Source organism: Saccostrea echinata, unplaced genomic scaffold (assembly GCF_033153115.1).
Source record: "Saccostrea echinata isolate AGI-Se365-2 ecotype Australia unplaced genomic scaffold, CSIRO_AGI_Sech_v1 ptg000009l, whole genome shotgun sequence".
Classification (NCBI taxonomy): Eukaryota; Metazoa; Mollusca; class Bivalvia; order Ostreida; family Ostreidae; genus Saccostrea; species Saccostrea echinata.
Genome location: NW_026889758.1, coordinates 23,349,059 through 23,410,006, shown reverse-complemented (window position 1 = coordinate 23,410,006; position 60,948 = coordinate 23,349,059). Strand labels below are relative to the sequence as shown.

At 33.4% G+C, this 60,948-nt stretch overlaps 2 protein-coding genes and 1 long non-coding RNA gene across 4 annotated transcripts; all 3 read left to right on the top strand.

The window, feature by feature from the left end:
• The first annotated feature begins 2,288 nt into the window (after positions 1 to 2,288).
• On the top strand, positions 2,289 to 4,510 carry LOC133183475 (uncharacterized). The gene is made up of 2 exons (XM_061318431.1): positions 2,289 to 3,688; positions 4,007 to 4,510. The coding sequence occupies exons 1-2, from the start codon at positions 2,336 to 2,338 to the stop codon at positions 4,016 to 4,018; spliced, it is 1,365 nt and encodes a 454-aa protein (XP_061174415.1). The 5' UTR covers positions 2,289 to 2,335; the 3' UTR covers positions 4,019 to 4,510.
• Positions 4,511 to 14,602: 10,092 nt separating this feature from the next.
• Positions 14,603 to 15,960, top strand: LOC133183474 (forkhead box protein unc-130-like). The gene has a single exon (XM_061318430.1). It carries the CDS (start codon positions 14,806 to 14,808, stop codon positions 15,634 to 15,636), a length of 831 nt encoding a protein of 276 aa, XP_061174414.1. The 5' UTR covers positions 14,603 to 14,805; the 3' UTR covers positions 15,637 to 15,960.
• A 26,348-nt stretch (positions 15,961 to 42,308) lies between these two features.
• On the top strand, positions 42,309 to 46,682 carry LOC133183473 (uncharacterized). 2 transcript variants are annotated; one of them, XR_009720649.1, is made up of 3 exons: positions 42,309 to 42,366; positions 44,476 to 44,613; positions 46,423 to 46,682. It is a non-coding gene; the product is annotated as an uncharacterized LOC133183473 (long non-coding RNA). The 2 variants fall into 2 exon arrangements; XR_009720650.1 differs by lacking the exon at positions 42,309 to 42,366 and adding an exon at positions 43,659 to 43,719.
• The last annotated feature ends 14,266 nt before the right edge of the window (positions 46,683 to 60,948 follow it).

Sequence of the window (60,948 nt, the reverse complement as noted above, 5' to 3'; positions counted from 1 at the left end):
TAGATCTATGTTCATACATAAAGTTACTACCTTGCCAGTCAGCGGAGAGTACAAGACAATTACTGTAATAAGAAGTCATTGTCAAAGTACAATTTTGCTTTTATTTAAAAGAACACTGGATGGTAGACCAAACGGTGAGACTGAACTTTTTTTTAGAGTTATTATACACAGATATGTCATTTGATCAAGAATTTGAGAATTCCTGTCCCCTTTCCTCTCGCTTCTCCTGCCATTCGGCTTTATTCTCATGTGTAGACAGTAGGTTTGTCCTGGATGAAGCCGAGGTAATTATTAGTAATTTTTAATTGTAGACAGTCCAAAGAAAAAAAAATCAATCAAAATTTCCAGTCTCGAGTTGAATCTCATATCGTATGGCATAAAAGAAATAAAAGAAATTCTAGGTTAAAAAAAATTTATAGATATAACTTAACCATAACCATTCTTTTATAAATAGCACGAGCAATCGTGTAGTCGCAAAAATAAAGAAATGAACATTAGATGAGAATTTTTAAAACACTATGAACAATACAATTAATCATCCAAATGCGTAGTTTGTGTTCCTAAACCACAATGTTGTAACAGTGACTGTTGTTTGTGAATTTGATAGGTAATGGTCTTTAATTATGGAATTTAAAGTTAATAATTTTACATTCTTATATAAAATGTGGACTACACAGTAATATTATTGCGACAACTTACATGTAGCTGTATGTAGACCCATCTATCAAACATCATTGACAATGGGTGACGGGTTTTATATTCAAAATGACGGATGATTTCAGATAAATCACAGAAACAGTAAAACTTTCCAAAAAGATTTAATAATAAAAATAATTGTTGACGAATGATCCTTTATAGTTATATTTATAGGATCTCCCATGGTGTGAGGTTGGATAATATGATTTTTATCCAACGTCTATCCCTGAGTCTGGGCCAGGGGATAGAAAACACACAACGAGTTGGATAAAAAATCCTATCCAACTACAAAACAATGGGAGATTCATTTTTCACATATTTCACACATACATGTAGCTATAACATGGTTTATCTGTTTCTTAATACATTTTTATGAATCCACTTCATTTGACTTCATCATTTTTACATAAAAAGCCATTGTGAAGTCACAACTGTTGATATGAAAACAATATCACATGAACTATATCCTCTATATAAAGGAGTAAACATGTTATAAATTTACATTCCAGTTGACTTTTTTTAAGAACAGTAACTCATAATTAATGCATTATCTCTTCGTCAATTTCAAAATCAGAAAAATTTAATTTTTCATCTATTTGTAGTTTACAAAAAAGAAAAAAAAATATGAAGACTGTTTTAAATATGTCGACGTTTTTGTAAAATTCAAAGCTGTTTATTTTTTCAACATAAAACATCTATGGTGTTATATGTATAAAGGTTGGCTGTAGTTTATTTATGTACAAAATCAAAGTGTATAGGGAAATTACTGTCATATTGTAATTTTTTAATTAACTAAGTGGAGGTAATTCAGAACATAAAGTGTAAATTTCGCATTTACCTCCACCAAGTAATTTAAAATTTACATCGCCACTTATTGTATTTCAACAGTGTGTATTTCCTTCCACTAAGCAATATAAAATTTGCCAACTTTCCATAAAAAATTGTTTTTTTTTATTCTAAAACAGTATTTTGGCGGAAATAAAACAATTTACTCACCTATTTGTTATATTTGATTTTGTTTTTTATTTATTTTTATTTTATTTTTAGTAATGAATGCGTGACTCAGGATATAGTCCAATTCAATAACATGTCCAATGTGATGTGATTAATTTCTTTGAATGAATTAACATTTCTCTGTTATCAATTTCTATGTTCATGTTGCCCAGACAATTTCGTTCAAGGCGTCTCATTTTCCTCTTTGCCACGCTCCAATTAGATAACATGCATACCAGGAAATTATTGGTTGACTTTTCACTTTAATGAAGCATATTCTGCAATCAAGGGAGGCACAGGGGAATAATAAGGTGATTCTTTATAATTAAAGACAATATATAAAAGCATTGTGCATATTTGCACCTGTACAGTTTGGAGTTCTGTCAATCATACCGTCAGACCGGTTCTGTAAGTAACCAAAATTAATTCTTTTAGGATATTTGAGGTTTAACATATTTGAAACTTCAAAACGATGAATTTAAAAGAAAATCAAACTCTAAAATTTCCTTTAGTATACTTCCTTATCGTAGCACATGAAAGCTGTATTATATATACATTTACATTTGACATTATTTTTTCTTTACAGAATATCATGTTTTTGTTGTGTTTGAGGGTCCTCGTGTTATCCTACTTTGGTCACGGAGCTATGATTGACAGAACTGATGATAAACACTCGGAACTCAATTCCAATCAACTTAAAACCAACAAAATAAATGGCCATCCTCATCTTGAATGGCTTTTACAAAGAAATAAAGAAAAGCAATTTGGCGGTGACGAGGTTCGTTTGTCATATATAGAGGGACTATTGGATGAACCATTGCTTGAAAGTGGTAAAAAGTCATCTAAACCTAGGTCTTTTGTTGAAGAGTTACTTAGTGAGCCCCTGTTTGAGAATGGACTAGCGAAAGCAGTGATCAAATCTCACCAGAACGCCCAGGAACTTTTAAACATCCCGGTGTCTCCTTCATTAACACTGATGAAGTCTACCCACAAATTACCGGATATTTTCTATCCACCGCCAACGGATCAGTTTTTAAAGAGCGAACAGGATCGGGATGATTTTCTTGACTTGGTTGTTGAGGGTCTAGAATTTGTCAAGCAGACAGAAGACAAAAGAGAGAAAACTGAAAATAAATCTGATAGAACTTCACATGATGATGATGATGATAGCATCACGTTTGAAGATCAAATGAGGGATGTTACCAATGGAAATAAGTTTGATATCTTACAAAGTATACCAGGTATTGAAGAATTAGTAGACGATTCTCATCATAAAGGCAATAAATTTGGCCTTCTTACTACAGACAATGTGTTAGATTTTAACAACAGAAACAGTTTCAAAGGATCTATTAGAGTTACCGAAAACAACAAAGTCTTGCTGGAAAGAAAAAATACACCAGTTCCACAGACTTCTATCAGGAATAAAAAATTTCCAGTCAAGGCACCAAACCCCACATCAGCAACCTATACAATATTTCGAAGAGATAAAAAGCCAAAACAGTCTACACTGAAGAAAAAGATTATACATCATCTAGTTTATATTTTGCCGTTAACTAAATCAAAAAATCTTAATAGAGATGACCAAATATCCACCAGGAAACTTTCAATATCTACAAAAAGAAACAAAGACTTTCGTAGAAAAAAAGTTTATCTTTTTCCATCAAAATTGACTGTAACTTCAGAACATCACCACAAAGGAAAACAGAATTCAAATCGGAAGTTTTCAAATACAGACAAATCATATGTCATGAACAAACATGTTCCAGAAAGTGAAAAAACTAGCAGCACCTATAAGAATATCTTTCTTCCATCTCATTTTGAAAATTATCCATCCTCCATCGATTTTCAAGATGGAAGTTTTTTATCAAGTCATCATGCTAATTCTTTTAGCTATGGTCCAGAAATGAAACGCTTTATCACTGATTCTTATGATGGTCATTCATTATTTCCTTATGTGCAAGCCCGTCACTTGTTGAAGTCATTACACCACAGAAAGTTGGTAAGTGCACATTTTGCGTCATTATAAAATCTAATAAATTATACTTCATTCATGTGTGAGGAATGACAAAAAAATTATCTATTCATTGGACATGCAAATCATGCTTTTTACTATAAACAAATATTTTCATTTACGTAAGGCCAAATTCTTTATTGGCTAACGTAAACTTCACAGAGTTCTTTTGCTTTTGTGTAATTTATCTTTTATGAAAACAAAATAAAATGAATCATAGAATCATATTAACAGGTTTATGCCCACAATTGGCAAGCGATAATTATATCTAATTTATTTTTAATATTTTTTTTTCTTGTTTTACAGAACGCCTACTAGAATTCTGATTCGATTCCACGGAATAAAGCTGGTGGATTGTTTTATTGGACATTGCCTACCAAGTCCTCAGTCAAACAGAATTTTATCGACAGAAATCAATAGGGTTGGGCAATAGGCAAAGTCTGTATCACTTTTTCGAAATCAAATTATAAAATACAAAAAGTCCCCATGCAAAATGAAAAAATGCCACACTCCAGACTAACCATTTGGTGTATATTCAATGTTGTTAATTATAGGTTAGTTTTCCATGTCTTATTTATTATTGTATGGTTTTACTCCTTGTACATGTACATTATTAACTATTTATGATTTATCGTTTGCTGTCTTTTTTCATGCCGTTGTAAAGGTTCAAGATTAACCATGCATGTAAGTTGGGGAGTAACAAATGCAGGATTTTTTTTGTTTTTTTGTTAATGAGTTAGTTGATAAATATTAATTAGACATATTATGTGTAAGTTCATAGAAGTCGCTTTTTTATGTTTGTAGACGATACATAGTTTATCATGTTCATTAGAAGAGATATTGTATCCAATTTTGAATAATACTTAAATTGCATTGAAGTATTATTTATATTAATATGTTTTACTGTGCTTTTGTTTAATACTAGTAACTTAGTTAAAATATGCATTATTTACTGAAAGTTTTTTTTCCAATTTTCAATCATACTACAGATTTTACGCAATGCACTTTAAAATTCAGTAGAAAATGTTATCGATGTTAGAATTGCCATTATTTATTGGATATTATTATCTAGATTGATCTGCATAAAGATTGCATAAAGGGAACTGCTCGAGTTTGGTAATAAACGGAGCATGACATTTTATTCTGCATTCTCGTGTCAAGGGAATGGTCCAGTAATTAATATTTAATTTTCTTAATCATTTAATGATGTATTACTGTAGTTTTTATAAAATTGCTTACAATATACAGTTTAGTGGTTATTTATTGTAAAATAGAAAAATATAATATCAATATCTTGTGGGTTTATTTTTCTTTGTCAGTGTGTGTGTTGTTGGGGGGGGGGGTACTATTAGTTGAAATTTAATCATTAATATAGAACGTAGTCAGGGATTGGGGTATTTGAAATTTCAAAATCATGAAAGAGGAAGGTATCTTGCACCTCTGGTTAGACTGTATCTCTACTGGTTCCCTGGTTTCAATAATTCCCAGCCTCATTCATTGATATCACAAGATATTTCATTTTGTCAGTCTACTTGAAAATCCTGGAATTCGTTCAGTACAAGAAAAGACGATACTATAAAACTGAAATATAATCCGAATTTGGCTGAAATCAAACTCAATTATTTCATTACAAGCAGGAAAAATGTACAAAAGTTTTAAGTTTGGTGAGTTGGTGAGGAGGATTTCACAGAAAAAAATTCTCCTTGTTAGTCATAACTTGTCGGTGTCTCAAGTAGAAAAGTATGTAACATGCCTTGGAACATGTTTTATCAAAGATGCATCCTCACAATGCAAAGTTTTTATGATTTTGTGTTTTGGAGTTCCGAAATCACAAAACCCTGACATCGTGAGGATGTCAAGGATGAAGTATTGAATATGTTCACACTTTATGTGTAACCGAAACTTTCCCATGTCACTTGCCATAATAGAAAAAAAGGAATGATTTCGATTCTTGGAAGGACCGTACTCCATATAATTTGGAGATACATGTTTTATTTTTATATACCCATTATTATGTGTTATTATACCCTCGAAAAGCAGGAATGTATAGTGATGGGAGTGTCCGTCCGTCCATTCCACTTGGGGTTATCCTTTTCTTTAATATCCGCAATTTCTATTACACAACTGAATGCAATTTCATGAAACTTTAAAAAAAAATCTTTATTATATAGTGGCATTGTGCACCTCTTATTTTCGATCGGTCACATATTTGGGGTTTCCCACAGCAAAACGTGGTCAATGTCATTCTTTCTATAATATTGAGGGCACCCATCTTTTATCAACAACTCCTCCTAAAATATAACGAGACTTTCACAATATCTTTTTCAAATAGAGGCTTTTTGCACCTCCTATTTTAAATTTCGGATCTTTCCCATGACATAATATAGATACTGCCATTCATTCTATAATACTGAGGGCACCCATCTCTTATCCGTAACTTCTTATGTACCATGGATTAAAATTTAATGAGGCTATCACAGAATGTATTACATAACGCCATAGTGCACCTACTATCTTAGGTTTTGATCAGATAGATATTTGAGTATTCCCATGACAAAAAAAAAAAAAAAGCCACTGCCATACTTTTCAAAATGTTTGAGGTACCCATCTTTTATCTGCAATTCCTCTTGAACAACTGATTAAGATATAATAAGACTCTCACAAAGTTTTTATTACATAGAAACATTAATATTAAGTACCTCCTATTTTACTTGTAATTCATTAATTAGTAAATGACACTTGGATTGAGAAAGAAATATTAATTCCCGAATTATATAAGGAAATCCTTGAGTTCTTATTAAGAGAGATAACTCGAAAAAATGATAATATATCACTATGAAAGGTTGCTTAAAATATTTATTTTAATCATTCATTTTCATCAATTGTTTACCTCAATTTTGCCTCGCTAAGTTATATTTGCTTAAATCAATTTTTTAGTCCCTATTTTGTGTTTTAAGATCGTCTAATATGTAATTGTAGGGGAAAAAAATATAATTAAGTTCACAGAGGGTAATTGTCTCTTACCATCTGTTATATAATTATAAGATTGATAAGATGTTCAGATGTACTAATTTTGAAGACCTGAAGCGTGGATAATGTTCATATCTGAATCCCCCACCTTCCAATTTTCCGAAATAAAATAAATGATCGAGTCTAAGTTTATGATTTCCCCTTCAATTTCATCTTTATGTCATTCTGTGCAATCGGTTTGTGCGGTTTTTCATTTTTATAATTTGGCCATATTTGGTATTGTAACGTTTTCGGATTCGTTTATGGCATTCTATCTGAACAAATTATATAATCAAGTAAAATTTAAAGATTTCAATCACAGATTTGAATTAGCAATACTTACAATATTTCTGTCGTTTTTTTTAGTGTGCATGCGCCTTCCGAAGACTGACGCGCATTAGCTTCTGTCCTTCAGCCAAAAATGTGTATTAATATAGTATATAAAAATATTTAGACACGTAGTATCGTTTTTGAAAAGGGGGGGGGGGGCAGAAAAAAAAAAGACAACTTATCTGAAAAGAACTTCAGCAGGTAAGAAAAAGGATAAATTGTACCCATTTTTCACAATCAAATTGCATTAACACATCCTTTGATACTTACGTGCCTATATACTGTATGTTATATATATATATATATATATATATATATATATATATATATATATATATATATATATATATATATATATATATATATATATATATATATATTTATACTACCGATCGAAGTCCCGAAAGCCTAATGCAGACATGCAAGACTTTATTCTTGTATATCTCAAAGTACCTACCGTATATACATATATGTCTAAATTTTTCTACTTTGCATTTAGAAATTAAAACTTTTTACATGTATTTGCAGTTTAAAAGTAACCTTTAAAGTTTGTTAAAATAACATTCTCCCCGTTAAATTACTTACTTTGTATATCAAATTTTGAGGAAATACTTGCTAAAACTATTATAATAGTGTTGTTAATTTATTTCTTAAAAAAAAAGAGAATTTTTTTTTATTATTTGATATCTGTTTAAAAACTCCTGGTAATGTATGCTGATTTTTGATTTGGAACATCTGATGGCACAATGAATATAAATTAAGAATATCTTGGAAAAGGTACAATGTAAAGTAAATGTACATGTATGTTGCGAATGACTTAAGAAGTTATTGTGTCGATAATGAGTCACGTTCGTGGGTTAGTTTCTTGTTGTAAACCCTCCACACCTGTCTTCGGTTGAATTGTCGCTTCTTTGCGATTATCGTGTCAACACTCGATAGCGCAACCGAGCGAGTAGGGTCTGCATAAGAGCGTCCTGTGGTGAAACAACACTTAAGCTCTAATTAACTAATAGGACTATCAATGAACAGAGTTTTGCCAGCCAATTAGCAACAACATAACGGTATTGCTCATAAATTCAACAGAAGAAAACAGAAAACTGTTTGCTTTCCACTCCCTTTTAGAGAGGGTAATGTTTTTTATCTATATTTTACATATAAAGGAGATTTTTTTAAAATTAAAATTGTACAAAATTATATTCTTTAAAATAAAAACAACTCAAGAATTCAAATTTTACGCTTTTTTACAAGCATATTGTAAATATGTATTTACAGAATATAACAGTCATATAAACTGTCATTATTATCGCATTTATTTTGGTCATATATATATATATATATATATATATATATATATATATATATATATATATATATATATATATATATATATATATATATATATATATATATTCTGAATCTCGAAGAATGGAGACGGTAGGTAGAAATAAGAAAATTATAAAACCAAAGTTTTGAAGTTTATGTGGCATGTTTAACTAGATATAACGGAATTTATAATTCATCTACGTAAACATTAACTTGAAAAATCCCTTTATTTACATGTACCTACAAACTACATTGTCATAGCTTAAAGAACTACGCACGCTAACTCTCCATTCCCGCCTATATTTTACACCCATTTAATTCAATACTAATGGCAATTTGGCCGAAAAATCTTTGTTGAATGCAAAGAACAGTTCAATGGTAATTGACTGATAATTTTAATTTCAGTGTTAAGTAGTTAATTACTCCTAATTCCGGCTCTTTAAATAAAGCGGGTAGACGATACTTTTCATTGAAATCGGGATTTAAAGTATCACCACATTTTAAAATATTCTTGGATATGTATAAATGTTCCTTAAATATTTTCTTATGTTTTACTCATATAAATTAAACATATATTATTAATAAAATACAATGTTTTAGTTGTAAACCCCTTTGAAATTGGTGAAAAAATAAGTATTTTTGTAGTTTTTTTTCTGTAAACATATGTCCCCCCCCCCCCCCGTGGAACACAAAAAGCTTTGGTATGAATTTGTGAAATGACAGTCCATATTACCTGTAAAAAGGAATTTTTGTTTCACGGGGGTGGAGGGGGGGGGGGGAGAGATGTTTTAAAAATATTTTCCGTTTTCCATTGATTTCTATAGTGAAAAAACACAAATTTTACCAAAATTATAGAGTTATCTCTCTTAAGTTTGTTTTCCCAAAGAAGTAATGTTTTAAGAAAATTCATATAAATATCTATATAGATATGAATAACCATTCAAATGTGTTAACTTTTGAAAAATTGACTTGGAGGAAGGCGGGAGAACAATACAATTGTTCGCAGTTCTTACCTACGCACCGGTCGCCCTAGTTGCGCGGTGGTTAGAGCAGTGTAAGGAGTTGATCCTTACGTCGCGGGTTTGAATCCAAATGCGGGACCTTCGGATGAGACCGTCTCAAACCGAGGTCCCGTGTTGCAGTAGGTGCTGGCACGAAAAAGATCCCTAATTGCTCAAATGCCCTGGGTGCCGAGTATACGTCTAAATTTGCAGCCCTCCACCGGCAAGTGGTAGTGTCTGACGGTAAATATTGTCGTTTTCGACATATTGTCGTCGGCGACAATATGTACCTCCCTAACTGCACATATTGTTGTCCATCGGTATATACTGTTGCCAGCTGAAAAAGTCCCACATGTACATACATTATGTGCCTTACCTCTGCACATATTGTCAACCCACAGGTATGTTTGCTTAAAGTTTTTTGTTGCTGTTGTTGTTGTTGTTGTTTTGGTAGTTCTGTGAATGTATTTGGTGTGTAAATCACACTCGCGTGTCTCGTATGCTATTTCATACAGCATGATTGTGATGGTACATTTTGTTGTCCTGTTCATATTGTCGCCGGAGATTATGATTAATCATTGCTTCGATGTTTTTGACAAGAAATTTTTAAAAGAATTTTCCTATATATTATTTCTTTGTAAAACTTTGATCGCCCATAATTTTCCCACCTTAGGCCAAGTGGTCATGATGTGAAGAAACTTGAATTTACACTTCCTGTGGATGCTACCATATAAACATCACTAATCACAGGCCTACTGCTGTTCTCAGTGGTGGATCTAGAAAATTCAGAACGGGGGGGGGGGGGGGGGGGAGGTCAGATTTTCTTCTTTTTTTTTTGACAAGCAAAAAAAGTTATTTGCGTTTGAAGGTGTGTTCCTGTATATGTTAAGTAAATTATTTAATTATGAAATTTTACCTATGGATTAAATTGATAGTATAAACAAGTTAAACAAACAGAATTAATATTAGAAAAAAATCAAACGGGGCTGTGCGCCGGTGCTGGTTATGATTTAAGCAAAATTGATTTTGTTTCTGTTTGTTTGTTTGTTGTTTTAACGTCACTCTCGAGAATTTTTCACTCATATGGAGATGCCCCCGCCTGCCGGTGGAGGGCTGCAAATTTAGACGTATTATACTCGGCACTCAGGGTTGTTGAGCGGTGAGGGATCTTTGCCGTGTCAGCACCTACAAAACTGAACTTAGACTATGAAATGAAGCTTTAATATAAGTATCATCTCTTCTTACCCAGTAGTTCTTGAGAAGAAGATTCTGAAAGAATTTTCCACATATATTCTATGAGAAACTTTGATATATTCCATGAGAAACTTTGATCACTTATTGTAGCCCCACCCTTCCCTCGAGGGACATTATCTGAATAAAACTGAATCTACACTTTATAATGAAGCTTTCACATGTTTCAACTTTTCTGACACAATGTTTCTAAAGAAGATTTTTAAAAGATGTCAATAAATTTTCGCTAATTCTTTACTACTTCCCTAGAAAGATGGCATGACCCTTCATCTGAACAAACTTGAATCCCCTTTATCCAAAGATGCCTTGTGGCAAGTTTGGTTGAAACAGGTCGATTAGTTCTTAAGAAAAAGCTGAAAATGTGAAAAGTTTACTGACGGTCGGACGGACAGACCGACGACAGACAAAATGCGATCAGAAAAGTCACTGCAATTTTCAGCCAAGGTGAGCTAAAAATGTCAATCCCAAATCCAATTATATTGGCAATGTAAAAGAATGACGCAAAAAATAATTTCCAGATAAACATTTCTAATGAACAAAAAATTAAAATTGAATTACCAAGTTTATATTTTAAAAAGAAAGACGAAAAAGAATAAGCTGATTTAGCAGATATCTCAAGAATTACGGTATCTTGACATATAGTGATGTACATCAATCCTGGACACAATTTTCTGACCAAAACCTTTTCTCCCTGCTGTATTGCGAGTAATACTAAATAGATACAACTTGTTTACTTATTTGCCGTACAATTTGTTTATTCTTTATCTATCCTTCTGTCTGTCTGTCTGTCTCTCCGTGTCTCTCTATGAATACCGATACTGAAAAATCCTCATTAATTTTGAGTTATTCAATTGAAATAATTAACGTAAATCAATGGGAATTGTTTTAGCTGTAAATGCCTGTAATATAAAGGAGTTAATGAACTTATATTGGTGAATATTGCACGAGTTAGCTGTACAAACGCACTCACAAGCTCGTGCAATTGTTAAACCAACTCGTGCCAATATTTAGTTCAATAACCCTATAATATAAACACCGAGTAAACACATGTTCGATCGATACACGTGTTGTGATAACTTCAAAAAAAAAGAAAGATAAATTTGTCATGTTCTAAATTTTGAATTTACCGGGTGGGAGTAAATACAAAATTTATATCATGTTCTAAATTTTGTATTTACTCCCACCCGGTAAATTCAAAATTTAGAACATGACAAATTCATAATTATGTTCGTATTCGTTGCAATATGTGAGTTTTACAGGAGCGGGTAGTCTCTATCTATCTCTCCTAGCTTCATAAAATCACCATTTTAACAAAATCGTGTAGTTAGTCGTAGAGAGTGGGGTCTCTTAAAACTTTGCGACGAAAATGTTTCTGTCTCTGAAGAAATGGGCGTGTCATTATGTAACAATTGACGTTCAATAAGAACGACCCAAACGTTCCATTCAAATGAAAAAAGCTGTACATATTCGTTGCATAAATGAGTTTTATAGAAACGGAGAGTCTCTTTTTATAGAAACGGGGAGTCTCTCACTCTCTCCCAAATTCCTAAAATCCTCATTTCAGCAAAACTTGTGTTGCTAGTCTCGGATGTTGGGTGTCTTAATATTACTTTATCAATTCGAAAGAAATTGGCGTGTCATTATATAACAAATGACTTTTGATTAAAAAAAAAAAAGACCCACAAGTTCCATTCAAACGAAAATGTTTACCACTACAATGCGCATAATTGAATTATTTAGCTCTGAAAAACAACTTCGTTCCTTAATGTGAACATGGGACATCTCTTGTGAGTACCTAATCCTTGTAATTTTTTTAATATTAAAATTACTGGGGCGGCAGTCGCCCCTTTGCGAACGTCAGTGGGCGGGGACTTTGGATATTAACATAGAATGATTCCTAGTAGACAACATTTTTCCTTTATGTTTAATTTTTTATTTCACATGTAAATGTAAATATAAGAAATCACTGTCTAGTTTGTTGGATATTCCAGGGACATGAACTACAGTTGAAAACCTGAGTTAATGTACATGCAAAACGGGCGACGCATTCCTTTGAAAGAGGAGGGGGATCCAGTGAAAAAAAAGAAGACAATTTTTGATACACAGAAGAAAAAGGGGTGGTTGCAAATGCAAAATCTGATTGAAATTTACCCCACACGGTTGAATCTAAAAATTAGAATTTAATACGTTAATGAAATCCATACGGTAATTATATTCACAAAGCATTACTAGTATCCATTGTTTGTAAAAACCCAATACATCTACATGTATTCTAATATACGGTAAGTCGTTTACATATACACATGTATACTCAAAAAAACTGATAAGTGGACGCGTCTTTTTTGGTTTAATAATTTTGTGTGATGTTACCTCTCTTGTTTCGTCAAACAAAACAAACTTCATTATTCTTTTAATAATGTATAGATTAATATCTCCAAACAATAAGTTTGTGTACGACTGCCATTGACAGAACGTGTTAACAGAGAGAGCTACGACAAACATTGGTCACTGATTGCTAGCCTCCAATTGTTTGGGCCAAACTGTATATCACACTCCTGGGTAAAATTAGACAGCAAACAACGCTGTGTTTTATAAAAATTATTATTGGCAAGATATTATTACAAGGGAATACACCTCTACCCCCCCCCCCTCTCTCTCTTTCAGATTTCATTGAACTAAGAGACAAGACCTACGATATACATGATACATACAATTTCTGTATCACATATGAACAACATATAAAGTACAATAAGTAAGTAAAATAATAAAATCGGACAAAAAATTTCCTAAGTGTGCGTATTGTATTTTCGTTTGTATTCTTTTTCCAAGATTACAAAGCTCTTTTGTATTCGGGCTTGTTAACACTAAGTTTATTTATAAACACAAGGGCGACAGAATGAGTAGTTTTTAATATTTTTTTCTCTAAATTTCATATTTTTGGCATTTAAGTGTAAAATGAAATCCATCTTCTAAATCACCTGCAGTACAAAAATCACATTTTCTACAATTCCTGGGGGTGTCATTATATCTTCCTCTTTGAATGTACACATCATGAGCACATAATATTATTCGAGTATAATACATATTCTATACATTGTTTTCTAAAGATTTACATATAGGTATGATCGGAAAGTGAAAATTTTCACCAAATGTCGACATAAAAATCTTTTGGGTGAAGCATAAATATTTTTATTTAAAATTATCACAGATTCTTTCAGATAAGATTTTAACAGAGTTTGAGTCTACATTACTATTGTTATATAAATTTGCTAGACCAAGACTGAACTACTATTTTTGTATTTTCAACCAGTAATTCAAAATTTTCTTTTTGCTATAAATCTCAAGTTGAATCCTGTCCCCCCCCCCCTTTCTCTCATTTAAAAAAGAAACGCCTGGTATTTTCATCCAGTTTTAAAAATTACACATTTTAAAATACCAAAAAGCTTTATCTTAAATAAATTCACATTTTCTTCCATTTTCTAAAGTTGTTTATTTGATAATGAAAAAAATGTGTCTGCTGCCTTGATTAAAACACACGCATCTTTTGTACATTATTATTTTTTTAATGAGTAACGGTTCCCATGTATATAACAATCTACTAATTCCTTATGTAGTTTCCTAGAAGGGTTTTTATAGCAGAAATGCGTTATCAGAATAAAATAAGGACTTTATTTTATGATTATTATTATTTTTACTCCAAACCAAGATGTAAAAGAAATTAAATTTCGCACTTGAATTATGGAAAAAGGAGTAAAATCACGTACACATCACTTTCATTGTGAATTTTAGATAATCAAGTGTAAATTTAGATTCCATTTTGTCTGGTAGCTCTGACTTTCTATTATATATTAATTCTCGCTAATCAACAGTCAAGGAGGGGCGGGAGTTGAGACCGTGTGTGTGAAATGAACTCATGTTGTGAACAGTGATAAACAAATAATTATCACGTGCCACGGCGATTGAAAACGATTTGTTCACTAAACGTCAATCATGTTCAACTCCGTTCCCTTCGTAATTGCATGTCGTGTGTCAACACTTTGTTGTTCCCTTAAAAACCGATGTTTTAACGGTACCCAAATATTAACACAAATCCGTTTTGTCTACTCAAGACGTAAGGGTAGTGCTTTGGAACTATATAAATTAAAAAGAAACTTTAAATAAGAGGCAAAACTTTTCACGTGAAGAGGAAAAATGATACCTACATCCTTCAGCATTGATTTCTTGACTCGAAACGATCATTATCGCCCTGGAGGTAGCGGAAAGGATGTGGTCAGGTGTAGCACCTCTCCCGACCCTCAGTCCTCGCCCTGTCTCAGCGAGTCGGATAGCTCCACAGGGGACAACTCCGAGTCCATAGCTGAAGTTCTGTTGTCGCTGGACAAGACGATAAAGAATGGAATGTCAGGAGATCCGTCCAAGGAGAAGCCCCCGCACTCTTATATCGCCCTCATCTCAATGGCTATTTTAAGCAATTCTGATCAAAAAATGTTGCTAAGTGATATCTACCAATATGTGATGGACAATTTCCCGTATTACAACAACAAGGAAAAGGCATGGAGAAATAGCATTCGCCATAATTTATCCTTGAATGAGTGTTTTGTGAAGAATGGACGCGCTGGTAACGGCAAAGGGAATTTTTGGTCCATTCATCCCGCATGCGTGGAGGATTTTGCACGAGGGGATTTCCGTCGTCGTCAGGCACGAAGACGAGCCAGAAAAAGTATGAAGGCGCCCGTGGATCGCCCCATTAGGCCCGACTGTAGTTACAACCTTGAGTACGTTCCTATGACCCCCTCTCCCATCGGTTATCAAGGATACCCTCATCAAGTATTATATTCGCAGAAAAACCTTCACTCCATTGCGCAGGTGCCTGCACCGATGACATCCCAACACATTGCCCAGATGCCTTCCTCTACTGGCTATTTCTCTCCTATACACATGCATCCTGCCAGTTCTCAGTCCCAGCAGTTTTTATCGCCGACAGTCCATCCGTCTAGCAGTTATTCTCAAAATTGCTGGTGAAAAAGAATGTGCAGATACAGTGACTATTTTGTTTTTATTTTTAATTGTTAAAAATACGTTTTATTTGTACATATAATTACGTCATGTATGTAATTTTCAAGTGCAATATTTTAGATATTTACATAATTTATAATTTTATTATAATGTGTGAATAATCCATTTGATTAGCACACACTCACAGTGGCATTTGTACAGCACAGATAAGGATTATTGTAAGCATTGCGTTTGCGGTAAATTTGTTGGTTGTTATATTTACCAAAGTACTGTATGTGACAATGAAATAGAGAAATTATTGTGTCATAACTGAAAATGGAATAATAAAAATTACGATTCTAGACTGGGTGTTTATTAGAAACTGAATGAGAAAAAAATCAAACTCACAGGTCTCCATTTTTTAACACATCTCTAAAATTTGTCTTTCCGCCAGGTTAAATATTTGTATTCATATATGAAATTAGCTTTATTAAAGTAATAAATCGGTATCATTTGTGTAACATTTCAAACTAATGCTTTATTAACTGCTGGAAAGTGAGAAAACTTTTATGCGACTTAGAAACGCTGTAACTCAGGATAACGAAAATAAAAGAAAAACGCCCCAGTTCTGTCACAAAGTCAGAAGTTGAATACATGTACCAGTTTTCGTACAGAAAGGCATAATCAGTTCTTTTGAGAAGAGTTGATTAAGCATTCAGCAAATATTATCATGGCGTGAAGAACTCAGTTCTATTGACTCAGTTCTATTGAAGATGGGAGCATAACGTGTTTGCCCTGTCCGTCTGTCTGACTGCAAAAAAAAATAAATAAATAAATAAAACGCAGTAGGTAAACTCCGCAAGTTTGTCACACAAATTTAACAATTAATGCCCTTTCAACTGTATTCAGATCAATGATCCTTGTTCGTATGTTTGTCCTTGATTGACATACACACGTAACAATCCGATCGGGATAGGCATTCCTTCATCTTAATTTAAGACGATGACAGATTTACTGGGTTGTCATTCGCCCCTCTCAGAATGCGGTACGTGTGTTACACTTACGAAAGGCAGTGTGGTATAAATTGTGATGTTAACAGAGATTTTTTTTCAAGGGGTAAATGTATGTTTGTATCCAAAGTTATTTTCGTCCCGCATTTTTTTTCGCCTTTTCGCAATTTTGCTCAGTTGTAAGTTCCTGCCCCGTTTTGAATCTGCCCTCTTGTGACGAGGGTGATAAAGGTAATATTAAAAAGGGGGCGATTTTTTTTAGTAGGCAGTACAAAATAGATTAAATCATACTTGTGTCGTATTTAATTCATAAATCTTGCAGATATGAATCACTAGATGAAAACCTGCGCAGAACAGAACATTTGCCATTGGTGACAGAAGAAATTCAGTTTAGTAGTAAGTGGTTACTAGTTTCTACTTACATTAATGCAAGTTTTACAGGATGAAAACATACACCAAACTACCATTGTTCAAAATCCTGTAGGATCAGAAGTAGATATGTCCCGTTTCGTTTGTTTTCTATTCTTTGGTTGGTTTGTTGGTGTTTTTTTTTTCTTACTTTTTGTTCGCAATTTATTGTCTGTTTGTTTTCTACGGAGGCCGGTAGGTGCCAGGTAGAAAAAACTATTTTATCTGGCGGCCGCCACATAAATAACTGGCGGCCGCCAGAAAGTTATATGGCGGCCGCCAGATAAAGAGATCTGGCGGCCGCCGAATAAAAAGATCTGGCGGCCGCCAGTTATTTATGTGGCGGCCGCCAGATAACTTTCTGGTGGCCGCCAGATAAAATATTTTTCTACCTTGCACCTACCGGCTTCCATAGTTTTCAGTCATTTTTTTAGTGTACCTGTATACATGCATACACTGTAATATACTTCGGATTTGTTGCCATAATTATGATGCTCTGGATTTCAATCAAGACTGACGAAAATAATATGCACAGTTACTTCTTTGACAAACGTTAAGAGCGCGCTCTGACTAATTCAGTCACTAAAGCTGTCCCACAAAGTAAATAGTAGGCCTATGTCCGGGAACTATCGTTCACTTTATCACTTTACTACCAGGTCATTTTCCCATTAATATATTAGACATAATAAAACAAATTAAGTCTAGAAAATGGCGCACTGTTGATTTAGATGATGCAAAACTGTACTTTCAAAAAGCAACAGATGTATCATCGATAACGTTAACACTTTAAGTCTTGAAATGTCAGGGAAAAAACCCAGATATCAATAAATGAGAAAAACAGCATTTCATGAGCGTTAAAAGAGTGAAGGTAGAGGGGTCATGAAGGTTAGTTCACTCTAGAGCTTTATTACGTGACTTCCCAGTGGAACATTGAGTCCCCAAAATATAGCAGTCCATCTCCTTCTCATGCAACCCATTACAATATGTACAATAGTCCTATACGACTCTAGACTTCTGGTAAGCAGAATATAATATGTTTGGCGAAAAAGAAACAATGCTCTTGTAGAGGAACTAAGCCAGTTGATAAAATGCCACTAGATCCAAAAAGCCGCGTCACGTCGAGTTGACATGCACTGATCACCAGCTTATAATGATATGTAGAGAAGCAACTGAAACACTATTTAGAGTTTGCCGTTGCTACTGAGAAAGCTTAAAAATTATAATTGAAACTGAAAAATATGATGTTGACTGAAAATGTAATGTTGCAGAATGCAGGTATAGTGATGGCAATCGAATACAGCGCTCCATTTCATTTCCGGCATTTTGCATAGCATATCCAACATTATTTTAATTTCATTTCCGACAACTTTTTTTTTCATTTCCGACATTTTTTTTTTCATTTCCCGAACTTTTGCACGGTACCTCTCCAGCAATTTAATGTTAACCAAGTAGGTGGAAATGGAATTTATTTCAAACCACATTTTCAAAATATGCCTTATAATTTCCAGCGACGAGAAGTTCACAACACTTACAAGTGCCTCAGCTAAGCAAACGCATTATTTGGATTTCAATGATTTATTCATAATTTATTCTTAGAATTAAAGTGAAGTCTTTAATCTTGCTTTCATTTCAGTACTACCTGAAAAATGTCGGAGATGAAAACTTTAAATTGTTGTAAATGATATAAACTATAAAATGTCGGAAATGAAAATTTGAAATTTTCAAAAAATTTCGGAAATGAAATGCAGCCGAACTAACCGGTTAATTGTATTAAAATACACATTTTCTTCACATATTTTTTTAAAGTAAGTTCTACATGTATTCATATAAATAAGAAAGCTGAAATGACGATAGTATTATATTGTTTATGCTTGATCATTTTTTTTTTCAAGTACGTTCTATTCATATAAATAAGAAAACTGCAAGACGTTAGTATTAAATTGTTTATGCTTGATCAGCTTTTGTAAGCTACTAGTCTCTGAAAACAAAAGTAATTAAATGTTCATCTATTCTCTGTTTGAAATCATAGATCGAATTGGACTGATCGTTGCATACTGGTCTTGTAGATTAGACTTTCCGGTGTCAAATCTGCCCCTCCCCCCCCCCCCCCGGAAAACTGGCTCGAGTGTAGGATATCCCCCGGAAAATAGACTTCAGAACAAGATTTCCCCCACAGTAAAATGATTCTGGAGTTGGATTTTCCTCTACAGAAATCCCACACCAGATTCAATTTTCAAGGGAGAAATCGTACTATGTGTTATAGATTGTGATTTCCTAATTTTCCACCCAATAAAATATAATGATACATGCATCGTTACAAGTGTACCTTCTATAATTTTCCAACAGGTGCTCTCACAGTTGACAATCTTGATGAAACATCACAAAAATCATAAGCAAAAGTCTAGTTGTGCAATCAACATTTAAAAATTTCAAAAATGGCGATCAGTTTAATTGAAACGTAGTAATTATGAAAATAGCAAATTTAAGATATAATTTTTTCCTTCCCACCTAATTCGTTTGAAGCATTAAAGTTTATTCTTTTCATCTGGTCAAACTGGTTTCTTGGTACAATGTAATTGGTTGGACAAATTTCCAGCTGTTGCCGTGGAAACAAAAAGGAGGATTTTTTATTAAATGGATTTTTTTCTCCAATTGTATTTCAAACTATATATACATAGATATATCCAAAATATCTCCCTTTTCCATGGAACTAAAAATGGGTCAATTTCTAAAAATTCGAAATTTTGCAAAACTTTTAGAGAACATTTGCTCTTTGTTTTCAAATCCAACATTTCATCGATGGAGTCGAGGGAATATACTTATGCTACGGCTTGCAAAATCAATGTTTCTTGTATTCTTTTGGTTTCGCTTTTCCTCCTTTTGTCAGTTTGAAGAACTACTCTTTCAAATACTCACAAAATGGCATGTTGAACCGATCAATAAGGCTGCACTACAGTATTAAATTTTGCTACATATTCTTACAAAAAACTCACAGCTTTGAGTGGGTGATCTTAATTTAAAACAAACTTTTGTTAGGTTCCCTTTTCAGATCTTGTAAAACAATTCTTTATAAACATTTTAGTACCAAAAAACACATAGCCATCCAGCAAGGCACGCAAGTTTGTTTCGGTCGAAGTCGAGCGGGTGCTTGAAAATCAAGTGCAGGACCTAATCACACCTCACCCCTTCTCAAATACAGTATATAAAAAATTCAGCACGCCCTAAATTTTAATGAATCTGATAAATACAGGAAGTTTACATAGATTTTTTTGTCCTTCTTTAGATTACGGATTCAGGGAGAAAGCTGGCAATGGGGAAAACCATACTCTACACCACCGGTCATGTAGAGTAGGCTTTCTTCTCTAACCCCCCCCCCCCGGAAATCTGGCTCTAGATTAGGACCCCCCCCCCCCGGAAAATAGGCTCTGGAGTAGGATTTCCCCTACGGAAATCAAACACAAGATTCAATTTTCCAGGGAGAAATCTAACTTTGTGTAATAGAGTGCGATTTCCTCTAGAGCAAATACCCCAGTAAAATATTATGCCTGTACTTATATATGAGGGATGAAGGGGGATGACACATTGTTACAGCTGTCCCTTAATTCTATAATTTTCCCACAGGTGTTCTCGCAGTAGACAATCTCAATAAAACTTCACAAAATTGTAATCAAAAAGTCTAGTTATGCATTCACCATTTAAAAATTTCAAAATGGTGACCAGTTCCATTGAACTATAAAAGTTTTAAATCTCTTCTTTCCAGTAACTGACGAACCAATTCTTAAGGATTAAAGTCTTATTGCTTTCATTTGATCAAACTGGTTTCTGCAACAAAAGTTACTTCAAAAGGTATGGAACAATGTAATCGGTTGGACAAATTCTAACGTAAGCCAAAAAAAAAAAAAAAAAAAAAAAAGGAGGAATTCTGGATTTTTTTCCAGTTGTATTCCAAACTACATGTACATAAATATATTTAAATATCCAAAATAGCTCCCTTTTCCGTGGAACTAAAAATGGGTCAATTTCTAAAAATTCGACATTTTGCAAAACTTTCAGAGAATATTTACTCTTTGCATTCAAATCCAATATTACCCCGCTAGAGTCGTGAGTACATGCTTATGCTACGGCTTGCAAAATCAATGTTTCTTACTTGCAATTTGTTTTTTTGTCTTGGCTTTTTTTTATTTTCCCATTGAAGATCTACTCGATTCAAATACCCACAAAATGGAATGTTGAACCAATCAGTAATATGTACTTTAGAGTTTTGTATAATGTACCGATAATGTATTTCCGTAGAAGGCAAACGAATTAAATCTCTAGAGGCGACCTCTAAAACGACAATATGTACCGTCACAGATCTCATATATATATATTAAAATTCGTGAGCAGATACCGCTGCGCCAAGAGAAGTGTGGAGACATTGAGTCTTACGATTGACAAATTTTACAATCTATGAGTTAAAATTTTGGGTTTAGTCTCAATGATTTCAACTATTTATTTCAAAATTTCAGATTAAATTTGAACAATTCTTGAATCGAAAACACTCATATTTCCATTCTAAAAAAGTCAGTTGACTTTCGCATAAACTTTTAGCCAGAATATTGTCGGTATGAATTGAGCATTGACAAAATAGTTGAAATCCTGTTCTGAGAATGAAAGAGGGGGTTTGACTCTAGTGTGGGATTTTCCTTTGGGGGGGGGGGGGTCCTACTCTAGAGCACAGAATCCGGGGGTGGGGTGGGCTATGGGGGAAATCCTGCTCTACAAAACCGGTATCAATGTACGTCCGATATGTATCTGTGTGCTTCTGTCCGCAACATTCTCAATCTGTCACTTCTGTTTGAATAAATTCTCTGAAGTTTACAACGACCTCAATATATGAAACATGATTTTCAGCGCTTGGACTTATGATACTGAACGGACAGATGCAATAAACACGACACAAAATTGTCTGAAAGTAAAATATATGCCTTAAATAGAGGATTTTTAATGTTTTGTAGTTGGATATGGAGTTTATTCCATGAGTGGGACAGAATCTTTTTGAGATTTTCTCAAGTGCGAAGGACGAGTGAAACAAAAAAAAAATTGTCTCAAGAGTAAAATAAATACCATATCCTACTACATGTACGCATTGAATTGTTTGTTTATTATATTTTCTTTGATTTTTCCTTTGCCTCTGTTTTTCTCCGTAACGGGCAAGGATCAGCCATTTGTAAATTATAACGGCCGTCACTTTTGAAATTGAAATTAAGAAGAATATTTTTTTTTTGCAATTCAAAAAGTTGTGTTTATACTTCTGTAATATAAAAGAAAAAGAATAAACAATTTAATCTTTTTATTTTAAGAAATAAAATTAATATTATCGAATTTGTGTAAAATTGTCCAACTTTTGCGCATGCAAAGAATTTAGTATAACGTTACAGTTGGGATATGTCATTCTTAAAACGTGCATAATATCAAATTTCTGTGACAGTCTAGTGTATATCAAGCAGAAAGATTTACAAAAAACTAAAAATAACCACTGTGCGCTGAAAAAAATGTTACGAATATAGTTCGAATTTCCTCGACAATACATTATATAGAAAATATACGTTATCCTTGACCCAAGCGCCTATGTATTTCTTGATAAAATGGACAAGCCATGTTCTCCAATATGTTAAAATCTATAATTGTTATTGTTTCACACAAAAGTTTAAGCATTTTTCTAGAACTATTACGATCACAGAGTTCAGCAGTTATATTTTGACTAACAGAAAATATACGGATGTGGCAGTTTGACAGAATACATTGTCAAAGCTTAACTTCAGAAGCACAATGATTCGTTAATGTGATTAGAAATTTTATGGTCACATCTTTTGCTGTTTTGGTTATAAAAAAAATCATTTATTTTCTTTTCAGATACCATGCTACCAGCTCCTTATTGATTTTCTTGGCTGATTGCCTGTTATGATTTGACCATTGTCAATCTGTGCTGATACAATTTTTAGCTCACCTGAGCTGAAAGCTCAAGTGAGCTTTTCTGATCACCTGTTGTCCGTCGTCCGTCCGTCTGTAAACTTTTCACATTTTCGACTTCTTCTCAAGAACCACTGGGCCAATTTTAACCAAACTTGGTACAAAGCAGCCTTGGGTAAAGGGGAGTTTAAATTGTTAAAATGAAGGGCCAAGTCCCCTTCAAAGGGGAGATAATCAAGAAAATACAAAAATTGGGTGGGGTCATTAAAAAATCTTCTTCTCAAGAACCACTGGGCCAGAAAAGCTGAAACTTATCTGGAAGCATCCTAAGGTAGTGTAAATTCTAAATTGTTCAAATCATGACCCCCGGGGATAGGGCGGGGCCACAATAGGGAATCCAAGTTTTACATTGAAATATGTAGTAAAAATCTTTAAAAATCTTCTTCTTAAGAACCACTGGGCCAGAAAAGCTGAAACTTACTTGGAAGCATGCTGGGGGAAGTGTAGATTCTAAATTGTTCAAATCATGACCCCTGGGGGTAGGGCGGGGCACAATAGGGAATCCAAGTTTTACATTGAAATATATAGGAAAAATCTTTAAAAATCTTCTTCTCAAGAACCACTGGGCCAGAAAAGCTGAAACTTATGTGGAAGCATGCTGGGGTAGTGTAGATTCTAAATTGTTCAAATCATGATCCCCGGGGGTAGGGCGGGGCCACAATAGGGAATCCAAATTTTACATTGAAATATATAGGAAAAATCTTTAAAAATCTTCTTCTCAAGAACCACTGGGCCAGAAAAGCTGAAACTTATGTGGAAGCATGCTGGGGTAGTGTAAATTCTAAATTGTTCAAATCATCACCCCCGGGGGTAGGGTGGGGCCACAATAGGGAATCCAAGTTTCACATTGAAATATATAGGAAAAATCTTTAAAAATCTTCTTCTCAAGAACCACTGGGCCAGATAAGCTGAAACTTACTTGGAAGCATGCTGGGGTAGTGTAGATTCCAATTGTTCAAATCATGACCCCTGGGGATAGGGCTGGGCCACAATAAGTACTACGGGGGGGGGGGGATCAGGTGAAAAACAGCAAGGCCAAAGTTACTCAGGTGAGCGCTGTGGCCCATGGGCCTCTTGTTAGCTCACCTGAGCCGAAGGCTCAAGTGAGCTTTTCTGATCACATTTTGTCTGTAGTCCGTCTGTCCGTCTGTCCGTCTATCTGTCCGTCTGTAAACTTTTCACATTTTCGACTTCTTCTCAAGAACCACTGGACCAATTTCAACCAAACTTGCCACAAAGTATCCTTGGGTTAAGGAGATTCAAGTTTGTTCAAATGAAGGGCCACGCCTTCTTCCAAGGGGAGATAATTAAGAATTTGTGAAAAATTAATGGCATCATTAAAAAATCTTCTTCTCAAGAACCACTGTGCTTGAAAACATGAAACTTATGTGGAAGCATCCTCAGGTAGTGTAGATTCAAGTTTGTTCAAATCATGACCCCCGGGGGTAGGGTGGGGCCGCAATGGGCGATCAAAGTTTTACATAGGAAATATACAGGAAAAATCTTTAAAAATCTTCTTCTCAAGAACAGCAAAGCCATGATTGGTCATATTTATATGGTAGCATCCTCAGGTAGTGTAGATTCAAGTTTCTTCAAATCATGACCCCCTGGGGTCGGGTGGGGCCACAATGGGGGATCAAAGTTTTACATAGGAATATATGGGAAAATCTTCAAAAATCTTCTTCTCAAGAACAGCAAAGCCAAGATTGGTCATATTTACTTGGAAGCATCCTCAGGTAGTGTTGATTCAAGTTTGTTCAAATCATGACCCCCGGGGGTCGGGTGGGGCCACAATTGGCGATCAAAGTTTTACATAAGAATATATAGGAAAAATCTTTAAAAATCTTCTTCTGAAGAACAGCAAAGCCATAACTGGTCATATTTACATGGAAGCATCCTCAGGTAGTGTAGGTTCAAGTTTGTTCAAATCAAGACCCCGGGGGTCGGGTGGGGCCACAATGGGCGATCAAAGTTTTACATAGGAATATATAGGAAAAAATCTTTAAAAATCTTCTTCTCAAGAACAGCAAAGCCATAATTGGTCATATTTACATGGAAGCATCCTCAGGTAGTGTAGATTCAAGTTTGTTCAAATCATGACCCCCGGGGGTCGGGTGGGGCCACAATGGGCGATCAAAGTTTTACAAAGGAATATATAGGAAAAAATCTTTAAAAATCTTCTCAAGAACAGCAAAGCCATGATTGGTCACATTTACATGGAAGCATCCTCAGATAGTGTACATTCAAATTTGTTCAAATCATGACCCCCGGGGGTCAGGTGGGTCCACAATGGGCGATCAAAGTTTTACATAGGAACACATTGTTAAAATCTTAAAAAAAAACTATTTGTTAAGAATAGCAGAGCCATGATTGGTCATATTTATATGGTAGCATCCTCAGATAGTGTACATACAAATTTGTTCGAATCATGACCCCCGGGGGTCGGGTGGGGCCACAATGGGCGATCAAAGTTTTACATAGGAACACATAGTAAAAATCTTTAAAAAAAACTATTTGTTAAGAATAGCAAAGCCATGATTGGTCATATTTATATGGAAGCATTCTTAGATAGTGTACATTCAAGTTTGTTCAAACATGACCTCTGGGGGTCGGGTGGGGCCACAATGGGTGATCAAAGTTTTACATAGGAATACATAGGTTAAATCTTTAAAAATCTTCTACTCAAGAACAGCAAAGCCATGATTGGTCATATTTAAATGGAAGCATCCTCAGATAATGTAGATTCAAATTTGTTCAATTCATGACACCCCCCCCCCCCCAACCACTTTTATATTTAAACTTTTCAACCTTTCAAGATTGAAGTGATTTCTGCTTTTTCCTAGCCATAGTGCTCAGGTGAGCGATGTGGCCCCTGGGCCTCTTGTTTTTCTTATTATGTTATCAACGATAAATTTTTGTCAGTAAACTTCAGTTGTATGTTAACTGGTTAATGAAGAACAAGTAATGAAATTACTTAATAAAAATTACAAAGCTGTAGAGAATTAAAATGTAATCACCATGAAAAATACTGTAACGGATGTTATAATGTAACATCCGTCATAGTGCTTAAAATTCATGAAAATTCTTTCAGTAGATTTAGTAAGTATTAGCAGAATGTTTGGATGGAGGTATTTAACTTCATTGCATGTATGAAATCATGTGTATTCTGAAGAAAACTTTCGAAATGCTTTAAAAATCATTGTCAACGTAACCTCCGTAACTAGCAAACTTAAGTTTGTCAATTTGTAAAATCCATTTAAATTGTCAAAAAGTCAAATATAGCATCCGTTTATTATACAGGATAAAAAAATGTTGAAGGAAGAAGTAATGTACCTTATTCTGCTTTTTTAAAATGAAAAACTAGTTTTATTTCCTCATGTAGTGAAAAAAACACCGAAAACACGATTTCTTTGCAGAAAGTAAAAAAGATGAAAATGCTGTAGCAGGAGAATTTGACGTCACCTCCGTCACAATTAATTGTGCCTTATTTATTTTACAGATAGGTCATAAAAAGCTTTCTAATTCATTCCAAGTGAAAGGGTGGTCTGATTCATGCATGTGGTGGTTTTTTAACGTTCCGAGAAGGGCGGAAAAGCCTTCAAAATTCGCAACATCTGTGTCAACATAACGCCCGTCACTTTTTGATCACCTTTATTTGGATGCAGTTTTTTAAAAAAATAAAAACGCAACTATCTTTTTCTTTATTAATTCATGAAGGAAGATATAAATATAGATGCTTTTAACTAGAAAAAATGTAAAAATATTGACACAATTTTTTTCACTGTGACGGCCGTTATTATTTACAAATAGCTGATCCTTGCTCTAACAAAGTGTCATAGGCTGTGACGTCATAGTTGAGTGCTTCAGACGTCATAGCTTAAGGATTGTCAGATTGAAAACATTGTAAACATGTATTTCAACAACATATTTGGAGAAACTGACAGTTTTATTCTATGGTTTGTTTACTCTCTCTCTCTCTATGTTATAACAGGCCATGGAGTAATTTTTTACAGCTTTCTTCTTGAATAGAAGGAAAATCGAGAGTTTTACCACAATTCTGATATTCTTTTACTTTGATATCCAACACTGTGACAAAATATCACTATGATGGTCAATGAATGAAATCAACGGACCAGCAACTCTTTGTGGTAAATAATTTTCCAGTCTCTACCTGACATTTCAATGAAGACGAGTGTAAAACTATGGACCTGTCTTTTGGCAAGAAATTAAAAGCTACTACAATTTGTAGTATGCAATCAGCAGTAAAAATCTTCCTAAGAAGAGCATTTAAGTGATATTTTAGATATACATACAAGGATCCTCATGTTATGCATATTCAAGTTTATCAAAACCGTGGCAACGGGGGATAAGGTGGGGCCACGAAAGGGATAAAACGTTTGCAAATGAACACATGTAATAGGAATTTTTTCTGAAAAGTCTTGAAACTATTCTGTAATTAATTTTAATCAATATAAAGTCCAGGAATTCTGACATCCAGTCTGTCATCTACTAAAATTTTAGGACTTTTTGGATTGCCTGGTTGCCATCGTATTTTTAAAGATTGATAGACGCAGATTTGAAGGTACCTTTTTTATCTGTAAATTAACAAAATTGCGAGAGTTTGGTTGTGTTTTATTGTTATACGTCCCAGCACTTGAACACAACTTTATCCTTAATATTTAAGAAAAGTAGGAAATGTGTGGTGTATTAAAAAAGATATTGAAAATAAGAAAAAAAATCAAATAGAAATATACGGAAGTAAAACCAACACATACGTGTTGTCTGTTCGTCTTACTGATTTGTACAGTTATAGCAAATCGAACACACCCATTAAAACATAAACAATTACATAGCTTTACAAAAACAGACAAGGAAGAATGTCATTGCCATTGAATATTAAGAATTCACGTATTTTTAATAAATTGTGTTTATTTGATAAAATTTTGAACGCAAAAATTTTGAGAAACGTTCATTAAATTTCAAAATAGCCATTTGTTTTTTACATCAATTTATCAAACGCTACAAAGATTTTCTCACTTTTTAGGGTGTTTAGGATTGGAAATACCGTTGATTGCCCGTTAGTTCCTCAAACTGTCTGAGATTTTTATCATACAGATCCAACATATTTTGTCCTTTTGTTTTACTTGAGGCAGTGCGACACAAACGTGTTTATGACCATTAGGCTTTTCATATAAAAATGCAAGTTTGAAAACTCTCAGTTTTTTGAGAATCAGCTTACATCGAAGTAGATATTGAAGAAGTTGAATCAGTTCGAAACAGAGGGCTGGGCAAAGTTTTCTTGAATCAAAATATGTATAGTGCTGAAATTAATGCATCGGATTGTGATACAGACAAACTAGTGAATGATATTTTTGCAATGGAAAAGACATACAACTGATATTAATTTCTAATTACAATAATTGAAAATAACTAAATAAATTATAAAAGATTGAGTCTGTAATTGATAGTTTCGAAAATTCTGTTTAATTTGAAGTTTTTTTTTCATTTTCAAATTTACTTGATACATGATATTCTATTTCAATATAATCATTTTACATGTTAAATTTTGCTGTTTGTTAAATGGTCACTTTTTTATCTCATCTTTTCAAGTAATAGTCCAAATTTGAAAGATCTCAGCCATTTTGATATTATATCGGACGGCTAAAAGTAACTTTTCAAACTGCAAGAAAAAATGAATGACATCACAGACAATAATTAAGGTAGAGTTGTTTGTTAACTCTTATTAGCACTTTTCCATGATAGGTCGCGTTAGCTTCCCTCACACGACATCCTGGAAATTTCTTGAAGGACATTTGTGCTGAAGTGAACCTTGATAAAGATCAGTACATAAAAGTTATTCTCTCAAAAATTAGCCTCCCCCACATGACAATACACTGGAATTTCTCGAAGAACATTTTTAATTTGCTGAAGTAAACCTTGATCACGTTATCTAGTGAGTATGTTACATGTAAGTGTGAAGGCTCCAGCGTAGCAACAGTCAACATTGCTTGACGACGGGTGATATTCCCAAAAAGTATTGACTGCAAAGAATTAATGCGCGCACGGTTCACTGTTGTGTACATGTATACATTGTATTTTATAAAACATCCAGTATAATAAATTATTGGCGCATCACATATATAAATACTGCATGTTCATCCTTCTAATATTATTGTGGTTTAAATTCATGACACGTAGTGTAGGTTGACCAATTCAAAGGTTATAGGATAGATCCGGTTTCATAAATAAAATTGGTAGTAAAGTGTAAATTGCTATAGTTTGTTTCTTTCAAAAACATGTCCTTAAAAAAATTGTTTCCTGACCTTTTAAAAAAAAGGGGGGGGGGGGGAATCACAAGCTACTTAATCTTCGCTTTTGTGAAAATTTACGGCGACGTTTTTTCCAAAATCGCCCAATACTGTGTAATATCGAACCTTTGTTTACCTTTTATGGTTATTCTTATCATTGCATACAGCGTATCATACCACGAACAATTGACCAATTGTTGAATGAATAGCAACGTTTATTGTACACCTACATGTTTACTTCGAACACGTGGTTCATACCAATCTACAACCCGATATTAAATGGACTGCAAAAACCAATGGAAAGGGAATATTGTTTTGATGAAAAAACAAAGATTGGCAACTAAGAAAAATGCCACGGGCATTTGTAGTTTGTTGATACGTTGTTTACTAGAAAATGTACATTAGAAAAGAGAATATCTTACATTGTCATTTGTGTCATATTGTAAATTTTGAGTTGTCATGTTGTAGATTTTGTATTTACTGCCACCCGGTAATTCAAAATTAACAACATGACAGTTGCGAAATAATGCTAGTAATCTAAATGCACATTTTAAAAAATCATTTTTATCAGATGTTCAATTATGTCAAAAGTGTAGATTCTATACTGAGGATACTGAATATACATGTAACCTAATCAAATGTCCATCATTATGATCATATACTGTTGAAAGAAATTTACTGGTAAAAAATTAAATGATATTAATTTTGCTTTTGAACGCGACACTGTAGAGAGGAAAATGTCAATATTCCTATCAAACAAACTGTAAAATATTTTTATATGTACACGAATTTATTAAATCTACTAAGAGACTAAACTAAGTATACTGTAATATTAAAACCCTATACATGTATATTAAAAATGTACAGTTTTACAATATTTATATTGAAGCTGGAACAATAAGTAAATAATTTACTATATATAATTAGGGGTCATCATCTTTTTTTATATAATAATTTTTTTTTCAGTTTATTAAAGTCAAGAGACATACATCTCAAAGACAAAATTTACAATCATACATTTTAATACATATATTGACGATATTAACTTCCAACATGTACAATACATATAATATTTTTAACCATTTATAAATTAGTTAAATACACTGTTCTTGTTGCACTCGCTATTTGCAAAAAATTTCCTAGATTATATAATTCTTTTACAGTCTGTGTACTAAGTAACTGTACCAATTTGAAGACACTTGGTCTTCGGGAGTAGTAGCTTTTAATGTAGTTTTGTCTTAATGTATTATAATATGGACATTTTAACACAAAATGGAATTTATCTGCTATATCACCTGATTGGCAAAGATTACATGTTCTATTATTTCTCACAGTTTTATTATATCTTCCTTGTTCAATCATTAAGTTATGAGCAGATAGTCTTAATCTGGTAATTGATACTCTATATTTTAAATGTATTGGTTTACATAAGTAAGATTGAAGGGTAAAATTATCAACAAGGTGTTGATAAATGAGACATTTTGGTGATTTACATAAATCTGACATAATGTTTTGGATATATTCATCACATAATCTCTGCTGTAAAAATATCAAGTGTGTTACTGTTTATACAATTTCTATCAAACAGTTCTGCTAAGCCTAACCTAAGAAATTCATTTTTAATATTGGCAATACTGATGAATAATATTTGATTGTGAATCTTTATTTTTGATTATCAGCATTTTTATTATCATGAACACAAGTATCATTGCTTATTGTCTTTGTCTTGACCTATTTTATAAGGAGAGAGTATGCATAGGCTTTGCCTGTTTCCCAATCCTTATTGAATTATTCAATAAAATATTTTGAAAGCTCATGTAGTTGAGGGTAACATTGAAAATTTCAACCCCTCGAAAATCATTGTTAACCACGGCTGAGGCTCGGTTGACAATGGTTTTTTTGGGGGGTGAAAATATTAAACATGGCATATACATGTAGTTGAGTGTAACATTGAAATTTTTCAACCCAAGAAAACTATTGTTAATCGAGGCGTACTCAACTACTTGTAATATTTATCATATATTATACTTTCATGTAAATTAAATGAATCTGATTCGCCGAGAAACATTTCTTAAAAAACACTAATGATGAAGTCACGCCCTCCAGCGTAGCAACAGTCAACATTGCTTGACGACGGGTGATATTCCAGAAAATAGTGACTGCGCAGAATTTATGCGCGCACGATTCACTGTTATACGTTTTTGTATAAAACATTCAGTATAATATAATAAATATTGCATGTGGTTGAGTGTAACATTGAAAATTTTCACCCTAAGAAGACCAGTGTCAACTGAGGCACAGCCGACGTTTGGGAAATGGAATTTATTTATTTATTTATTTTTTATTTATTTATTTTTTTTTTAAAATTGCTTGTCAAGAAATTTCTGGGAATGATACGTTTGGGAAAGGAGTTTAGTTTATTTTTTATTTATTTATTTATTTATTTTTGTTTCTTGTTTTGTTTTGTTTTGTTTTTTGTTTTGTTTTTTTTTTTTTTTTGCTTATCAAGAAATTTCTGGGTTGGATTTTTTTTGACTGGGTGGAAACCTCCCCCCTCCCCCCCCCCCCGGAAAAAAAATCCTGGATCCGCGCCTGTATTAATACCTTTTGACACAATAGAGAACATCAGTAAATATCAGCACAAGAGATCATATCCGTATGTTGTGAAACAATAGAGAACAGAAGTAAATATCAACACAAAATATCACAGGCTACGATACAGTAGAGAATATCAATAATTATATACACAAATAATATACCAGTATATTTTGATACTAGAGCCATCGACACAAGAAATTATATTTTAATGTTTTGATGCAATAGACTTCATCATAAGACATTATAATATCAGTATGTTTTGATACAATACAGAACATTAGTAAACAAGAGATGACTTCTTTTGTTCTAGATTTATTGAAATAAAACATATCAGAAAGAACAGAAGGTTAAGATACAATAGAAAGTATCAGTAAACATCGACACACAAATTATATAAGTATGTTTTGATACAATAGAAAGTATCAGTAAACATTAACACAACAAATTATATCAGTATGATTTGATACTATAGAAAGTATCAGTAAACATCGACACACAAATTATATCAGTATGTTTTGATACAATAGAAAGTATCAGTAAACATTAACACAACAAATTATATCAGTATGATTTGATACTATAGAAAGTATCAATAAACATCGACACACAAATTATATCAGTATGATTTGATACAATAGAAAGTATCAGTAAACTATCGACACACAAATTATATCAGTATGGTTTGATACAATAGAAAGTGCAAGTAGAGCTTTTCCAAAAAGCTTACCGTCTTTAGCAACAACCTTAAACAGGAAACTGAGCTAAACCTATCAGGCCGTATAATTCTTGAAAAATTCTTGGCTTTGTTAGATCATCAGAAAATTATCTCCCTTGCTTTGAACAGCATTTCAACCAATGAAATAATTGAAAATTTTCTCATCATGCAATTTCTACCAATCACAAAAGAGAGGAAGCGCATAATCCGAAGACTGTAAAATACTTCAACTCTGTATACCGTCTTCCAAGGAAGACGGTAATCAGTAAACATCGACACACAAATTATATCAGTATGATTTGATACTATAGAAAGTATCAGTAAACATCGACACACAAATTATATCAGTATGATTTGATACAATAGAAAGTATCAGTAAACATCGACACACAAATTATATCAGTATGATTTGATACTATAGAAAGTATCAGTAAACTATCGACACACAAATTATATCAGTATGATTTGATACTATAGAAAGTATCAGTTAACTATCGACACACAAATTATATCAGTATGTTTTGATACAATGGAAGACATCCGTAAACATCGACACAAAATGATATCTAAGTACCTTTTGATACAATATATCACACTAGTATAAATACTGTCACAAGAGATCACTACTTTGTTCCATATTTATCGAAGAAATAAACATGTCAGAAAGGACAGAACATTTAAATTCAACAGAGAACTTCAGTAAACTTAGACGAAAAAAATTATTAATACCATTATGTTTTGATTCAAGAACATCAGTAGATATCGACACAAGAGATCATATCAGTACGATTGATAAAATAAAGCACATCAGTAGATATCGACACAAGAGATCATATCAGTACGATTGATAAAATAAAGCACATCAGTAGACATCGACACAAGAGATCATATCGGTACGATAACGGATAAAGCACATTAGTAAACATCGACACAAGAGATCATATCGGTACGATAACGGATAAAGCACATTAGTAAACATCGACACAAGAGATCATAGTAGTACGTTTTGATACAATAGAAACATTAGTATACATCACATCAGTACGTTTTCATACAATGGAGAATATCGGTAAAGATCATGGCAATCAGAAGTTAGAAGGTTATTCCCTATTCCCTATTGACTATTCGAATGGCGAACCGGATGCTGCTACCGGTTCCCTATTCAAATTACCGTAAGTGTCCTAATGATTTTTTTTTCAAAAAACTTGAATAACTCATTATAATACATGTTAAAGAAGCAAATCAAAGACATCACTTAAAAAGGAAGAGTGAGGACCCCAAACCAATGTAGCTAGCCTGACCAAAATGATGACAATGGATAGAAAAGGTAAACCTTGAATCAGGAGCTGGCTAACACCCTGGATCCCATATTTTGACCTTCATCTTTTTACAGGAGAGGGGTCTGGGAGAGACCCCTCGACTGTCAAAAGGAATTGAATTTACAAGAGCGGTAACCTATTTAGCTAACCCGGTCAAAATTGGAAAAATCCCCTATAATACAGTTATAAGAGTACATAGTTCTAGGGGCTGGCTAACACCCTGGATCCCATATTTTGACCTTCATCTTTTTACAGGAGAGGGGTCTGGGAGAGACCCCTCGACTGTCAAAAGGAATTGAATTTACAAGAGCGGTAACCTATTTAGCTAACCCGGTCAAAATTGGAAAAATCCCCTATAATACAGTTATAAGAGTACATAGTTCTAGGGGCTGGCTAACACCCTGGATCCCATATTTTGACCTTCATCATTTTACAGGAGAGGGGTCTGGGAGGGACCCCGTGGCTCTCAAAAGGAATTGAGTTTACAAGAGTGGTAACCCATTTAGCTAGCCCGGTCAAAATTGGAACAATCCCGTATAATACAGTTATAAGAGTACATAGTTCTAGTATGTTTTGATACAATAGTGAGCAGAGGTAAACCTTGATACAGGAGATCCTACCAGTATGTTTTGATACAATAGACGCATTAGTAAACATCACATCAGTACGTTTTGATAAAATAGACAACATATCAGTAAACGTCAACACAAGCGATCATATCAGTGTGTTTTGATACAGAAGAGAACAGTAAACATCGACACAAGAGATTAGAGCGGTACATTTTGATATAAAGAGAACATAAGAACAGCATCAGAGATCATACCAGCATTTAGATACAACAGAAAACATCAGTAAACATCATATCAACACGTTTTTATACCAAAACATTAACACAAGATCGTATCAGTACATGTTGATACAAAAGAGAACATATAGGTAAACGTTAAATTGAGAACATATCAGTATGTTTGGATACAAAAGAGGCAACACAGAAGTAAACACAACAGATCTTATAAGTAGTGTACGTTTTTGTTTTTTTTTTTTAGAGCAAATTTAGAAAAACTGTCACAAGAAATCGTATCGGTATATTTTAATACATCAGAGAAGATAAGTAAACTTGACATAAGAGATAATAATCAGTTACGTTTTAAAACAGTATAGGACATTAGTAAACATTGATATAATAGATCAAACAATAGAGAACATCGTTTAAGATTACATATCAGTATAATATCGTCATGATGCAATAAATAATGTCAGTAAATATCGACAAAACGATCAGAAACTTTTTTACATATATATACGAAAGATGATTTAATATTGGGAAATCTCTTTCTTTGGCACTTCTTCATTAAGTTAGGGAAAACCATGCTTTAACGTCCGACTAATGAGCATATCTTTTCTAATTTCTTTTTGTAACGGGGCTTTTCAAAACAAATTCCTTGTTTTATTTTTATTCAAGTGTAACTTAGACGACCTCTATCTGCTGTTCCATGAATTCAATCTATACATGGGATGAATAAGAAAATTATTTTTTATAAATTACTCTGTGAAAATTTCAACAAGCAGACCGGTCCTTTTCGAATTTTATTTCTCTATCAAATACGAGTTATGGATGTTGGGGAATTGTTGTTTATTTCTTAAATACAGTGTATATCATGTAATTTTATTTGTAAAAATCAAAGACCAGTGAGTCAAACCTAAGTTTTAAAGATTTATCGTGTTACTTAGTATTTACTCTGTTTAGTTAAGAAATAAACAACAATGTTAAAAAGTTCACTGCGAAATGAACTTGGTTGGTCACGTGATCAAATCCTGTGAAGACCAAAGGGCTTCTCAGTATATTTGATCACGTAACAAACCAAGTTCATTTCCCAGTGAACTTTTTAACATTGTTGTTTATTTCTTACATTTACATTTGAGACGAATATTCCAAATAGAACTGCATTTATTACACGAATGGCCCGCAATATTGTTGTGATAATAATGTAGAAGTTGTTTGGTCTTGAAAGTTCGTCTCGCTCCAACATTTGAATATTTACTACATGGATGTTAGGCAGGAAATATCTGTTTATAATAATAAAAAAACAATGGTCGCTACTAAAAATACTTACTAATTTGATAAGTACTTTATATAGGTATGTTAAGTCAAAAGTGGTGGTATCGTCTGTTTCAGTTTACATAGCTTCAAAGTAATTTCGGGTTAAAAAGGTAAGCGCAATTTTAGGCTAATTATATTATTCAGTACATTTTTCTCACCGAAGGAAGATGTAATGAAATCTGTTGAATGAAAAACAATTTTATTTTTTTCATTGCTAGTGTTAGAAGTTCCGAAAGCAGTTTCACTGCGACAAAAAATATGTAGGCAAGATATCATCTCAAGTGTGATTCGGTCACGTTATGACCTAGCTCTGACTCCCTAGTAAGTTCACTTCTGTTCAATAGATTCATCTAAGAAAAATATTTGCAAATGTAAATATATAGCAATTATTGTGTATTCACAATATAGTGTATATACATTTGTATGTTCTTTATTGTTATGAATTTAACAAAAAAAGAAATAAACCAGTCACGGACAGATGACGCCATATATGGAAGCCAAACTCTAACATGACCATAGGACAACACCATATACAGTAGTACAATAATTGATAGATTTAACGTACTACAAAAGCGAGCGTGGTCGTCAACCTGTCTGTTAATTGTGTCATGAATAGGCACTGAAGGCCTTTCCATAAAAAATAATATGAAATCTTTGTTTACTAATAATAAGTCAGAGTTGGTGTTAATTTCTAGAGAAACTATTTTATAACAACATGCAATAAATGTATAGACCATATAAGATAATAATTATAGCCGCATTATTGATATAGTTCGCAATTTGAGCTGCATTTTTGAGAATTTTATTTTGCTGATAAATTGTGCTATCATGATAAATCTGTATGTAATTTAAACCTTCATGATCAATTAGACTGATATAAAGTATTATTTTTTTTTTCAGAAGAAAGATTTCCGTACAGTGGAACGCATAGTATTATATATGAAATCAATATTGTACAGGATGACAATAACGTAATTTTGTTTCATTCAAAGCTGATGAATAGTTCTTCCAACGCAAATATAAACAATAGAAGTTTATAAACGTTCCTTTTTCTGTCATTGAAATAGTTAATTAAAATATTGCAACAAAAATTTCCGACATCAAAGTTGTAGCTCATGTTGCTTTAACACAGTGTCACAGACTGTGGCGTTATAGTTGAGCGGTTGAGACGTCATAGCTTAGCTTGAAAACATCGTAAAGTGGATTTTATCAATATATTTGGGAAGAAATTTGCAGTTTTAGTCTCTAATTAGATGGTTTAGTTACTATCTCTATCTTACGACAGGCCAGAAATTATTTTTTACTTACTTTGATATCCTTTCACACTGTGACAGAATATCACTTTGGTATCCTTTTACATGTGTCAGAATATCACTTTTATTCAAAAAATAAAATCTGGCCTGTCATAAGATAGATATAGTAACTTGCTATCTTAATAGAGCTAATACTGCAAATTTCTTCCCAAATATGTTGCTAAAATCTATGCTATGTAATGTTTTCCATCTCACAACCGGTAAGCTATGACGTCTCAACCGTTCAACTATGACGTCAAGCCCATGACACTGTGTTAAGAAAAGGCAGAAGCAAAGGGAAAATCAAATAAAAAATGTAATAAACAGAAAATTCAATGTTTTGTAGCTGAATATGGAATTTATTTCACTCGTGAGACAGGATTTTTTGATATTTTCACTCGTGCTTCGCACTCGAGCATGCACTACATATGAACAATTTCTAAAACGAGGCAAGCTATTGACAAAGAAGTTGATGAGACAGGGATATCAACAATCTCGTTTGAAATCATTTCGCAAGTTTTATGGTTGATATATTGACCATGTCAGCAAATACAGCCTATCATTAAGTCAAATGCTGGCTGACATTGTTCATACTAATTGTTAGGCCATTATTTACGCACTTAGATGTCTACGGATTTTTTTCCGTTTTTCCCGATCATGACAAGGAGCACACAGCGGGTGTGACCAGTCGGCAGGGAATGCTCGCTCCTCCAAGGCACTTGATCCCACCTCTGATGTTTTTGGAGATCCTTGTTTACTCTGCTCCCGATTTGTATTGTTTTAATGGACTTTGAGCTTGAATACTGTTCGTTATCTCCATATTTCACTTCCACACAATTCATGTCACACATTATAGAAATTCTTTCATTTCTTGCAAGGGTGGTTTGCAGTCCTTCTGTGTTTACATTTTTTTCATATCTTCCACTTTCAATTCTGAGATTATGTGCACTTTTTCTAAATTTACATATAATTTTCCTTTATTCAAAACTATTTAAAAATAAATACTTTTCAATTTCAGAACTTCTTTTTACATAGAAATATATGTTGCAAGTTTACCCGACAGACAACCCTCTTCTCTTTTCATTAACCAGTATTGTAGAAAATCCTCTCTAATAATATTTTTCAGTTGTTTTTTTAAAGTTATTAGTTTCATTGATTTACATTTAGACCAAAGTATGCCCATTTTCTTACACAAATAAGTTACATTTGAAAACCAACTATTTACATCACAGCTGTCCAAAAACTTATTTATCCGATGGGATTGTCCAAGAGACCCGATCAATCAGCAAATAGTTCGTAGAAAATGGCGATGGATTGGACATATCCTCGGAAAACCATCGGGAGACAGTAGACGCCACGCTCTCGAGTGGAACCCCCAAGGCAAACGTCGGATTGGGCGTCTCAGGACAACTTGGTGAAGGTCATGCGAAGAGGAAATCAGACAGTGTAAACAGAGCTTGGAACAACTGAAAAAGGCTGCTCAAAACAGAGTGCGCTGGAGGACTGATGCTGAGGCCCTATGTTCCACCAGGAACCAAAAGGAACCATGATGTCCAAAATTATGCTTTCTTTGTTTGCATTGTATAACAAAGAATATTTCAGATCCTAACCTCCCATTTATGTAGGGCCATGCGTGGGGAGCTTACAATATCTATATACTAAAAACAAATGAAAATGCTATTTTTCGGGGAGGAAGATCAAAATGTGTTAAAGCTATTATAGCAAATTTATTAAGGGTAAGTTTATTAATCCATAGGGTGTAGAGCTTTCAAACTTAATACAAGTTACATATGTTAAGCATTTGTGCTGGGAAAATTAGAAAAAGGGGTGGCTAACTTCATAACAACATGTACCATTTGTGAAAATGGGGTCGAAGTCGTTTATTAATGCCGTGTGTTTTGCAAAAAAAGTGGGAGAGGCTTACACCCACCCTTCCCACTCACACATAATTATGAAGAGCTCAGGTTTACAGCTCAGGTTTTTTAGAACTGCAATGATGTTATCCTTTAAAGTTTTAGATACCGTTATTCTTAAAAGTTATAGTATGTACATTGAACATAATCATCTAATAAACTAGATTGTTCACTTCTGTAATTAAGGCACATTATATGAAAAAAGAAAGAAAGAAAAGAATCTGTTGTTGCTATGCATGAACATGTTATAGAAATGTACATGAGCGATTATAAATACTCGAGAAATAGTGATTTGTGCACATTCCGATAGACGACTGATGTCAATCATTTTCTTCTAAAGCACTGGGCGTTACCTATTGTTGGCGTAATTGAAATATATGGCAAGCCCTTTTACTATTTATTCGTAAAATAATTTTTTCTTTCAATAAGAGAGATATCTCTTTAGCTTAGAGAGATATCTCTTTAGCTTATAGAGATATCTCTTTAACTAAAAGAGATATCTCTTTGTCCAAGAGAGATATCTCTTTGACTAAGAGAGATATCTTTATAACCTAGAGAGATATCTCTATAAGAAAAAGAGATATCTCTTTTTGCAAGAGAGATATCTCTTTTACTTAGAGAGATATCATTTTAAGCTAGAGAGATATCTCTTAAAGCGAGAGAGATATCTCTTAAAGTTAGAGAGATATCTCTTTAACAACGTTAAAAGAGATATCTTTCTAAGTTAGAGAGATATCTCTTTAGATTTTCAAAAAGAGATATCTTTCTAAGTTAAAGAGATATCTCTTAATGAAAGAGATATCTCTTTTCAAGTTAATCTTAAAATGAAATAATTATTCCTCCCTTAATACGAAAGCGAGGCTAGACACCACATGGCAGGAAGTGTAATGTTTGATGATCATATATGGGCAAGGATCAGCTATTTGTAAATAATAACGGCCGTCACTTTTGAAATTGAAATCAAGAAGAATATATATTTTTTGCAATTCAGAAAGTTTTATTTATACTTCTGTAATATAAAAGAGAAAGAATAAACAATTTAATCTTTTTATTTTAAGAAATAAAATTAATATTACCGAATTTGTGTAAAATTGTCCAACTTTTGCGCATGCTTATAAGAGATTTCCCAACCTATGTGTCAAAAATGCATTTTTTTAAAAAAAAACTTAAATTAATACTTTTTATATATGACTATTCTAAAAGATAGATGTTTACCTTACAATTATAGATAAAAATAATTACAATTGGTTATCATTAGCCCGAGAAAAATAGCCTTAAAAATGTATAACGGACGTTATGAGTGTCGGTCAACATGATGGGTTGACTTTAAACATTGAAATGTATGTAACTGTATAGAAAATATACGAATATTTTATGTTAGGTTTAACTTAAAAGTATACTCAACAGGTGCTTTCCCATAACGTCTGCGTAAAGGATTTAAATACTAAATTATCGCAAATTTAGCAAAGGTACACAGGTGTCGGTCAAATTCGTAACGTCCGTAATCTAGGGCGTAAAATGACTTGCATATGCGATATATAGAACCAGTTCGTTTTTTCTATTAGTTTTACCACACATTTGCAGAATACGTCATCAAAAGTGACCATGATACAAAAAAAGGAGGCAAAGTGGGTGAGTTGCATTGTCGGTCAACATTTCTTAGTAGATAACAGGCGTCACGCTAATAACTAAATAAGATTTATATAATTTTTAATGATAAAATGGACAAGCCATGTTCTCCAATATGTTGAAATCTATAATTGTTATTGTTTGACACAAAAGTTAAGCATTTTTCTAGAACTATTACGATCATAGAGTTCGGCAGTTATATTTTGACTAACATAAAATATACGGATGTGACAGTTTGACAGAAAACAATGTCAAACCTTAACTTCTGAAGCACAATGATTCGATTATGTAACATAGAAATTTTATGGACATATTTTTCGCTGTTTTGATTATTAAAAAAATAATTTATTTTCTTTTCAGATGCCATGCTACCAGTTCCTTATTGATTTTCTTGGCTGATTGCCTGTTATGATTTGACCATTCTTAATCTGTGCTGATACCAATTTTTTTCTTATTATGTTATTAAAGATAAAATTTTATCAGTAAACTTCAGTTGTATGTTAACTGATTAATGAAGAACAAATAATAAATTTACTAAATAAAAATTACAAAGCCCGTAGAGAGTTAAAATGTAACTACCATGAAAAACCGTAACGGACGTTATATTGTAACATCCGTCACAGTGCTTAAAAAATTCATGAAAATACTTGCAGTAGTTTTAATTATAGTATTAGCAGAATGTTTGGATGTAGATATTTGACACACAAACTTCATTGCATGTATGAAATCATGTGTATTCTTAAGAAAACTTACGAAATGCTTTAAAAATAAGCGTCAATGTAACCTCCGTAACTAGCAAACCTTAGTTTGTCAATTTGTAAAATCCATTTTTGTCATAAGGTCAAATATAACATCCGTTTATTAAACAGGATAAAAAATTGTTAAAGGGAGAAGTAATGTACCTTATTCTGCTTTTTTAAAATGAAAAACTAGTTTTATTTCCTCATGAAGTGAAAAAAACACCGAAAACACGATTTCTTTGCAGAAAGTAAGAATGATGAAAATGCTACAGCAAGAGAATTTGACGTCACCTCCGTCACGATTAATTGTGCCATATTTATTTTACAGATAGGTCATAAAAAGCTGTATTATTCATTCCAAGTGAAAGTGTGGTCAGATTCATGCATGTGGTGGTTTTTTTAACGTTTCGAGAAGGGCGAAAAAACCTCCAAAATTCGCATTAACTGTGTCAACATAACGCCCGTCACTTTTTGATCACCTATATTTGGATGCGATTTTCTTAAAAAATAAAAACGCAACTATCTTTTCTTTTTTGATTCATGAAGGAAGATATAAATATAGATGTTTTCAACTAGAAAAAGTGTAAAAATATTGACACAATTTTTTTCACTGTGACGGCCGTTATTATTTACAAATAGCTGATCCTTGCCCAGATACGGTAGATCTCTGCCTCTGGAATAGATTCAGCATGCCGCCCAATCCCAGAATGAAGTATGTAGAAAGAACTGCTAAATCCCTTGTTTGAAACAACAAAAGGATAATGACTACTTTGTTGATAAACATGCTTAAGTCTTTATATTCAGGAAAACGAAAGTAGGCTAGCAATAATCGCAACTGCGATGGACCGAATTTTCTCAGCTTTTGAAATAATCAGCTGTTTCTAATTTTAAATCTAGACAACACTGAATTACTTGTCATATTTATTTAAGTTATATTGTTAAATAGGTCAAAATTAAAGACTACTTTAATTAACATCCTCGTCGAAATCAAGTTGGAGAAATCGGGTGGGGGTCTATTCCGTTGAACAGTGAATTTTTGCTGAATATTTTTATTGGGCGTAATTAATGTTGTTTTGTAGAAAAAAGTGGGGAGATTTGCTCCCAGCCAACCACCAGCAATTCTACAATTAGCCCCATTAGGTTCTGATGTTCATGGTTTAATGCACAGGTGCTTGGGGACAGGACCCCCCCCCCCCCCCATCAGGCCCGTTGCAACGATTTCAAAAGGCGAAAGGGGGGGGGGGGGTTAGCAACTTCTCCAAAAAACAGTAATGGCTCTGAATTATTTTTCATGATTTTTTAAAGCATTTGTTGATGTATAATGCACTATAAAAATTCACAATTGATGCAATAAGTCATACATGTATATGTATCCAGAGATATATATGTCTCTGGTATCTGATGTACCCCCCCCCCCCAAATATAAATAACCTCTCTATTTATATCATTGGTATATTTTTGTACATAGCTTATTAATGCATTAATTGTGAATTTTTATAGTGCAATATACATCAACATATATGCTTAAAAAAATAAATAAAAAAAAACTCGGGGAGCCCAAAATTTTAGAGGGTTGGGGTGGGTCGTGTTCCTGTTCCCTTGAAGCACCTGTGGTTTAATTATGTACTACATTTTGTCTCTTGTCTTTTATACAATAAGCTGAACTCTGATTGATTGCAAAGATCAATAATATGCGCTAGTCATTATCCTTCAATAAATCGCACAAAAAATTAACAAATTTAAATAAATTCAGTCTAACTAAAATTACATGTAGATCTTTATTCTGCTCCAACAAGATTGCTACACATTGTGATCTAGTTGGGTCTAATTTTAATTTTTTCTGCTCTCACTAAAGGAAAGGGATCAAGACATTCTTTGATTTTGATGCAAATTCTATTGTGTGAAATGGAAATAAAAATTATAATAATGGATTGCCAAGTCATAATTGCAACACTTCTTTTATGGAAATCTATAGCTTGAACTTGTTTTTTTTTTAGAAGTTTGAAAATTTGCCTTAGCAGAATAGAAATACTTTCCTTGTCATCTGAAATGTAGGAGAATATAGGTTCCCCTTAATCTTCAGAATTTTTATGCCCCCACCATAAAATGGTCGGGGGGCATATAGTGTTACCCTGTTCCGTCATTCTTTCATTCCGTCATCATTGAATTTCCATTCATTATCTCGGCAACAGTTGTACACATTCAACTCAAATTTCATTTTGATATATGGATACGTCATAGGAATATGCAGGTCAAGTTTGAATTTGGTCATGGTATTGACAGTTATCCCCCTTGAACTTGGAAAAGATTTAAAAATTCTCAATTTCTAATCATTATCTTGGCTACAAATGTGCAATTTACAATTTGCAATTTGAAATTTTGGCTGTCTGCGGGGGCATTTGTGGTGTTACCACACACATCTAGTTTGTAAAATAAAATCCTTGCCCTTTGGTCTTTGTTTTCATTTCCCAGCAAAATTAATCTATCATGGCACATGTACATTCTCTGACAATTCCTCAGAATTTTTTTTAATATTTTTGAAATCAAATATTTCTGAAATTAAGCAAAGTTTACGGTTCAGCGCAGTCATTTAGGGTACATACCATTAATATTCCAAATCACTTTTCATTTAATTTTATTTAAATGCAAAAGGTGTAAATAATTTTATGCCAGAAATTGGCTGTTTGGTATTGACAGAAAGCAGTGACTATGGTACAATTCATTGAGTATACCTTCCATAAAGTAACCATGACTGGGAGATTCTTTTTTTGTCTCTGATATAGTGTAAAACAGGTCACTTCAAATAATTTGTGTGTTGCAGGTTGAGACATCTGAGTTGTGTCCCCTCCTTTGTCATAATGCCAGCTAGTGTAAAGCTGAGATTGATCAATGTACTCTAAGCTAACTTAGGACTGTGCTCTAGACCTGGTGTATTCCTAAGGGAATAGAGAGCCAACAGGTATTTATTCTTACTGATTGCATGACTAAATATTAATAAAATATGTTAATCATATCTTAATGAATTCCATCTGTTCAACAATCTTTGATTTACCTCATTACTTAAAAAAAAAAATGTTACACAGAGGAATTGTCCATTTCAGAAAGACAACTATATAGTTGTAAGGGTCCAATCACTATGAATCGATTTCATTGAACATTTATATGGGAATGGGATATAACTCAGTCAACAATATTAGTTTTCTTTATAATATCCTTAGCTTTCAAATTTTATACGTGATTCAGGCCACAGAAGGAAGACATGTAGTTTATGAGATCACACAAAATAAGTTTGTTTGTTTGTAGACCATTCTGCGTCATCACATTTATGGTGATGTGTTAAATACACATAAATAAATACATGTATAACTTTAATTCACTCTGTCTTACAAATTAAAACCCTTCAATATTATATACAGAAGTAGTTGATGAAAGGTTGACACCTACATACACTGTAAATGAACTTAAAATTTAAGAAATACCAGGTACATGTTCTAAGATTGAATTGTGTGTCTTTCAAGCTTGTTTACTTCCATTATGAATTAAGGTCAAGATCTAGTAAATGACTTTAGACTAACTGTTTTGTGCTAGATCTATTATGACGTCATAATCAATTTTAACTTTCTTTAACTAACTTTAATTTCAATTTGAAATCATGTGAAAAGTAATCCCGATACCTATATTCAATTTAATACTATTTTAAAGAAGAGACTAATAACATACAAATTATCGTTTTCTGAGAGACTGTAGGCAATCTGGATACATTTCCTTTGTCTGATATGGAAAAAAACTCCCGTATTCATGACTGGTTTTCTTAATTTTTCATTGAAAATGACAGTTTAAAATATGATTTTTCGTCTTGTTTATCTACAAATTATGCCCGGAAACACTTTATTTGACCAAGCTAAAATTATAAAGCATCATTAAAGGAATTTATTTCTCAAATTTGAGAAATCTGTAGGCACCTTTCATTTACTAGATCTTGACCTTAATAATTAAACCCTTAGTTTGGCCCTCTCTCACTTTCATATTTTTAGCTCACCTGAGCCGAAGGCTCAAGTGAGCTTTTCTGATCACATTTTGTCTGTAATCTGTCTGTCTGTCCATCTGTAAACTTTTCACATTTTCGACTTCTTCTCCAGAACCACTGGGCCAATTTCAACCAAACTTGCCACAAAGTATCCTTGGGTAAAGGGGATTCAAATTTGTTCAAATGAAGGGCCACGCCTTCTTCCAAGGGGAGATAATTATGAATTTGTGAAAAATTAATGGCATCTTTAAAAAATCTTCTTCTCAAGAACCACTGAGCTTGAAAATATGAAACTTATGTGGAAGCATCCTCAGATAGTGTACATTCAAGTTTGTTCAAATCATGACCCCCGGGGGTCGGGTGGGGCCACAATGGGTGTTCAAAGTTTTACATAGGAATACGTAGGAAAAATCTTTAAAAATCTTCTACTCAAGAACAGCAAAGCCATGATTGGTCATATTTAAATGGAAGCATCCTCAGGTAATGTAGATTCAAATTTGTTCAATTCATAACCCCCCCCCCCCCCGAACCACTTTTATATTTAAACTTTTCAACCTTTCAAGACTAAACTGATTTCTGCTTTTTCCTAGCCATAGTGCTCAGATGAGCGATGTGGCCACTGGGCCTCTTGTTTTTAATTTTATATTATCTATTCCTTTATTTGCTTAGCTTGACATTGAATGATCAGTTACATCATTACTACATTTTGTTATATTTATTTTTGAAATAATAATTTCACAGGTGAATCACAAGAAGCAACTACCTAAACAAAGTTGAGAATCTGAGGGTGTACTACCAAACCTATCCTGTCCTGTTTGAAGAATTCCAGGCCAAGAAAAGTGATGCACAGACTTCTGCACTCTCTGCACATTTACTTGTTTTTAAATGTCTAAAATTGTTTGAAAAAGTTTAATTACTTACTGGTACCGTGTATATGTATCCACATTTCAACAATGACAAAGTAATTTATTCCCAAGTCAATAAAACAATGTATCAGTGTTTTCAATATCTTTATTTGAATTCAAGATGAAAAGGTTATTACATGTACATACCAACACTTGTTTTTTTGTGTACTGGTAATACATGCTATGAAAAATTGTAATATCATAAAGTATAGTCGCCCTGATGCTTATACTTATGTGACTTTTTTTATTTAAGAGGTCTTCCCAAGTTAAGTCAGTAAAATCTAAATCTGCAAAAATTCTATCATTAAGGATTCAAAAATACCTTCCAGTTATGGCTGAATTGTCATGGATTCTACCTGCATGTAGACTATAATTGAACTATGCCTATATAATTCAATAACTGTGAACAAACTCCAACATTATACCCCCTATACATTTTTTTTCTGAAAATGCCAATATCAATCATCTAAATGTGACCTTGAACTTGCCAAAATGATACTGGTTAAGAAAGAAAAGATGCATCTTCTATTCACCATAAATCTTTAAATAAAAGAGAGATATTTACTGTTTCTCCATTAAGACATTATAGACCTGACATGAGCAATGTTTTTTGGCCAATGGCCTTGAACTTGCCACAATATCACGGGTAAAGGTTATGATGTACTTTCAGCTTACAAATAATCTTTGAAGTTTCCAGTTTCAATACTTATCCATAAGGGAGTAATGAAATGAAAACAAATTTCACACATTTACTGCCAGTAATCTTGACATTGGATAAGGTCATGAAACACCATTTAGTCATAAGCAATCTTTGTGTCAACTATCATTTGCAAATTATGCATTTGACAAAGGTAATACACTTTTTCTGCCAGTTACCTTGAACTTGCTGAAAAATGACCTTGATTTAAGATCAGTCATAACCGCAGGTCATGCTCAATATTTGCGATAAGTATGAGCCTCTAAATGTTCTCAATTACAAGATATAGTCAAACAGGAATTATAGATTTTTATAAATTTTTATATTATAAAATCACCTCAAACTTCATCAAATAACCTTGGGTCAAGGCCATCACACATATATTCAATTTATGCATGAGGCACAAACTTCCAATGCTTCTTCAATAGGAAATCAGGGTTTGGGCTACAGTCAGCCTTTTCATTCAGCCCTCACTCAAAAAAGTGTAAGGTAAATATGAACAACATAAAGAAAAGAAAATGAAAGAAAAGACAAAAATTTTATATTACTTATAGATGAATGAAAAATGAAACTTATACTTGTGTATTGGGAACATGTCTGAGAGAGGAACAAATGACAACTCTGCATAGGAGATTGATATCCTACAAGTTTAAATAAGGTCCACAGTATCAGTAAACAATAAAAAACTATACTAACATCACATGTAATTTTTTTTTTCTGTAGCCAGAAGATTAATAATAGGACAATAATTTCTTCTTGGGTTGCAGTTTTGTTGAAGTGTATACAGTGAATTGTTAAATTATGGTCACTTGACATAGGTGAAGTAAAACCTCTCTTATTGATAAAACTTGGATATTTCAGAGTTCCACAGATCCATATAAGGCATTCAGGTGGGTTCAATTTCTGGTGGCCAGATAGTTAAATTGGTAGAGCAAATGACTACTGATTCAGGGGGCCCTGACTTGAATCCTGGTCTGGCCCATACACCCCATTGCTTATCTCTTTTCTGTCTATGCAAAGAACTTGACAATGCAGACTTTCCCTCAATGGTAGAAGTGCTTGTCTCTGCAGACTGTACTTGTGACCTACACATACACAAGGAAAAATCTTTTAAGACTTTAAGAGAACATAGTGTCTTTTTGAATTGATCTATTTCACGTTTCAATGTTGTTAACAGCATATTTCTAAGTTATAATAAAACAAGAGGCCCATGGGCCACATCACTCACCTGAGCACATTGGCTAGGCAAAAGCACAAATTAGTTCAGTATTGAAAAGATTAACCGGGGGGGGGGGGGGGCTTGAATTTTAAACTACCTGGTGATACTTCCATGTCAATAAAACAAATGGCTTTGTTGTACTTGAGAAGATTTTTAAAAATTTTCACATATATTCCTTTGTAAAAATTTGATCCCCCATTGTGGCTCCTCCCTATCCCAGGGGTCATCATTTGAACAAACTTGAATCTACACTACCTGAGGATGCTTCCATATCAGTATGACTGAACATAGCTTTTCTGTTCTTGAGAAGAAATATTTTTTCTATATGTTCTTATGTAAAACTTTCGATCCCCCATTGGGCCCCACCCTACCCCTGGGGGTCATCATTTGAACAAAATTGAATTTACACTACCTGAGGATGCTTCCATATAAAAGTGACTAATCATGGTTTGTTGTTCTTCAGAAGAAGATATTTTTCTATATATTTCTATTTAAGACTTTCATCCTCCATTGTGGCCCCACCCTACCCCCGGGGGTCATGATTTGAACAAACTTGAATCTACACTACCTGAGGATGCTTCCATATAAAAATGACTCATCATGGCTTTACTGTTCTTGAGAAGAAGATTTTTAAAGATTTTTCCTATATATTTCTAGGTAAAACTTTGATCCTCCATTGTGGCCCCACCCTACCCCCTAGGGTCATGATTTGAACAAACTTGAATCTACACTACCTGAGGATGCTTCCATATAAATATGATTCATCATTGCTTTGCTGTTCTTGAGAAGAAGATTTTTTAAGATTTTTCCTATATTATTCTATGTAAAACTTTGATCCTCCATTGTGGCCCGCCCTACTCCCAGGGGTCATGGTTTGACCAAACTTGAATGACTGTACACTACCTGAGAATGCTTTCATATAAATATGACTCATCATGGCTTTGCTGTTCTTGAGAAGAAGATTTTTAAAGATTTTTCCTACATATTTCTAGGTAAAACTTTGATCCTCCATTGTGGCCCACCCTACTCCCAGGGGTCATGATTTAAACAAACTTGAATGTACACTACCTGAGGATGCTTCCATATGAGTTTCATCTTTCCTGGCCCTATAGTTCTTAAGAAGAAGATTTTTAAATGATGCCATTATTTTTTCACTAATTCATTATTATCTCCCCTTGAAAGAGGGCGTGGCCCTTTATTTGAACAAACCTGAATCCCTTTACTCAAGGATACTTTGTGGCAAGTTTGGTTGATATTGGCCCAGTGGTTCTTGAGAAGAACTCGAAAATGTGAAAAGTTTACAGACAGACAGACGGATGCCGGACGAAATGTGATCAGAAAAGCTCACTTGAGCTTTCAGCTCAGGTGAGTTAAAAATACATACACATGTAAAAATTAACTCGCACTTTCAGCTCAGGTGAGTTAAAAATACATACACATGTAAAAATTAACTCGCACTTTTTCAGGTAATCATATTAACTTGTTACAATCACTGGAATCTTGGACATCCTTCGCATTCGAAGACAAGTGTCACAGAAAGTGTGTTGGACATACCCTTGTTGCACTTCATATCTGAAACAATGACAGAAAAAATTTGAAGGGGATGTTTCATTAATCATTACATGTAACTGGTCTTTTCAAATTAAATACAGTGGTCTGCAACTGCACTAGAAAAACATGAAATCAAAAGGCCCATGGCCACAATGATCACCTTAGTCACTATGGCCATGTTGTTCTTTATAAGTAGATTTCCCCCCCCCCAATCTTCCGAAGTAAAACTTGATTGTTTTGCCTGTTCTAGCTGGCTCAACCCTAGCCCCGGAGATATGAGGATCCCAGCTTCCTTAGAAATATTACTTATCTTTTTATTGTTCTTGAGAAGAGATTTTTAAAGATTTGTTTCCATATATATTCCTTTGTAAAACTTTAATTGCTCATAATGGCCCCACCATACCCCCCATGTCATAATTTGAACAAATTTGATTGAACGTACAATACACAACCTAATGCTTCCATGTAAATACAGTTGAACTTCAGTATCGAGAACACTGATATCTCAAATACCATGGATATGTCGAAGTCTGAATTGCTTATTGTTTAAGTAATATACCCTTGATACCTTGAATCCTCAGATATCTCAAAGTTTTTTCTTGGTCCAATCGAGTTTGAGATAATGAGATTTTACTGTATGAACAATTATGCCTTAGCTTGATTGAGAAGATTCTATAAAAAATTCCTACATATTCTAATGTAAAACTTGATCACCCATTGTTGCCCCATACTACCCTAGAGGGTCAATTAAGCTAGTATGAATGATTGTGAATCTACACTATGTAATAAAGCTTGCACATAAGTTTCAACTCACCTGGCCCAGTGGTTCTTGAGAAAGATTTATATTTATCAAATATGTCATAAAATTTTCACTAATCATCTATTATCTCCTATTGAAAGAGAGCGGGACCTTTAATTTGAATATCTTTCATTTGATCCACAAATTTAGATCAGAATTCAAAGCTCAATTGAGCCTTCAGCACAGGAAAGCTAAATATGTTTCAAAATTAAGGGAACAATCATTTCATTCTAAGAAGGGGGGATAGAGGGCTATTTTTCAAGTCAGCTTATTTCTTTCCATACCAGTGAAGGACAAACTAACTACTTTCAAGATGATAAATACAGAAAATTATATATATTTTTTCTTCACTTATTAACATTTTAATCCCCCCCCTTGCACACACACACACAAGGGGAAAGGGGGGGGGGAGAGAAGAACAAATTATTTGTTTTCAACATTTGTTCAGATTATTTATTTCCAAAATCTGCAAGTCACTTCCCCCTTTCAGAATCAAATGGTCTACTCGCTTTCCACAGGCACTTGTTTCTGTAATACTTTTTTTAACCCATAGTATGATAGTATATTAATAACATAAGGTATCCAACTCGTATGCAGGTAACGATCACAGGGGGTGCTTCCGGAATGTAAACAATGTTAATAAAGAGAAAGAAATATTTGTAGATCTACTAAATTGTATCAGTCATCACGATCATGGGTTTTAAAATATATACCTTTTTAATTTATATTGTTTACATTTCGGGAGTAAGCCCTAGCTGTGATACCTTTACCATGTTTCATGATCGGCTAAGTTTCTTACTCTGAACTTCTTTCCATTAAATCAGTTGATCAAGCACTTGTTGAAGGACAGCTCCCTTCTTGTGTCGTATCTTGGGGTCATTGTTACACCTGCAAGTCAGTAATTTGCTCACAAATACCATAAAACACCACATGTTCTACTTTCTCGTCTCTACTTTCGTTTTGATTTAATGCATTTCCGTGAATATAAAGCTTACTCCCGTTAAAGGGAGAAGTCATTAAAAATGCTTTTTAAATAAAAATAATGTAGAGAGATATCTCTTTACAGTAAAGAGATATCTCTTTTTGCTTGAGAGATATCTCTTTTGGACACTTTTGAAAGATATCTTTTTCACTTTGAGAGATATCTCTTAAGATAAACTTAGAGAGATATCTCTTTTACTCTGAGAGATATCTCTTTAACTTGGAAAGATATCTCTCAAAGTAAAAGAGATATCTTTCTAGGTGAAAGAGATATCTCTCTAAGTGAAAGAGATATCTCTTTAACGCTAAGAGATATCTCTCTTAACGAAAGAGATATCTCTCAAAGGAAAAGAGATATCTCTTTAAGTGGAAGAGATATCTCTCTAAGTGAAAGAGATATCTCTCTAAGTGAAAGAGATATCTCTCTTAGTGTAAGAGATATCTCTCTAAGTGAAAGAGATATCTCTTTCTTAGAGAGATATCTCTTTTTATGTTGAGAGATATCTCTTTAAGTTGAGAGATATCTCTGTTTTTTAAGAGATATCTCTCTAAAATAAGAGATATCTCTGTAATTTTGAGTGAAAATTTATTTTACGAATAAATAGTAAAAGGGCTTGCCATAGAAATAACCTATTTGTTCATTGACAGGCATGAAACTATTCGCCCAGGAGAAAAAAAATACTACTTGTGTGAAATCAACCGTTTTGAAAACAATTATTTTGTTTGCAATTAAAATCTGTCGTTAGATCGAACGTTGACTGACGTTATTTGAAGTTTGTTAGGCCATTATTTACACACTGAATTGTCGACGGTTTTCTCCGTTATTTGCCGATCATGACAAGGAGCACACGGCGGGTGTGACCGGTCGGCAGGGGATGCTGAATCCTCCAAGGCACCTGATCCCACCTATGTTTTTGGAGGTCCCTGTTTGCTCTGCTCCCGATGTGTATTGTTTTAACGGACTTTGAGCTTGAATACTGTTCTTTTTCTCCATATTTCATTTCATAATGAATCACACTGAATATTGTCTACTGATTTCTCCGTATCATGACAAGAGTATGGCAAGCCCTTTTACTATTTATTAGTAAAATAATTTTTTCTTTCAATAAGAGAGATATCTCTTTAGCTTAGAGAGATATCTCTTTAGCTTAGAGAGATATCTCTTTAGCTTAGAGAGATATCTCTTTAACTAAAAGAGATATCTCTTTAACCAAAAGAGATATCTCTTTGACTAAGAGAGATATCTTTATAACCTAGAGAGATATCTCTATAAACAAAAGAGATATCTCTTTTTGCAAGAGAGATATCTCTTTTACTTAGAGAGATATCTTTCTAAGCTAGAGAGATATCTCTTAAAGCGAGATAGATATCTCTTAAAGTTAGAGAGATATCTCTTTAACAACGTTAAAAGAGATATCTTGCTAAGTTAGAGAGATATCTCTTTAGATTTTCAAAAAGAGATATCTTTCTAAGTTAAAGAGATATCTCTCTTAATGAAAGAGATATCTCTTTTCACGTTATCCTTAAAATGAAATAATTATTCCTCCCTTATAAACGAAAGCGAGGCTACACACCACATGGCAGGAAGTTCAAGTCCGAAGTGTAATGTTTGATGATCATATATACGGAATAGATTCAGCATGCCAATCCCAGAATGAAGTACATGTATGTAGAAAGAAATGCTAAATTTCTTGTTTGAAACAACAAAAGGATAATGACTACTTTGTTGATAAACATGCTTAAGTCTTTATATTCAGGAAACGAAAGTAGGCTAGCAATAATCTCAACTGCGATGGACCGAATTTTCTCAGCTTTTGAAATAATCAGCTGTTTCTAATTTTAAATCTAGACAACACTGAATTACATGTCATATTTATTCAAGTTATATTGTAAAATAGGTCAAATTTAAAGACTACTTTAATTAACATCCTCGTCGAAATCAAGTTGGAGAAATCGGGTGGGGGTCTATTCCGTTGAACAGTGAACTTTTGCAGAATATTTTTATTGGGCGTAATTAATGTTGTTTTGTGGGAAAGAAGTGGGGAGATTTGCTCCCAGCCAACCACCAGCAATTCTACAATTAGCCCTATTAGGTTCTGATACTCATGGTTTAATGCACAAGACCCCCCCCCCATCAGGCCCGTTGCAACGATTTCAAAAGGCGAAGAAGGGGGGGGGGGGTTAGCAACTTCTCCAAAAAACAGTAATGGCTCTGAATTATTTTTCATGATTTTTTAAAGCATTTGTTGATGTATAATGCACTATAAAAATTCACAATTGATGCAATAAGCTATACATGTATATGTATCCAGAGATATATATGTCTCTGGTATCTTATGTATCCCCCCCCCCAAAAAAAAATATAAATAACCTCTCTATTTATATCATTGGTATATTTCTATACATTGCTTATTAATGCATTAATGTGAACTTTTATAGTGCATTTTACATCAACATATATGCTTAAAAAAATAAATCAAAAAATAACTTGGGAAGCCCAAAATTTTAGAACGTGGGGTGGGTTGTGTTCCTGTTCCCTTGAAGCATTTGTGGTTTAATTATGTACATTTTGTCTCTTGTCTTTTCTACAATAAGCTGAACTCTGATTGATTGCATAAAGATCAATAATACGTGTTAGTCATTATCCTTCAATAAATCGCACAAAAAATTACAAATTTAAATAAATTCAGTCTAACTAAAATTAGATCTTTATTCCGCTCCAACAAGATTGCTACACATTGTGATCTAGTTGGGTCTAATTTTAATTTTTTCTGCTCTCACTAAAGGAAAGGGATCAAGACAATCTTTGATTTTGATGCAAATTCTATTGTGTGAAATGGAAATAAAAATTATAATAATGGATTGCCAAGTCATAATATTGCAACACTTCTTTTATGGAAATCTATAGCTTGAACTTGTTCTTTTTTTTTTTAGAAGTTTGAAAATTTGCGTTAGCAGAATAGAAATACTTTCCTTGTCATCTGAAATGTAGGAGAATATAGGTACCCCTTAACCTTCAAAATTTTTATGCCCCCGCCATAAAATGGGGGGGGGGGCATATAGGGTTACCCTGTTCCGTCATTCTGTCATAACATCATCATTAAATTTCCGTTCATTATCTCAGCAACAGTTGTACACATTCATCTCAAATTTGATATATGGATATAGGAATATGCAGGTCAAGTTTGAATTTGGTCATGGTATTGACAGTTATCCCCCTTGAACTTGGAAAAGATTTAAAAATTCTCAATTTCTAATCATTATCTTGGCTACAAATGTGCAATTTACAATTTGCAATTTGAAATTTTGGCTGTCTGCGGGGGCATTTGTGGTGTTACCACACACATCTAGTTTGTAACATAAAATCCTTGCCCTTTGGTCTTTGTTTTCATTTCCCAGCAAAATTAATCTATCATGGTACATGTACATTCTCTGACAATTCCTCAGAATTTTTTTTTTTATATTTTTGAAATCAAATATTTCTGAAATAAAGCAAAGTTTACGGTTCAGTGCAGTCATTTAGGGTACATACCAGTAATATTCCAAATCACTTTTCGTTTAATTTTATTTAAGAACCCTCTCTACACTGCACACTAACGAGTTCTGATTCTGTGGTATTTTTCTGCAGTTAGATTGATCTGCCCTTAGATCTAAATTCAAATAAATTGAAATCTACATTGTATTTCTCAATCTGTAATCAATTCAAGCATTCTTAACATTTTAAAAGGCCAAGATAAATTAACTGAACACTTCATTTCCATATATTTTATCCACTGAAGTAAACAACAGTGATTTCTGTTCATTGATACTTTGTTGTCTTTGGACATTTTTCCTGGGGGTAAATGCCACGTACCATATATTGAACATTATATAGATAAGCTCAAAATTTACACCTATATACAGTATAATTTTCTCAATGTCCAAAAAACATTTTGCACTGGTGTATAGAGGGTCCTTAAATGCAAAAGCTGTAAATAATTTTATGCCAGAAATTGGCTGTTTGGTATTAACAGAAAGCAGTTGCAGTGACTATGGCACAATTCATTGAGTATACCTTCCATAAAGTAACCATGACTGGGAGATTTTTTTTAATCTCTGATATAGTGTAAAACAGGTCACTTTAAATAATTTGTGTGTTGCAGGTTGAGACATCTGAGTTGTATCCCCTCCTTTGTCATAATACCAGCTAGTGTAAAGCTGAGATTGATCAATGTACTCTAAGCTGACTTAGGACTGTGCTCTAGACCTGGTGTATTCCTAAGGGAATAGAGAGCCAAAAGGTATTTATTCTTACTGATTGCATGACTAAATATTAATAAAATATATCAATCATATCTTAATGAATTCCATCTGTTCAACAATCTTTGATTTACCTCATTACTTAAAAAAAATGTTACACAGAGGAATTGTCCATTACAGAAAGATAACTATAGTTGTAAGGGTCCAATCACTATGAATCGATTTCATTGAACATTTATATGGGAATGGGATATAACTCAGTCAACAATATTAGTTTTCTTTATAATATCCTTAGCTTTCAAATTTTATACATGTTTGGCCACAGAAGGAAGACACATGTAGTTTATGAGATCACACAAAATAAGTTTGTTTGTTTGTAGACCATTCTGCGTCATCACATTTATGGTGATGTGTTAAATACACATAAATAAAAACATGTATAACTTTAATTCACTCTGTCTTACAAATTAAAACCCTTCATTATATACAGAAGTAGTTGATGAAAGGTTGACACCTACATACACTGTAAATGAACTTAAAATTTAAGAAATACCAGGTACATGTTCTAAGATTGAATTGTGTGTCTTTTTAAGCTTGTTTACTTCCATTATGAATTAATAATTAAACCCTTAGTTTGGCCCTCTCTCACTTTCATATTTTTAGCTCACCTGAGCCGAAGGCTCAAGTGAGCTTTTCTGGTCACATTTTGTCTGTAGTCCGTCTGTAAACTTTTCACATTTTCGACTTCTTCTCCAGAACCACTTGGCCAATTTCAACCAAACTTGCCACAAAGTATACTTGGGTAAAGGGGATTCAAATTTGTTCAAATGAAGGGCCACGCCTTCTTCCAAGGGGAGATAATTATGAATTCATGAAAAATTAATGGCATCATTAAAAAATCTTCTTCTCAAGAACCACTGTGCTTGAAAATATGAAACTTATGTGGAAGCATCCTCAGATAGTGCATATTCAAGTTTGTTCAAATCATGACCCCCAGGGGTCGGGTGGGGCCGCAATGGGCGATCAAAGTTTTACATAGGAATATATAGGAAAAATCTTTAAAAATCTTCTTCTCAAGAACAGCAAAGCCATGATTGGTCATATTTACATGGAAGCATCTTCAGGAAGTGTAGATTCAAGTTTGTTCAGATCATGATCCGAGGGTCGGGTGATGCCACAATGGGCGATCAAAGTTTAACATAGGAATATATAGGAAAAATCTTTAAAAATCTTCTTTTCAAGAACAGCAAACCCATGATTGGTCATATTTACATGGAAGCATCCTCAGATAGTGTACATTCAAGTTTGTTCAAATCATGACCCCCGGGATTTGGGTGGGGTCACAATGGGCGATCAAAGTATTACATAGGAATACATAGTAAGAATCTTTAAAAAACTATTTCTTAAAAACAGCAAAGCCATGATTGGTCATATTTATATGGAAACATTCTTAGATTAGTATAGAATCAAGTTTGTTCAAACATGACCCCTGGGGGTCGGGTGTGGCCACAATGGGTGATCAAAGTTTTACATAGGAATACGTAGGAAAAATCTTTAAAAAATTTTCTACTCAAAAACAGCAAAGCCATGATTGGTCATATTTGAATGGAAGCATCCTCAGGTAATGTAGATTCAAATTTGTTCAATTCCCCCCCCCCCCGAACCACTTTTATATTTAAATTTTTCAACCTCTCAAGACTAAACTGATTTCTGCTTTTTCCTAGTCATAGTGCTCAGGTGAGCGATGCGACCCCTGGGCCTCTTGTTATCTCTTGACATTGAATGATCAGTTACATTACTACATTTTGTTATATTTATTTTTGAAATAATAATTTCACAGGTGAATCACAAGAAGCAACTACCTAAACAAAGTTGAGAATCTGAGGGTGTCCTACCAAACCTATCCTGTTCTGTTTGAAGAATTCCAGGCATAGAAAAGTGATGCACAGACTACACTCTCTGCACATTTACTTGTTTTTAAATGTCTAAAATTGTTTGAAAAAATTTAATTACTTACTGGTACCGTGTATATGCATGTATCCACATCTCAACAATGACAAAGCAATTTATTCCCAAGTCAATAAAACAATGTATCAGTGTTTTCAATATCTTTATTTGAATTCAAGATAAACAGGTTATTACATGTACATACCAATACTTGTTTTTTTTGTGTACTGGTAATACATGCTATGAAAAACTGTAATATCATAAAGTATAGTTGCCCTGATGCTTATACTTATGTAACTTTTTTTATTTAAGAGGTCTTCCCAAGTTAAGTCAGTAAAATCTAAATCTGCAAAAATTCTATCATTAAGGATTCAAAAATACCTTCCAGTTATGGCTGAATTGTCATGGATTCTACCTGCATGTATACTATAATTGAACTATGCCTATATAATTCAATAACCGTGAACAAACTCCAACATTATACCCCCTATACATTTTTTTTTCTGAAAATGCCAATATCAATTTTCTAAATGTGACCTTGAACTTGCCAAAATGATACTGGTTAAAAAAGAAAAGATGCATCTTCTATTCATCATAAATCTTTAAATAAAAGGGAGATATTTACTGTTTCTCCATTAAGACATTATGGACCTGACATGAGCAATTTTTTTTGCCAATGACCTTGAACTTGCCACAATATCATGGGTAAAGGTTATGATGTACTTTCAGCTTACAAATAATCTTTGAATTTTCCAGTTTCAATACTTATCCATGAGGGAGTAATGAAATGAAAACAAATTTCACACATTTCCTGCCAGTAATCTTGACATTGGATAAGGTCATGAAACACCATTTAGTCATAAGCAATCTTTGTGTCAACTATCATTTGCAAATTATGCATTTGACAAAGGTAATACACTTTTTCTGCCAGTTACCTTGAACTTGCTTAAAAATGACCTTGATTTAAGATCAGTCATAACCGCAGGTCATGCTCAATATTTGCGATAAGTATGAGCCTCTAAATGTTCTCAATTACAAGATACAGTCAAACAGGAATTAAAGATTTTTATAAATTTTTATATTATAAAATCACCTCAGACTTCATCAAATAACCTTGGGTCAAGGCCATCACACATATATTCAATTTATGCATGAGGCACAAACTTCCAATGCTTCTTCAATAGGAAATCAGGGTTTGGGCTACAGTCAGCCTTTTCATTCAGCCCTCACTCAAAAAAGTGTAAGGTAAATATGAACCACATAAAGAAAAGAAAATGAAAGAAAAGACAAAAATTTTATATTACACTTAAAGATGAATGAAAAATGAAACTTATACTTGTGTATTGGGAGCTAGAATTGAAAAAAAAAATCTTAAGTTATAAACTTGACTGCCGTTAAATTGAATGTATTGTGTAAAAATATTATACATGTGAAATATTCTACCACTCTCTACCATTGGCCCATACATGTCTGAGAGAGGAACAAATGACAACTCTGCATAGGAGATTGATATCCTACAAGTTTAAATAAGGTCCATAGTATCAGTAAACATAATAAAAAACTATACTAACATCACATGTAATTTTTTTTTTCTGTAGCCAGAAGATTAATAATAGGACAATAATTTCTTCTTGGGTTGCAGTTTTGTTGAAGTGTATACAGTGAATTGTTAAATTATGGTCACTTGACATAGGTGGAGTAAAACCTCTCTTATTGATAAAACTTGGATATTTCAGAGTTCCACAGATCCATATAGGGCATTCAGGTGGGTTCAATTTCTGGTGGCCAGATAGTTAAATTGGTAGAGCAAATGACTACTGATTCAGGGGACCCTGACTTGAATCCTGGTTGGTCCATACACCCCATTGCTTATCTCTTTTCTGTCTATGCAAAGAACTTGACAATGCAGACTTTCCCTCAATGATAGAAGTGCTTGTCTCTGCAGACTGTACTTGTGACCTACACATACACAAGGAAAAATCTTTTAAGACCTTAAGAGAACATAGTGTCTTTTTGAATTGATCTATTTCATGTTTCAATGTTGTTAACAGCATATTTTTAAGTTATAATAAAAAAAATACATACACATGTAAAAATTAACTCTCACTTTTTCAGGTAATCATATTGACTTGTTACAATCACTGGAATCTTGGACATCCTTCGCATTCAAAGACAAGTGTCACAGGAAGTGTGTTGGACATACCCTTGTTGCACTTCATATCTGAAACAATGACAGAAAAAATTTGTAGGGGATGTTTCATTAATCATTACATGTAACTGATCTTTTCAAATTAAATACAGTGGTCTGCAACTGCACTAGAAAAACATGAAATCAAAAGGCCCATGGCCACAATGATCACCTTAGTCACTATGGCCATGTTGTTCTTTATAAGCAGATCCCCCCCCCCCATCTTCCGAAGTAAAACTTGATCGTTTTGCCTGTTCTAGCTGGCTCAACCCTAGCCCCTGGAGACATGAGGATCCCAGCTTCCTTAGAAATATTACTTATCTTTTTATTGTTCTTGAGAAGAGGTTTTTAAAGATTTGTTTCCATATATATTCCTTTGTAAAACTTTAATTGCTCATAATGGCCCCACCATACCCCCCATGTCATAATTTGAACAAATTTGATTGAACGTACAATACACAACCTAATGCTTCCATGTAAATACAGTTGAACTTCAGTATCGAGAACACTGATATCTCGAATACCATGGAGTATGTCGAAGTCCCAATTGCTTATTGTTTAAGTAATATACCCTTGATATCTTGAATCCTCAGATATCTCAAAGTTTTTTCTTGGTCCAATCGAGTTTGAGATAATGAGATTTTACTGTATGAACAATTATGCCTTAGCTTGATTGAGAAGATTCTATAAAAAAATTCCTACATATTTTAATGAAAAACTTGATCACCCATTGTTGCCCCA

Coding starts and splice junctions, on each gene's coding strand:
- LOC133183475 (XM_061318431.1), top strand. CDS start 2,336: ATGATTGACAGAACTGATGATAAACACTCGGAACTCAATTCCAATCAA.
- LOC133183474 (XM_061318430.1), top strand. CDS start 14,806: ATGATACCTACATCCTTCAGCATTGATTTCTTGACTCGAAACGATCAT.